The sequence below is a fragment of the Megalobrama amblycephala genome, linkage group LG14, assembly GCF_018812025.1.
Source record: "Megalobrama amblycephala isolate DHTTF-2021 linkage group LG14, ASM1881202v1, whole genome shotgun sequence".
Taxonomy (NCBI): Eukaryota; Metazoa; Chordata; class Actinopteri; order Cypriniformes; family Xenocyprididae; genus Megalobrama; species Megalobrama amblycephala.
Genome location: NC_063057.1, coordinates 21,470,304 through 21,542,392, shown reverse-complemented (window position 1 = coordinate 21,542,392; position 72,089 = coordinate 21,470,304). Strand labels below are relative to the sequence as shown.

At 35.8% G+C, this 72,089-nt stretch overlaps 2 protein-coding genes and 3 long non-coding RNA genes across 10 annotated transcripts; 2 read left to right on the top strand and 3 right to left on the bottom strand.

The window, feature by feature from the left end:
• Window positions 1-19,623: 19,623 nt before the first annotated feature.
• LOC125246053 lies at window positions 19,624-24,796 on the bottom strand. Of its 2 annotated transcripts, none has more exons than XR_007179696.1 (2): window positions 21,395-24,796; window positions 19,624-20,508 (listed from the first exon to the last, which is right to left on the bottom strand). It is a non-coding gene; the product is annotated as an uncharacterized LOC125246053 (long non-coding RNA). The 2 variants fall into 2 exon arrangements; XR_007179697.1 differs by having other exon boundaries at window positions 19,624-20,281.
• A 14,960-nt stretch (window positions 24,797-39,756) lies between these two features.
• On the top strand, window positions 39,757-48,113 carry LOC125246042 (flocculation protein FLO11-like). The gene is made up of 10 exons (XM_048156893.1): window positions 39,757-41,803; window positions 42,070-42,384; window positions 43,446-43,754; window positions 43,847-43,933; window positions 44,093-44,173; window positions 44,338-44,427; window positions 46,193-46,306; window positions 46,662-46,690; window positions 46,944-47,012; window positions 47,179-48,113. Exons 3-10 carry the CDS (start codon window positions 43,595-43,597, stop codon window positions 47,287-47,289), a joined length of 741 nt encoding a protein of 246 aa, XP_048012850.1. The 5' UTR covers window positions 39,757-41,803; window positions 42,070-42,384; window positions 43,446-43,594; the 3' UTR covers window positions 47,290-48,113.
• Window positions 47,183-60,939, bottom strand: LOC125246050. Of its 4 annotated transcripts, none has more exons than XR_007179688.1 (7): window positions 60,675-60,939; window positions 59,753-59,893; window positions 59,251-59,378; window positions 57,974-58,127; window positions 56,539-56,658; window positions 56,031-56,147; window positions 47,183-47,263 (listed from the first exon to the last, which is right to left on the bottom strand). It is a non-coding gene; the product is annotated as an uncharacterized LOC125246050 (long non-coding RNA). The 4 variants fall into 4 exon arrangements; XR_007179687.1 differs by lacking the exon at window positions 47,183-47,263 and adding an exon at window positions 54,705-55,223 and having other exon boundaries at window positions 60,675-60,938; XR_007179690.1 differs by lacking the exon at window positions 47,183-47,263 and adding an exon at window positions 54,705-55,223 and having other exon boundaries at window positions 58,082-58,127; window positions 60,675-60,932.
• On the top strand, window positions 50,505-57,159 carry LOC125246036. 2 transcript variants are annotated; one of them, XM_048156887.1, is made up of 8 exons: window positions 50,505-50,571; window positions 50,814-51,128; window positions 51,262-51,570; window positions 51,664-51,744; window positions 51,895-51,984; window positions 55,160-55,240; window positions 55,353-55,431; window positions 56,981-57,159. In XM_048156887.1, exons 1-7 carry the CDS (start codon window positions 50,511-50,513, stop codon window positions 55,409-55,411), a joined length of 996 nt encoding a protein of 331 aa, XP_048012844.1. In that variant the 5' UTR covers window positions 50,505-50,510; the 3' UTR covers window positions 55,412-55,431; window positions 56,981-57,159. The 2 variants fall into 2 exon arrangements, with proteins under 2 accessions (XP_048012844.1, XP_048012843.1); XM_048156886.1 differs by lacking the exon at window positions 56,981-57,159 and having other exon boundaries at window positions 55,353-55,533.
• A 3,325-nt stretch (window positions 60,940-64,264) lies between the features above and the next one.
• On the bottom strand, window positions 64,265-68,628 carry LOC125246048. Its single transcript, XR_007179686.1, has 3 exons — window positions 68,468-68,628; window positions 67,200-67,269; window positions 64,265-64,501 (listed from the first exon to the last, which is right to left on the bottom strand). It is a non-coding gene; the product is annotated as an uncharacterized LOC125246048 (long non-coding RNA).
• Between the last annotated feature and the right edge of the window lie 3,461 nt (window positions 68,629-72,089).

The window sequence follows — 72,089 nt, the reverse complement described above, 5'->3', positions numbered from 1 at the left end:
GAAGCCGTTGTAACTCAGGCATACAATGTCTGATCTGCTCCAAACTTCACATGTGTGATAAGAGTCCTGGCCTGAACATATCTATATGCCAATATTCAGTTAGTCATAGTGCCACCTGCTGGCAACAGGAAATGGCATGCTTTACACTGTAATTCCCTCCCAGAACCACATTTCAATATGCCACAAAGTACCAAACATACTAGAAACACGTTAAATCATGCAACACTTGGCTAAGTGCTAATGTATGCGATTAACGCCATGAAACAGGAAGTTGTTGTAACTCAGGCATATAATGTCCGATCTGCTCCAAAATTCACGTGTTTGATAACAGTCCGGGTCTGAATATATCTATATCGCAATATTTGGTTATGGTCAAAGCGCTACCTGTTGGCAGCAGGAAGTGTGGCAATTCGAAATGACTTAATGACTTAAAAAAAAGGCATAATTCTCCTGTATTCATTCGCTTACATGCATGTCGACCACTGTTCTCTGTTTTCCTAAGGCCAACGGGTGGCGGTGAGCCCGGGTGCGAGGGCCCTTTCATTGCTGCTTGCAGCTTTAATTGTAAATTGTCTTTTTAAATGTGTTTAAAGTTACCTTCGGTTATTACTGTATTCACGGAGACAAGAGCCGTCGCTATTTTCATTAATAAAACACTTGCAGTCTGTATAATTCATAAACACAACTTCATTCTTTATAAATCTCTCCAACAGTGTAGCATTAGCCGTTAGCCACGGAGCACAGCCTCAAATTCATTCAGAATCAATGTAAACAATATAACAGTATACAATACTCACATAATCCGATGCATGCATGCCGCATGCAAAAACTTTGTAAAGATCCATTTTGAGGGTTATATTAGCTGTGTAAACTTTGTTTATGCACTGATCAAGGCAAGCGCAAGCTCCGTTGGCGGGGGAGCACGAGAATTAAAGGGGCCGCAGCATAAAATCGGCTCATATTTAATGATTCCCCAAAATGGGCAGTTAAAAAAATTAATTTAAAAAAATCTATGGGGTATTTTGAGCTGAAATTTCACAGACACATTAGACACCTTAGACTATTACATCTTTTGAAAAAAAATGTTCTATGGGCACCTTTAAACAAGGCACCAACAGATATACTGCTTGGGCCCCCAAACAGTGACTGTTTCACTGAGTCTTAGTGCCTCCAAATAAACATCCAAGCCAAAACACTGACTTGACCTAAGGGGATTGATGTTTTGAGTGACTTCTCGGAGTCGGACTTCTGTTAAAGGTGCCATTTCAGCCTTAGGGTCAGCTAGACAAAAAAAAATTATGGGCCCAGGGTGTTTCATACACTCTGCAGGACTGAGTAGACTGCCTTGCTGCTGGCTGTCGATAAGGCTAGGAAAAGTCTTGAAAGATTAGCCTGCACAAAATCTGCTCTGGAGGTTGATGGCTGAGGGAAATTAATGGAATTTCGAAATTGATGAGATTCATTTGTTCTCACTGCCAGATGAGAGGAAATAGACCTTATTTGGCCTGTGTTCCCCTCACATGTATTATGTTCAGTCGTTGCTGCAGTGTCAGCAGGGTTTGAGTGTCTGGGTGTTTGGTTATTCAGTAACAGCTGAACAGCATCCCGGATAAGTCGGGCAGCTTGCAGATTTGTGTCACTTCTGCTATGTGAAATGTAAATCAGATAATAAACATGAATATAAATATTTTTATTATTGTAAAAAGATTAGATGAACAGTAATTGACAATAGACTATGCATGTACAAAAACAGACTATGCCACAGAAACACAATTTCACATAAATCTCTTCATGTGCTCAAGTTATTAATAGTTTCTAGTTTCTATAATCAGTTGGCTAGCTATTGTCCAAATGCTAAAAGTACCAACTGTTGCCGACAAGATCATACTGTGCAAAAAAAGAATAGCAACCAGCAATTCATGGAAAATGGGAATTGAATAATTAATCTGGTAATGTGCAGCCAAAGTAATAATTTATTAATGTAGATACTTACTTCGAACTGGCTGCCATATTTAAGCAGTTAGATAAACCTAAAGGATGAGAAAGTGGGAGCCACATTATCATATGCTTTGCCTGTGAAATTCGACTACATTTAATATTCATATTGACTCATGTGTTGAGTATGGCAGATTAAGTTACATAAAATTAGCCAGCAAATTGAGTGAACATAATTTGTGAAATATAACCCGCCAAACTGCCTAGGGATTTGACATCATTATACCCGTCAGTTATTGTTCAACTTTAATATATTATAAATATAACTTAAATATATATTAATATAATATAACGTGATGTACTTTGAACTCAAAGAGATGCAGTTTCCAATACTAACCCAGCAGCAGAACCGCAGAACATACCTCAAAAAGGCGCCAGGACATCAGTCTGAGATCGGAAGTGGGCGGAGTAGAAAGACCAGGAAAAAGCCCTTCTTCAGCTTGGACGGATGATGACAGACAACTGGCCAAAACGCACTTAGTGTTTTGTTTCCAAATTAAGGATGATAATGGACAGTTTTCTTAATGAGTGTTTGGGCAAAAATAGTCTGGGAATTAATTGCATATTTATGGAGACTTTTTTTTATCTAATTTGTCATGTACCTGCTTTGCAATATTTTTTGGTCAATTTATTTTCTTTGGTATGATTTCGTAAAAGCAAAGCACAGCTAATATAATGGCTTTGCTACTTAAGGGGAAAACTTAATTTTATTAAAATTACATAAATCACTTTTGTGTTTTGTTTTTGGGTTTGATGGATCTGAATTTGCTTGATTTATATAAACCCAGTATAGAACTGTGTAATGTGTATTATGTACTATGAAAAAAGGCTCATTCTGAAATGCTTAAGAAAAAAAAAAACAACAACAAAAACATTTTATTTCATTTTTATGAGCATTTGAAAAAAAAAAATATATATATATATATATATATATATATATATAAATATATAACAAAAATGATCAACTTTACTAGATGTAGTTAGTTATTGCACCATCACAGTATTTGAAAAGAAACGTGAGGAGAGTCAATTGTGCGTAGGAGAGTGTGTACAAATGCACCGCCGGCCTATCAGTGGTAAACTCAGTGGCTGCTGGCAATTGTATAGTGAATTCCCACGACAAGTCGGTAGCCATATTTTTGGACCTTCTGGCCCGCCATACAACACACTTAAAAACCTTCACCTTGTGTACCTACAAACAAATGCTTTAATTACTATACATTCCATAAAGTTCAATATTAGTAGAACTAATGTTAAGTTGTCCTAAAAACAATTTTAATGAAAGCTTTACTTCCACATCACGTTCACTACTGTTTATTTAAATATAAACACACTAAAAACATTGTAATGTCAACTCTACTTACTAATCTGTTTAGTGAAGTTCTTTGACTTTAACGGGGCTTCGATTCTTCTCAGCCTGCATGAATGCTGTATGCATCTCGGGCGCGAAAACTGCCATATTTTTGAAATCATCCCGATTGGTCTGTAGCACTGTGTTAAAAAGTTTAAGTCTTTTCACCAAAGACACCTTGCACTCACTGAAATGATGAATTTACCCAAAAATTGTATTATCATCCTTGATTTCTAATTTCGCTTGCTTCACAGGCGACGCCATTCTCCTTATCTCCTTCTCCTCTAATGGTTAATTGAATCCTACTGCTGATAGGTTGTTTGCAAACACGTGAGTCTGATAACACGCGAAACACACGTGGAGAAAAAACACCCTCTACGTGAATTTCCTGCATGCAACCTATTAGCAATACGATTGAATTAACTGTTACAGAAAAGAAAAATAAAATTAAAATGTAATACATTAACAAAAGTATATACTATGCTGCTTCAAAAAGGTATTGATAATTTACAAATTAACAGTAAAATGCTTTGTTGAAAAAATTTAATTTTGTTGAAAAAAACAATACATTTTTTAATTTCATATATTTAAAAAGATAAGAGGTCAACAACTTTCAATAAATCCCTGTATTTTAATTTTTTTTTTTTTTTTCTGTCATAAGTTATGACATAGCAAAAATTTACAACAACAAAATCATAATAAATTACAAATAACACTGATTTACCTTCATTTTCAGACACTTATTTTCACATGTTCAATCAAATGCTGTCTACAATCTGAAGTCCTGCCCCTCCAACACTATGAACATACTGTGTACCTAAGGCTACAATCAGTCATTTGTTCACACATTCACTACTTTCAACATGGTGAATCGCACATTGTGTGCTATTGAAGAATAAAAAAAAAATGATTCAGACATTTTATCCTTTCCATTTACACCAATCAAGACCGTTTCTGCATAAGTGTCATGTAAACTGCCACAGCACAATAAAGAGCCGTACTCTGGACCAGATTCCCAACAGCACATGGATCATATCCAACGACCATGACTCGCTCAGAACACAAACTGTAGCTAAAAGACCCATTTAAACTCAGCACAGAATGCAGTATTTTAAAATGATATAAATGGCATTACCAGAATAAATAATAGAGATTAGAAGGAAAGGAAGGTTTTAACAAATTCAACAGCTCTAAATGAACTGTGGTGTAAAACACTATTGCCTATTTTTATAAAAAGGTCCAAAGCTGTTCAGTATGTTCCACCCTGTCTTCCTGTTTCAATTTAAATACGTCAACACATTGAATAAAACTGCTCATTTTTACTTTCTTGCCTTAACACTTCTTACCTCATTACTGATTTAAAATATCAATTTCTACAACAAAATACATATCAAGCAGGTTTAATGCCATTTTGACATTTAAAATCCCTTTAAACTGTATGAAATCCTTATACTATTACAAATCAAATTTTATCAAAATTTACCACTTCATGTATTCATCCGACAAATGCTTTTCTAATAATATAACATTACACTTACACTTTAATTATTTTTAAAAGGGAAACCTGGAACATGCATTTTCTTACCTCATTATTGATTTCAAATATCCATATCTGCAACAAAATGTGTGTGTAAGCACATTTAATTAATGAAGTTAACAAGGAAAATAAACTTAACATTAAACAGACACTTGAATAATGAAAGTTAAAGGGTTAGTTCAGCCAAAAATAAAAATTCTGTCATTGATTACTCACCCTCATGTCGTTCCACACCCGTAAGACCTTCATTCATCTTCAGAACACAAATTAAGATATTTTTGATAAAATCCGATGACTCCATGAGACCTTCATAGGAACCAATGACTTTTCCTCTCTCAAGATCCATACAGGTACTAAAAACACATCTAAATCAGTTAATGTCAGTTTAAAATTAATATTATAAAGCGACAAAATATTTTTGGTGCACCAAAAAACAACAAAAAAAACGACTTATTTAGTGATGGCCGATTTCAAAACACTGCTTCAAAAAACTTCAAAGCATTATAATTCTTTTGTGTTGTATCATGATTCAGATTATGTGTCAAACCAGCAAATTCAGGGCCAAGTGCTGAAATCACGTGACTTTAGCGCTCCAAACGGCTGATTCAACACACTGATTCATTATGCTCCGATGTTTTGAAATCAACCATCACTATATAAGTCTTTTTTTTTTAGCACACCAAAAATATTCTCGTGGCTTTATAATATTAATATTGAACCACTGTACTCACATGAACTGATTTAGATGTGTTTTTAGTACCTTTATGGATCTTGAGAGAGGAAATGTCATGCAGGCCTCACTGAGCCATCGGATTTCAACTAAAATATCTTAATTTGTGTTCAGAAGATTAATGAAGGTCTTACAGGTGTGAAACAGCATGAGGGTGAACTAACCCTTTAAAAGTAATCCAATAAGAAGTCCTCTGCTGCCACCTGCTGTTTAAAATAGTAATTTGGTCATACTCTTCACTAATATTATTCTTTAATTCATATTTACTAATATTTTTAACAAAATTCACCACTACATTTTCATTAGAATTTTAGTTTTAACAGTTATGCCACATTATGAGTAAAATAAATCCTAAAAAATTGTTTTACTGAGATTTGCAACAAACATCTTTACCTATCATGTATATCAAATACTAAATCTTCAAAAATGTGTGTGTGTGTCTGTGTAACCATGCTTAGTATGTACCAAGTATTATTGTTTAAGCCTTTTCTTTCTGTGTTTGTTTTAGCATATATCATAATAGTTTCTCTATGATTTCATTGGTTAAATGCTTGCTAAATAAACAATTGCTTTTTATGCATATGTGCCTAAAGACCTTAAAGTGCTTGAACCCCGGTAAATGCTGTTTGCAGCTTTAATAATAATAATTATTGTTATTATTATTACAAAAAAAAACCATTTATCCCTTCACTGCACTGTAATTTATATAATTATACTCACACACATCTTGTATTTTTCTTTTAGATTGTTCCATTTTTTCTTAGCTTGTTTAGCTGTAACTGGAACAGTCATGTTCTTAACACAAACCCTGAACAGAAAAGACATTTAATCAGGAACAGGAAACTACAATAACTAAAATAAATCACAGCAAGAAATAACCCCACTAGAAATTATACATTCCCAGAATGTTCCCACTGGTGTTAAGGATGTTGCCTAGTAACGATCCCAGAACGTTCAGAGACGGTCACGATGTGGAGTTCTTTTAAGGGTTGGGGGACGTTATTTGGTGGACCTCCAGGGAACATCTGGGAATGTTTAGGGGACTATTAATATAGGACGTTCTGTTACCTTCCCAAATGTCCTCTTTGTAACGTTCTTATGTGACCATAAAATAACCAAAATGGAACACAATCACAGAATGCATAAAAATCAAACTATTTTTACTAGATAATCTATGTATTAGAATTAAAACAATCACAACATGCAGACTCCAGAAGGTCTGACCCTCCATTCAAACACACTTGGGAGACAGTGCCTTATCAAAAAAGCATTTGGTCTATAAAAATGAAATCTTTGCCTCTAATTCATTGACAAATTTGTCTAAACAATCCAACTGTCTCTATTGACTATGTATTTCGTGATGCTGCCTCCTCGTCATGTCTGACTTATAACAAAAAAACAGAACAATGCCTAAAAACCCAGAAATAAGTTTTTATAACCTGTCAACCCCAAAAAATAGCATTTATAGACACAAAAGTGGATACAGGCAACTAGTCATAGTACTACTATTATTAGAACTACGCCCACTGGAGGGGAACGTGACAGGATATGCTAAAAAAAAAAAAACATTAGCTATTTTTAACCATGTCAACGGATTATTTCTCCACCCTATGTGAACCTGAGAGGAGGAGATATATCAATAAACTAAATATTATTGGTGTCAGTGTCAGTGCCCATTTTCCTTACCTTCATTTTCATGGAAAAATGACCCGACTGAATGGCCCAACGTCAATTACGGTGACATCCACAGCTATTTAATTGAATCACCAGGTAATGAACAACACGGCCCACAGCAGCACGTACCTTTCCCTTAGGTTCATTTTTGAGTGAACTAACCCTTTAAGAAATGTTTGAGGAAAAAGAAGAGACCTTTGCCAGGACAAAAGCAAAACCTTTTATTATATTTAAAGAACCAGCCAAGTGAGAAAAGACAGACAAACACACTGGCATCTCACAGGACAGAGAGAGCAGGAGACAGGAAAGCTTCGGGGCTGAAATGGCAACCTGGAAACACGAGGTAAACATTTTTTTCCTTTTGGCAGGTGTGGCTTAGCTACATCTGTTGCTTAAAAATTGTTGCATGCATATATGTGTCATGCATGTTGCAAATTATGCATGTTTTTATCTTTACTTTGTTAATGGATCAACCTACAGTATACTTACAGTATTAATCAATCAAAAATCAAGGTATGTTTTTCCATTGTGTTCTTGGTGCATTTTCCATAGGTGACAGGAGCCAAAGAATTCGAGAGGCTTGCTGCCGTCCCCAAACTGGTCCTGGTGTTGCCCCATGCAAGCGCAGATGCTGAGAGGGTGTTTTCAGATGTGGGACTGAACAAAACCAAGAGAAGAAACAGCCTAACATTGGATGGCACCCTGTCATCAATAATGACCATAAAGATGGCCAGTCTAGAGCCCTGCTTCACATCGGAGCCCCCCTCAGACATCATCACATCCTCCAAGAAGGCCTCAGGCCAGTATAACCATGCCCACAGATCACAGACAAGGACTTTACCCAGCTTCTGATCTGCATCTGATACTGATTATGCCTCATTTTTAGTTATTTTTGTAATGCATTCATCTGTTTTATTGCTTGAAAAAGTTGTACTGTTTAAGCACTTTATTTGTTGCACTTTATTTATTTCTGATGAACCATGTAGTGGGAGGCCTTGAATGAAGAATAATGTCCCTCCATAACTAATCTTGTGTCGTTTTTGGCTGAACATAAATCATCTTAAGAATACAATTATTCACAACATAGGCTAGGTTTCAGTTAGGAATTAGTTTAATACCATTCTAATCAAAATATCAATCAACCTACATAGGTCAAATCTTAAACACTGGTCTATGAATAAGGCTTTATTGTGATACATAGACTTGATGAAATATGTGTGCATAAGCCGTGGTGGTTCATGTTTGGTGCAGGAGAATATGTTATATGTCTGTAAAAACTTTAAACACGGATACGCTGCTAGAGCAGGCAGAGATGAATGAGCCGCATTTGAATTCTCCGCTGTAATGTGATCTCACACGAACATATTTTCCATTTGTGCTGGTAGATTACAGCAAAACAATCCACATGCACACAAACCTCTGCTCTGGTCGCGTCGCAGGAAAACACATTGTGTTGTGGCACTGAGGAAACGAACACCAACAATGTCTCTGAATGACAAGAGACCGAGGCGAATCATGCCGGTGGTACACAAGGACTTGTATGGCTTAATGTAACGTAAATTATGTCTCTTACTAAAACATGTAGTAGAAAACCTGCCTATTACATTATTATTATAAAGCTTGGCTATTACAGACTGAATATTGAAAACATAACATATTGCTTCATATAGTTTTATTCCTCATTTCCCAAATCTATGATGGATAATTGTAAAATCCACCTTACTTTTGAAGCTTAGATAGTTTGCCCAAAAATGTCATATCTGAGGTCTGAAAACATACAGAGCATCTTATCTGTTATTCTGACCGGTTTCTCCAGTTTTCTTTTACTGCAAATGCAAATAAAAACATGAACAAAATTATTTTATATATAAATGATATAATTAATTATATTAACAAAAGTTGGGAGAAATGTCAGTATTTCACAGAATTAAGCAACAATTATTTTACTTAAACACATACCAATAAATAACAATGTCAGAAAAACTAAAAATAATTTTGGAATGGTCTTGGATGTGTGTGTGTGTGTGTGTGTGTGTGGTAATGTCAGATGGATAAATGTATATTAGATGCAGGTTAGGGTAGGATCAAATTTCTCTCTGTGGAAAAGAATGTGTGTAATACTCTGAAGATGATGAATGTAAGTTTGTGTGTTTTAACGTGTGTGTGTCTGGGTAGCGTGTGTATAAATGTATCGATACATGCACAGGTCCAAGGGCTCGATGTTTGCAAGCACATATGCTCATATGTGTACATGAAAATAATGAACATGCTCCTGAAAACTAAATTGTTCTGTTATTTTCAGTCTCTCCCATTCACTTTCAATGGTCGGCCATTGTGACCATTTTTGACCATACCTACTCTCAGATAAATGAGGCCCACGATTAATCAGATGCAAACAGAAATATAAAACCAGTCCTAATTGAAAGAGAACAAGTTGACAAAAAGATTGAATCCAAGATTGGGTGAAAATATGGTATAATGAGTGATTTATAAGCTATTTTTATAGGCCGGTCATTTTTGACCGGGAACATCACGAGTGTGACTATGTGCCATATTTTTTACAAAACAAAAGTTTCAAAACAAAATTCCTGGTGAAACATTAGAGTAGACTAGTGTGATCAACAGTAGCCATTTTTTTTCATATTTTTTTTTTCATATTTCCAAATTTACTCATAAATTATTTGTTTTTTACTCAAAAAATGAGATGCCTACTCTCAGATAAATGAGGCCCATGATTAATCAGATGCAAACAGAAATATAAAACCAGTCCTAATTGAAAGAGAACAAGCTGACAAAAAGATTGAATCCAAGATTGGGTGAAAATATGGTATAATGAGTGATTTATAAGCTATTTTTATGGGCCGGTCATTTTTGACCGGGAACACCACAAGTGTTATAGGGTTTTGAACACCACATGAGGGTTAAAAACTGTTTTTGGCTTGTCAAAGTAAAATTTTAACATAGCAGATGTAATGGCTGTTTCATCAAAGCAAATTTGTCCAGGTATAAAACTATTTGTGATGCATATTGGTGATTTAGCAATGTATAATCCATGCAAGTGATTTAGCTAAATATTATTCTGAATTGGTAAGCTAGCTAGCTTTTCCTAAAATGGCAGCTAAGTGAGCCAAAAGCTATGGGGTAAATTGAGCCAGTGTTTTATCTTACCACACAATAAGGCACTGAATTAAGTTAAACCTGAAGTATAAACTGGTGTCATTTCAATGTAATATTACACAACTGGTTTAGTTTATCTTTATTTTCGAGTTTATTTGATAGGAACGGTGTTCAAGTGCACCAAATCCTTCTCTGATACGAACCAGAGGATGTTCAATCATTTATATCTTTCCACCTGTAGTCTCTAATGGCCTAACATGGTCGGCAGTGCAGAAAAACTACCATGTCAAGAACCTTTTGACTAAAATATTTATTATTTTCAGTGACGTTTATTCATTCTTATTTAGTTTTTATTTAATTTTACTCAAACTCTCTGTTTAGTCTGTTTATGGGAAGGTCACAACTTTGTTCAACATATACTGAATAATTAAAGAACTTCATTTAGTTGATTTAATGTTGTTAAATTTAGCTTTAAAAAAGAATTTGTAAAATATTTTTACAAAGAATATTTGTAAAAAGAAATTTGATTGTTAAATTATTTTTTAAAATAGTTACAATATCTTTAAAATTTCACATGGGTTTGATTCAGATTCAGTTAGATGATCAGTTTACACCCACCAATTGACTTGGCTCAACTTACCCCTAACCTGGAAAAAAAATTTTTAAGAAGCCATATTTTTAGAAGCCTTTGTCATAGATCATAGTATTATGATCATTTAAAATGATAGAAAACATCCTGAAATTACTTTCAATACTTTCACTGTACTTCTGCCTCATTTCCTCTTATCTTGAGGACCACATAAATAAAACATGGCTCATCTTACCCCACTCTCCCCTATATTATTATACAGCTGGGAAAATAAGTATTTGACACATCAGCATTTTTATCAGTAAGGGGATTTCTAAGTGGGCTATTGACACAAAATTTCCACCAGATGTAGCCATCAAGCCAAATATTGAATTCATACAAAGAAATCAGAACATTTACATATACAAGTTGAGTCATAATAAATAAAGTGAAATGACACAGGGAATAAGTATTGAACACACTTTATTTAATACTTTGTAGAAAAGCCTTTGTTGGCGATTACAGCTTCTAGATGCCTCTTGTATGGAGAGAACAATCGTCTGCATTGCTCAGGAGTGATTCTGGCCCATTCTTCCACACAAATGGTTTTTAAATCTTGGGCCTCTTATGAACTTTGATCTTTAGTTCTCTCCATAGATTTTCTATGGGATTTAGGTCAGGTGATTGACTGGGCCATTCAAGCAACTTGATTTTCTTTCTTTGAAACTATGGAATAAAAAGGCTGTCAATAATAACACGTGCATAAATGAAATTACGTGCGTAATTCTAAAACTGTCAAAATTATCTGAGCGTAATCGTGAGTTTATGATGGTACGATTCCAGAATCTATGATCAAAACAGATACAGATACGACATTTGCCACGTTTGTTTGAGTACGACTCCAAAAATTACGACTGGTGTAGTTTACACACACGAAACATAGTTTTACGATTGCTGGGTTACGAGTACGAGTCTTGTTTACGAGTACGAATCATGAAGCGACAATCTACTGTCAAAATTACGTCATCGCTGTCACAGGCATTAATATACGAGTGAGAGATACATCGATCACACAGAGTGCGCGCGCGCCCTGATCCTGTCACTCACCTAAAGGGACCCGGCTTTTTTTTTTTCGCGCCACTGCAAAAATGGCTGGTCAAGGGAGTTCCCACACGCCGCCTCAGCAGTGGCAGAGCCAGGATTTTTTCATAGGGGTGGCCAGGCAGGGGCCAGCAACCAGTCCGGGGTGGCACCGAAATATTCATAATTTCAACATAAAAATGAGTCTGACTATAATGTAGCTACTGGACTGTGATTACAACACAACTGAATACAGTTAATTTGTACTTAATTGTAATTAAGATAGTGAATTAGATCATGGAATGCTGAGTGAATTTGACCTTTTTTTGTTGTTTTGTTGTAATCATTCCTCATTTGCAGGCATATTAATAAAGGGGCTCACACTATAGCTTCAACTTGTTCAGTCAGTTCTGGTTCTCAAAACCCCCAATAGCTTGTTCTCCATTGTTGCATCTCCATTGATGAGACATGCAGATAACTACATACTGTAGTTCAAAGATTATTCAACCTTCATTTAATTTTATGTATAATCAATGAACCTCAACAATTCTGAGTTTGTCTGTTTCAAAAAGTAACCAAAAAAAGTAAACACTAAATGTTTAACTTTCTATATTGTCAAAATAAATAATTGCAACAGTTCTATCATACCTAAATTAAACTCAGTACAAAAATTCTCTTTTGAATTCCCATTTGCTGACAAGGAAGCAGAAATCAACAGCACATAAATGCCAGAATGTAAAATTAATTATGCATTTAAATGTGATATTTTTGTTTGTACTTTATAAATTAATAAAATTAGCATCTTCTATTACAAATGCACAGTTTTCACATTTATTTATGCATTAAAAAATTACATATCAGCTTGTGCCTTATATTGTGATCTCACATAGGCAGAATATTTTAGTCCAGAGACATGTGACGCATATATATCTCAAATAGGCCTACATACATGCATGCACAGTTTTAACACAGCTTTAATCGCCTTTTTGGTTATTTCGTGACTTAATAGATGACAGAACTACGACGTTGCATGCTCGTAGTTTCTTTTGCGCTTTATTTATAGTGAGTAATATACAGCACATCATATTTGTGCGTGATTGAAAAGTGCACCGTCTTGCAACCCACCAGTTGAGAAACATTTACGTAAGCTATATAATGTTATTGTTCGCTGTTCACTGCTGTTCTGCTGAAGCTCATTCCGCACCTGTATCATTTCCGCGCGCGTTTGACTTGCGCCTGGCGCTGAGGCGAAGGTGGAGTGCGCGTCTGAAAAGTCTCCCGTTTTTTGTGGTCTTAAAGAGACGGTTCTGCGTTTAAATAAACGCAATTCTTGTCATCAAAAAAAAGCAGCAGTTGTGAGCGGGGTGGCCAAAGCACATATAAGTTTGTCGCATACACAGGCACTGGAGAAGACTAATAACATTGGTTACCAGCTTCAGATCGAGTGTATATTGTGCTGTTGTGCGTCTAATAAGAGTGAGTACAGGAATATTACTTTATTTGCTGATTTATACTTGCTGTTATGTTATGACGCAGTTATTGGTAGTGTAATGTTACGGCACTATGCTAATTCATTCATTGTGAATGACATTGACAATCTGTCCATGCTATATCTCATAACTTAAATGTCGATCTATAGTGCAGAGATCTGTTCATAATGTTATAATAATTAATGTTGATAAATAATAATAGTAAAACGATGGAAGATATAATTGTGAGTTAATGTAAGTGATTTAATGCTGGTCAGTATGTGATTATATTATATGTTCATGCATTATTATGCTCATATGTGAGGGAGGAGTCAATAGTTTGTATACTGATGCTGTTATAATTGTGTTTACTGTTATTAGAGTGCTGCTCTTTGTCTGTTACAGGCAAACCACAACAAATATCAGTACAATTCATATGTTACACTCCCATCTGATCAAGACTACGTATACTCAACCACACGTGCCTCTCGTGCTCCAGCATCTCCATTATTGCTTGCTCGCTCGGCCCACTGCAAGTGCTACTAACCACTGTTTCCTCAGAACTTGTTAACTCCTTTGGATTCGACCTCAGGAGGCCCAACTGGCTCTCTGTGGCCTTCTTCATTGTAACTGGAGTTGTTGCAAATTCAAACAAGCATTGTTTAGGGTCATGCTAATGGTTGGCTCCCCCCTCTGATGTACATTTACATAAATGCTATATTAAACCAGCTCAAGTTTAACACTTCATTCTCTGTCGTGTTCTGACCGACATACCTGGTACACTGCTATACCTATCCGAAACCAGTCTTTATCATCTTCAAGGTAGCCTTCGCTACGTGGCCACCCCTGGCCACCCCCTGGCTCCGCCCCTGCGCCTCAGGTAAGTTATTTTGATCTTCCCTCATTGAAACATTGTTTGTCATTAAACATGTTAGTTTACTGGACTCAGTAATGTCCGCTGTCGCTGTATTTTTCAGATATATTGATATATATAGTCATATTTAACGATAGTGTGTCGTGAATTCTGTCACGGTCATAACAAGTGTAACGTTAGGCTAGTATGGAACGCGAACGGGGCCAAATGTCTTTAAACGAAACGCGTGACTTTTGACCGTGTCAACACGCACTGTTTGTTCGCGTTAACGCGGCAATTTTTTACGTGTTTCTTTTTATGGAAGGCCAAAAGGGCCAAAACGTGTGAAACCGACGTCTTAACACGTAATTACGTGTTAACGCGCAAATGACGTGTTAACGCGTCATTTGCGAAATAAAAAACGTGGGACTTTACCACCACCTGGTGGTGTGGTGTACTTGCACAAGCAGATTAGGATTGCAAATGGCAGGATTTTGTCTAAAATAAATCTTTAAAAATGAACAGTGAGCATAAATAGGCTACAACTATGGCTACACATAATAATTATAGCATACATTTTTTATTTGTATTTATTTTAATCCTAACACATGTCTTCAAATGAATGAATGTTGTTGCTCTCAAAACAATTAACACAGCACAGTAAACACTCTTATGTTGATGAAATTTCATTATTCACTGCACTGCAGTTTATTCTAGTAATACGTTTATTAAAAACTAAATTATATCATCATAACTACAGGTGTGTTCACTATTGATTTTATAACATATTCATCTATAGACATACACTAATGAAAGTACATGCTTATTATTGTTTTTTAATGAGTGGTTTTGTTATAATCTTTTCCCACTTCCCCCAAAAATTACATAGCCTACACAAACATCCAGCAAATGTTGTACAGTACTGCAATCACTAATGTTTACTCACGAATTTAAATCTGCCTAGAGAATTTCATCTACATCATAGAACATTCTTATGCATTATGGAGGGAAAAATCATATTGAATGTTGAATCCATGGTTCTTCTCAACATCTGCAGGCCTCCTTCATTGTTTTAAGACGGAATAAGCATGTATGTATAGGAAACAACTCAAGAATGTATTCCAACGATATTCTCCATAGTCTGTTCCTGTGTGTATCTCTATAGTCAGCCAGTGTGCTTCAGCCATCCGTCTGTCCAGCAATTCACGATTCCCTCATCTGTAAGAAATTACATTTCAGTAATTATCTCCTTTCATCGAAAGTACCATTTAATTGTCAACTCTGATTTCTGTCATTACGCCCAGTGCTGTCAATAAAACATAATGTTCACCTAATTCCAAATTTATCTATTCGGTTTCCTGCAAAAGTGGCTCTTCCGTGTGTGTGCGTCACCCTTTCGTCAATGTCGTTGACTTTTGATGATTGATGAGGTAAGCTCAGTGTAGTGCTTGGGTCACTATATCATGAATAATTTAAATAAATAAAGGTGTTGTGTCACGTTGACATTGCCTGTCGTAACTGTTTGTAATCCTTCTCATGACTAATTAATATGGTGATACGCACGATTCAGATCGTTTTATTATTAATGAGATTGTGAACGAGCACTTACGTAATGGTTACGATGTGCTCAAGTCTGGCGCAACTTCCTTTTAACCAAAAACTTTTGGCGGCGAGGAAGAAAGTAGTAGTAGTAGTATCATCAGCAGCAGGACATGGCGCGGAGAGAGTTTCTTACAGACTGCAATAGGGCATTTCGGGAGTGTACTCGATTGGCTCAAACAGACGATCGGGATGCTATAGCAATAATAATTACAAGGTAAGTGATCTTGTTTTGTGGCACTGGACGCCCATTATTTCCCCCAGGGGCGGACAAGGCTATCGGCAGTACCGGGAGTTTTCCCTGTGGGCCGCTGGACAACGTGGGCCGGCCCTTTGCAATGTAAATGTATGACTGAATTGTAGTAAATAGTCCATGTTAACCGGTATTTATAATCTGTGTATGCAAATTTGGTTAAGCAAAATCATTCTTTTGGATTGGTTTGTGGAAGTTATGGTCCCACCCCTTTTACTGGCAGGTGTATTCTAATTGGTGAGTGATATCGATTGAGAAAAAAGACCGTTAGGGGATTGAAGGGAGTCAGACGCTAGTTGGGTTTCTCCGTGTGTTTTGAGTTTTAAAATAATTTTTTGTTCGTAAAGTGGGAGTTATTTTCAGCCAGAATATACTCAGTCAATGTTTTATTTATAGTCTTGTCTAAATGTGAGTGTTTTAAGCGTTTACGCTCAGATAAGAAGACGGTGTGTAACAGTGTATCCATTGGGACGCAACATTGTTGAAACAATGATAGAGCTTTGATCGGCTACATTAAACGAGCTCCTCCGACACCGACAGAGAGTCGTCGCAACCCCAGATAGCGCTCCGAGTCCCCGCCAGATTCAGAGCTCCTCTGGCACCGCTGGATACTGTACGCCGTTACGGAGGATTTTGGTTGCAGGTGGCGGATCGTTTGAGAACAAGCGGACCGCTTGTTGCGGTTGAGTGCGCCGCTGCGGCTGGACCGAGGTACTCTGTTGTTTTGTGTTGCTCATTGGAGTGAAGAGGCCAGTTTGTGTTTTTATTAGGCCACAACGCACACAAGCAACGACTCAGGCCTGCAACGGTGGTGTTTGTGGATGTATGCGTGTGAGTGTGGGCCCACAGATGTGTAATTCATATATGTTTGTTGTCTATAGTGTGTTTCGTCTCTATGGTTACCGTCTAGGCACCATTTCCGTGTCTATATATGGTTGTAAATTCTTGTTCAGTCATCTGCAGATACTGATTTATTGGTTTATCTAGTGAACTATTTATTATCTTATTTTATTTAATCTATTTATTTATATATTTACTGACATCTTGACTATTTATTGAATTACTTTCTGTGATAATAAAACATTGTAGTTTGTTGTATTTAACCATACCTACCTGTATTATAAGTTTTTTTTTTCTTCTTTTCTTTTCATCATCTACTATTTACATAAACAGGAAATTAAATCTTAGCTTATAAATATTATTAATATCAGAGGTGTGTAATAATTTATAAACTTGTCAGAACCCGGTGCTCCACAGAACTTGGGCGTGGTAAATCCTAAGAGGGTAGGGGGCGCTATATATATATATATATATATATATATATATATATATATATATATATATATATATATATATATATATATCAGAGAGGAGATAATGTGGAGCAGCAGACCAGGGGGATGCAAGAGATGCATGTTGGTTTCCGCGAGAAGATGGTTGAAGCTGAGGCCTGAATTCAGTGGTGGATGTGGCTGTAATGGTGAGGAAGAAGTTCTCAAACAACCTTGCAGACCTTCTATCTTTGGTGTGCTTTTTCGGACTGCTTCTTTTTCTTCATATTAAATTTCCCAAACAATGGTAGTGCCTTTCTGAAGGTGTCACAATGTCAAATAATATGCAGTTGTTGTTTTTTAATACTCATAAAAGAAGCTGTGCCACCATTTTGTCTCTACCCAACATGATTCTTTCTTCTTTTTTTGATGTACTTGAATATTACATGGAAACCTAGTACATTTAAATGTCATTATATATATATATATATATATATATATATATATATATATATATATATATATATATATATATACACCTGGTTCATTTTTGACTTTAAGATGAGAGAGAAACAAGTCAGAACAAAAATTATAGTGTTACAGTATAAATCCACTGTTAACATTTATGGAATTTTAAATGCACTGAGTTTCTATGAAATATATCTATATATTTACAAATATTACTACAGCCAATCAGAGTGATTTTTCAGAAATTATAAATTAAAATGAGGCAGAAAAAAGATTTTGTGAACAATCACTCTAATTGGCTGCAGTATTATTTTTAATCGAGACATTTCATGGAAATTCAGTACATTTAAATATAAATTGCTAAACTGACCTTCTGTCCTGGGTGTTACTTGCCAAAGTTCTAGACAGTAGAGTGGTAAAGGTATGATGTCAGACTAATTTGCCGCTGGGTGTTTAAATGGGTTTTCTCAATTTGAGTAAAATAAAGCCTGTGGTAAACATAACTTGACAATACTTTTTGTTCTGCATTTTGTTCTACAATGCAAACTACACACACTCACACCCCATATGTTCTTATCTAGTTACTTATTTAAAACATACATTTCCAAAAATTGATTTTCAAAGTATTGTCAACTTATGTTTGATTACCACAGGCTTTTTTCTACTCATAATTTGAAAAACCTTACAATAAAACTCCAAGGAGGAGGGGATTTGAAGTCATCTCTGCACCACTCTTTATCTTCAAATCTTCTTATGTGAGTTTACACTTTTCAGTTTAAAATGGAACGAACAGTTATAAGGGCTTGTTTAGCCTTTAATTCGTGAAATGTTGAAAATGAAATATGTCATTGTATTTCAAAATTAATGTCAGGAGCACTTTATCCTGTATAATTTGATTGGAAATGGCATTAATGCAGAGGATAAAGGGTAATTGTGCTTTCATTTGTGTTTTTGGTGTGATTGGTATGCATCATTTAAAGGGAAAAAACCCAAAAATGAAAATTTTGTCATCATTTACTCACCCTCAAGTAGTTCCAAACCTGTATGAATTTGTTCTGCTGTACACAAAGGAAGATATTCAGAAGAATCTCAGTAACCAAACTGACATCACCCCCCATTGACTACTATAGTATTTATTTTTCCTGTTGTTGTAGTCAATGGGGGGTGATGTCAGTTTGGTTACTGAGATTCTTCTGAATATCTTCCTTTGTGTACAGCAGAACAAATTCATATAGGTTTGGAACTACTTGAGGGTGAGTAAATGATGACAAAATTTTCATTTTTGGGTGAACTATCACTTTTTTTATTTTTCAAAACACTAACTGCATAGTGGTTAAGAGAGTCAGACTTGTAACCCAAAGGTTGTGGGTTCGAGTCTCAATATGGCAGGAATTGTCGGTGGGGGGAGTGAATATATAGCCCTCTCTTCCACCCTCAATACCACAACTGAGGTGAGACCTTTGAGCAAGGCACCAAACCCCCAACTGCTCTCTGGGTGCCGCAGCAAAAATTGGCTGCCCACTGCTGTGTGTGCACTTGGATGGGATAAATGCAGAGCACAAATTCAAAGTATGGGACACCATACTTGGCTATGCATCACTTTTTTTTTTCTCATAATATTCATGTATTACTAAACAAAATGTACATGATATACAAAATATGTGTAAAATGTTTTATTTTAATGATGCAGAGATCATTTAAACAGTTACTGTCACAGTAAAAATAAAACAGTGACAGTGGGTACAATATGTGGTAGGGGAGTGCAATATATGTCTTTGTTAATAGTCTTTCATGCCATCCAAGATGTACTATATTACTTTCTTCATATAAACACTGCTTTTTAAGAAAATAATCAATCTCTGTGAGTCCATATTCAAGTAGATTGTAGCATGCAGTTAGTCAGAAGCGATGGTAAATAGTTACCTATTGTTTTACTTCACTGGGGTTGTATAGATAACTGTCACAGTCACTGTGTGTGGTTTTTAAAGTGTAACCTTTTTAAAATACATATTCATTTGCATTACATGGACTCAGAGATGGGTTATCTTAATTCTTGTTTATCCAAGATCAGCATCGAGTAATAGGAGTAAAGTACAACATCTTATTTATTTCTGAGCTGTGTTTGTTTTAATCTAGAGCGCTAAAGAAAGTAAAATATTTGCATAATATTAGGTGTCTGAAGATCAAGATCCCAGTCATTCAAAGGTGATATGTCTGAACGAAATAAATTCTTCTCTGATGGATATCTGGTACTTCCACTCCATCCTCTGGGTCAGCAGCAGAATTTTGCTTGTGAAAACGCTGCTCCACTCCCTGCTAAATGTGAAAGGAGAAGTATTAACGATACAAACCGCTTTGAACTCCTATGTAACAAATTGAAGACTTATTCATTTGTTTGAAAATAATAGTTTATCAGTTAGCCGGTTTGAAAAGTTTTTCTGACTACAAAATAAAAATTGTTATTATTATCATTACACAATGAGAATTATCTTATTATTTACTCAACCTCCTTATGTTCTTGATCAGCTTTTTGCAAACATGATCTAAACGGAAAAAGATTTTAATTGTATAACCAGGTCATGTAACGATTGGGCTAAATCAATACAACACTGCTGTTGTGGACTCTCAGGGTGCGTTCACACTTGTAGTTCGGTTCGTTTGGTCCGGACCAAAGAAGAAAAAAAAACATTTAGTCCTGGTCCGGTTAGCGTTCAGATTGGCAATTTTATCACCGAACCAAAAGATACCGAACCATAAGGCATAGGGATACATTCACAACGTGATTGGTCAGATTTTATGACGTATTGCCTATTTTGAGACGGAACTTACCTAACATCCAAAACAATGCTGTTTTCTGAGGTAAATGCACTCGTTGTGTATGCGTAGCGGTGCGTAGCCTGCATGTGATGGTATTTTGGCCAGCTGGGAACTCGTGAAGAGCTTATAAAACGTGTAAAGTAGTCAAATCAGCGGCGGGAATCCATCCGTCACACACACAAATGATCTGCTGCGTGGAGATGCGCGTCTGATGCCTGTGATGGGCAAACTCGCAACTATGACGAGAAAAACCGACATGCGTGAGGATTCTGTCCTTTTTAGGGTCTCGTCTTCCTGTTTTTGGTTCGGTTACATGTCTTTGGTCCGTGTTGCGTTCATATATCATTTGAACCGCACCAGAGTTCGTTTGGAAGCGGACCGAGACCCATCTTTTCAGCGGTCTCGGTCCGCTTGTTTGGTGCGCACCAGGGTTCGGATGGCAGCGTTCACATATGTTCAAATGAACCGCACTAACCGAGCAATCGCACCAGGGTTCGTTTTAATCGAACCAAACATGACAAGTGTGAACGCACCCTCAGAGAGCTCTGAAATACCTCTCCACCTGAAAAGCAATACTTTTTTGGATTACTTTAACTTTAAAAAATGACTTACCTCGAGTTTCTATCATGATAACGACAACGATTGATGATATCATTCGTCTGTGCTTTTCCATAACTCCTCTCAACAATGCTTTTGGATCTGATAAATGCGTTGGCTAGCAGCAAATAAATAGAGATGAAATTCAAAAACAAAACTCCAAACTTTATATCGCTAAATGAAATGGGAAGCCGCAAATAACTAACAAATAAATAACTAAAGCTTTTTTATGACGTGACTCTCCTATGACTAAACAGGTTCAGAGTAGGTCCAGCTCAAACAACGTTTCAAAGGTTTGGATCCAATAGCAAGACAATTTTGCTTTTTACGTCCAAGTGGAACTCATGCAACTATAAGCTGCGTGCTTGTGGAGTGATCTAAAGCTTTTTTTAACCAACCCAACCAACACTGTTGACCCATCCCTTACACCTTACCCCTACCCTTAAACCCATACCACCAAACCTGTACCTAACCTTACCCACATCCCACCTCAATAGCAGCAAAAGTGATTTTCAATTCAATATGAACCCAATAAGTACATTGTACTTACTTTTTGATGTAAGTACATAGTATTAAGGCCACTTAATATTAAGTGGAGCCCTTTTTCCTAAACCGAAACTAATAAAAACCTGCCCGAGAAGGACAGACTTTCCTAACTTATGATTCTCAGTAGCCTATTGAGAGCAAGCGAGCACGACAGATGGACATTGTGCGCACAAAAATGCTAGGAGAAAGGGGCGTTTGGGTATTTGTTAAAGGCAAAATGCTTCATTGCATTCCTTCTCAAGAGAATACTTATCTTCCTCCTCCTACTTCTCCGCCTCAAAAACATTAAAGAAGTCTTATTTCAAACTTTTGATCGCCAGTCTGTAAAATAATGCGTGTGAACTATTAGAAAATTATATGTTTTACACTTTACGGGACATAGGTTATATGAAAGCTGCTGGTTTTGCCATGCAGTTTAAGTTTGAGAATATTTCGAGTTTTATGATTGTGAAATTACTGAAGAAATCCTGACAACAGACACACATTCACTTTTATCTGACATGCTGAACACTATAGGTTACGTTAATGTTTCTTTATCCAATGTGTGAAGAATAACAATCCGAAAAGGTCAGAAGTGCGTCCTCGAAATGAATCCCCGTCGTTTAACAGTTTATTATTATTATTTATCGTAAACAGTTGGCAAACATTGCTGTAGGCTATATTGTTTTGTTCAGCTGCTTATGTTATCTCGGCTCGCATTCTACAAGCATTAAATAGTGCAGCGCTGCTCGGTTTCCGTGGACAGTAAATCCCGCCTCCTTTGATTTGATTGGTTATCTCAAACATTTTGACATTGATAAGCGCTTTTAGACAGACTGAGCACACTGATTAGAGTCTTTGTGGGCCGCGCCCGCGCGAACAATTCGTCTGTGCTGACGGAAAGATGGGCCTATGGACTATTTACTACAATTCATTCATACATTTACATTGCAAAGGGCCGGCCCACGTTGTCCAGCGGCCCACAGGGAAAACTCCCGGTACTGCCGATAGCCTTGTCCGCCCCTGGGGGAAATAATGGGCGTCCAGTGCCACAAAACAAGATCACTTACCTTGTAATTATTATTGCTATAGCATCCCGATCGTCTGTTTGAGCCAATCGAGTACACTCCCGAAATGCCCTATTGCAGTCTGTAAGAAACTCTCTCCGCGCCATGTCCTGCTGCTGATGATACTACTACTACTACTTTCTTCCTCGCCGCCAAAAGTTTTTGGTTAAAAGGAAGTTGCGCCAGACTTGAGCACATCGTAACCATTACGTAAGTGCTCGTTCACAATCTCATTAATAATAAAACGATCTGAATCGTGCGTATCACCATATTAATTAGTCATGAGAAGGATTACAAACAGTTACGACAGGCAATGTCAACGTGACACAACACCTTTATTTATTTAAATTATTCATGATATAGTGACCCAAGCACTACACTGAGCTTACCTCATCAATCATCAAAAGTCAACGACATTGACGAAAGGGTGACGCACACACACGGAAGAGCCACTTTTGCAGGAAACCGAATAGATAAATTTGGAATTAGGTGAACATTATGTTTTATTGACAGCACTGGGCGTAATGACAGAAATCAGAGTTGACAATTAAATGGTACTTTCGATGAAAGGAGATAATTACTGAAATGTAATTTCTTACAGATGAGGGAATCGTGAATTGCTGGACAGACGGATGGCTGAAGCACACTGGCTGACTATAGAGATACACACAGGAACAGACTATGGAGAATATCGTTGGAATACATTCTTGAGTTGTTTCCTATACATACATGCTTATTCCGTCTTCTATTTGTTTATATTATTGTAAATAATTTTGTTTTACATTTGTAAATACATTTGTAATACATTTTATTTATCTACACACCACACGTTGTATGTGTTTATTACAAATTCAAACAGTAAAACTGTCACAAAACTAACAGATCTATAAGAACCAATTCTTTTCTTGTATACACACACACCAGCACATGAAAGCAGTATTAAAAATCAGGTAAACAAGAGCAAACCTTTACCAGAAACATGAATATAGTTTACTACAAAAAAAGAGTAAAAAAAAAACAACAACAATGAAGGAGGCCTGCAGATGTTGAGAAGAACCATGGATTCAACATTCATAATGATTTTTCCCTCCATAATGCATAAGAATGTTCTATGATGTAGATGAAATTCTCTAGGCAGATTTAAATTCGTGAGTAAACATTAGTGATTGCAGTACTGTACAACATTTGCTGGATGTTTGTGTAGGCTATGTAATTTTTGGGGGAAGTGGGAAAAGATTATAACAAAACCACTCATTAAAAAACAATAATAAGCATGTACTTTCATTAGTGTATGTCTATAGATGAATATGTTATAAAATCAATAGTGAACACACCTGTAGTTATGATGATATAATTTAGTTTTTAATAAACGTATTACTAGAATAAACTGCAGTGCAGTGAATAATGAAATTTCATCAACATAAGAGTGTTTACTGTGCTGTGTTAATTGTTTTGAGAGCAACAACATTCATTCATTTGAAGACATGTGTTAGGATTAAAATAAATACAAATAAAAAATGTATGCTATAATTATTATGTGTAGCCATAGTTGTAGCCTATTTATGCTCACTGTTCATTTTTAAAGATTTATTTTAGACAAAATCCTGCCATTTGCAATCCTAATCTGCTTGTGCAAGTACACCACACCACCAGGTGGTGGTAAAGTCCCACGTTTTTTATTTCGCAAATGACGTGTTAACACGTAATTACGCGTTAACACGTCATTTGCGCGTTAACACGTAATTACGCGTTAACACGTCATTTGCGCGTTAACACGTAATTACGTGTTAAGACGTCGGTTTCACACGTTTTGGCCCTTTTGGCCTTCCATATAAATGAATTATATTTAAACATACATATTACTTAACTGTGCTAGCGTAAAGTAGCCTTATGTTACAATGCTAGGGTTATTGTTTGTTTTTTAAAGTTAGGCTATATATAATTTCTAAGTGTATGAAGGCTAATTTACACAGCACATATTTATAACTGAACACACACACACAGTGAACAAAGTGAACTTTATTCACTTTCACATAGCCTAATAATGTTTTTGTAATTTGGTGTTTAGTTGGTTGTATAGTTTGTTTATATTGTTCTGTCTCTGTTTTGTTTCCAGGAACATCATATTGGCTGCTGCAGGCTGATGAGTTGAGTTCTATAATAAAATGACTTCATTATATTATTATATTTGTTTTGATATTCATTTTATTTGTTTTATTAATATTTTATTTACCCATAAACATGTCTTTAGGAATCCATAAGTTATAGAGACAAGAATAACTTTGTGAAACCTTTGGGGGCAGTTTCCCAGACAGGGTTTAAATTAAGACAGGAGTAGGCCTTAATCTGCTTAATCGTGTTTTTAAAAATAAAATGGCTTTCTGAAACACAGATTAAGTACAGATTACTATAACAAACAGAAACTGAAACTGATGTGTGAATTTTTTAATTTATTTTTTGCATTAAAATAATTGTCTTTTGGGTTTTTTTATGGCAGTCTTTTTTGCTGCCATTTATGCTTCTCGGTCCCATGCAATTTTAAGATTTTCTTGGTTCATTCCATATAGGCGACCTCTGTCACGGTTTGTTTTACAGTTTTTTCAAATTGCTTAGACACTAAAAGTGTGACTTGAGGCTCACTCACTGAAACCATTCACTCATGTACAGAGTCTTAAGACCAAGTCTGCAAAACTACAAGCACATTATATGCTTTACACACAGTTTGCAATTGAAAAACAACCTTTTTGCAAAACTCTAAACAGTTCTCCACATTAGATATGTCATTCAAAACTAACAAAACCTTTTTTTGTCGGGGGTGGTGCATTGCCATTTACTGATGACCTATACAGCCAATGATCATGTGTGAAAACACTTTTACATAAATTGATCACTTAGAAATCAAAACTCAGGTTTGAGAAAGAAAGAATATGCATACAAGCTACAATATATATTGTTTCATAGTAGCTTCAGTAACAAATTCAAAACAAATTCTGCTGCAAAGTGGCTCTAACAAGCCAATATAGTGTCAATATAAGTGACTTCAGTGTTGATTCAGTTCAGTTGATTTCAGTTCAACTGTAAAATTCCTCAGTTGTGCATATTTGTGTGTAGTTATACTCAAAAACAACATTTTTGGAAGAGTTAAAATAGTTTTGCACAAAGTGTTGCTTTTGCAAGAGATGTCTGATGTTTTTCATGTTGTGTGTTTTGTGTGTAGAGTTACACGAAATGGAGCCATATTTTCAGAAATTCTGTGTAAGCAATTAGATAAAACTGTAAATGAATCCTGTTTATATTAGTTCAGGACTCATAGTCCAGGTGTTAGTAATCTGTGCTTAATCTTTGTTCCAGACAGCAATTTTTAACCCATGATTAACTATTCATTAAGGCCTACTCTTGGCATAATTTAAACCCTGTCCAGGAAACCACCTCTTGAAAATCTGCATTGATAATTCATAAAATGTGGTGTGAGCTCAATTTAAATCACAATTACAGACAAACACACATTTATGATTAATAGCCATTTAGAAATCATTCACAGTGCAGGGTGGTAAAATAAAGTGAACCACTGCATTTATTAACTGTTGATCCTCAGAAAATCCTGTATCACAATTTTTTTTAATAGCTGCCTTTAAGGGTTTCTACCAATTTTGGACCATCACTTCTCACAACTTTGTTTCATTTGATCAGTATTTCTGTGTTGTCTTGATTTCATCCATCTTTTGGTTTTGCCATAGCATCTCAGTTGGCTTGAGGTATAGGAAAAAATAATTTTGGTATGTAAATTATGTTTTACTTGATTTATTTGTGTGCTTTGGTTCATTGTCTTGTTGCATCACATAACCTCTCTAAAGATTGAAGACATGAACTGCTGTCCTGAAATTCCCCTGTAAATTGTTCAAGAAAATGCATGACTTCAAAGCAGCATTAAACCATGTTTCACAGTGGGGTATATAAATGAATTATATTTAAAAATATACATCATTATATGCATGCAGTTTATTTAGTCCTACCTAAATTGCTGCTGGATCCATAATAGTAAATAAACATATTTGTCATATAATTTCACTTAAATACAAAAAAACTTCCAGTACATGCATGCAATGACCAGTTAAAACATACAGATCATCCATTAAGTGCCTGCTGACCTTTTGTGGAAAAAAAATTACATAAAAAGATTATTGCCAGGAACATCATATTGGCTGCTGCAGGCTGATGGGTTCTATAATAAAATGACTTCATTATATTTAAAATATGTTTTGATATTCATTTTATTTGTATTATTAATATTTTATTTTATTTTATTTTACCCATAAACATGTCTTTAGGAATCCATAATTTATAGAGACAAGAATAACTTTGTTAAACCTTTGGGGGCAGTTTCCCAGACGGTTTAAATTAAGACAGGAGTAGGCCTTAATCTAAGAGTCATGATGGTTTCAGCTGTTGACTTTTGTATCGGAGAAAGAACGCAGGACAACTTAAAAGGGCATGACAAATCATGACATAAGGCTGACATCACACACAAAACGTACCAATGTTCCCTCGATGTTTGTATACGTGCATACCAGCATACCATTACGACATCCTTCATGAATAAACATGACATCTGATGTTTGTATACGTATATACCAACCAGGCCATACGTACCATCGCGTCACATATGCAAATATAGTCTCAAATACAACAATTTCATTGGCTGCTGTGTGTGTTGTCGCGTTGACGTGGACAAACAGTGCATGTTGACACGGTCAAAACTGATAGACATTTGGCCCCATTCGCGTTCCATATTACAGCGCATGTTCTCGAGACTCCGCTATGGAAACAGAGCTGCTAAAATGCAGTGATGCACAAATGAGCTTCTCTACTACTTATTGTGAAATTGATTTCTTTATGTTTGCTATTAGTATTCTCCACACTGCAAAATCCTTATGTGTTTATTCAACTATGTGTGGGTCTATCAAAATACAGGACAAATCGCGTCCCGTATTAATTTGATACAGGACGCATCATTTTACTTGTAAATACGGGACGGGTGGCAACACTAGCCAATACTGCATTATTATTACCACAACAACATTCTCAAAACATCTAAAAATGTTTTAGGTAAAATGTTCTAGCTTTAATACGTCACATTACAAGAATGTTTTATACAGAACATTTCATCACCTCAGGCCTCAATGATGATCATATAGCGTTCTCCTAATGTGGCTGAGAGAATGTTCTTCCTTTGTTTTATTTATTGAAACATTGTGCCAATTTTTTATTTACAACATTGTATAATCTGTTACCTCAACAACATCCTCAAAATGTTGCAGGTAGAATGTTCTAGCTTTGTTTACACAACATCATAGGAACATTTTCTGAAATTATAAACATTATATTCAAATGTTTTCTTTAAAACAATAATAAAAAAAAATAGGACTCATAGGAGCGTTTACTAAAGTGGCGCCCCTATCGACAACAGGACACTTTCATTTAAATTCATGAAATACAACCCATAGGAGCGTTTGCTTTATTTTAATGCATTGTTCCCTTTTATCTGCGTCATATTTCGGGTTTCGCATAGCTCAACTGGCAGAGCATTGCAGTAACAATATGCAGTCATGTGATCATGCGAGCGTGGGTTCGATCCCAAGGAACACATGTGCTCATAAAGAGTAAATGCACTATAAATCATTAATAAAAATTAGTTTTGGTAAATGGAAATAGGACAAATGATGGCAAAAGTCCACACACTGCATTTACGTCATTTCATGACGACAGACGTAACAAGACAGTGTCATTATTTTTACGGCCACTAGAGGGTGCATGACTTAAACGTAAATATAGGTCGTAATATGGTGCTTAAAAAACTACCTATAGGGTCGTTTTTTTTGGAGGACAGTCTAGGTAAAACTATATGCTCTGATGCTCTGTTAAGCCTAATGATTTTTTTCGTGTTTTTTCCTTTTTTTTTTCCCTCTTCTCCTTCGCGACTTTTGTAATTACGCTTACACCTGCAACGACACCAGCCTTTGCGACTATAGATAGTCCTCCAGTAGCCGCTGCTGCTCCAATGACAACTGCCCCGACTGCAACTGCACCGGCTCCCAGTGCCACCTTCTTCATGATCTTCTTTTGTTTTTTCTTCTTCAGTTTCTTCTCTTCCAGGTGTTGTCTCCACTTTTCCTCATCCTTACTCTTATTTTCTTTACATGCTGGTGGCAAAAGGACAATGTTAATTGTACCACAGCAGAAAGTTTTGTGAGTAAGTAATCTCATCTATTCTGAGATTAATGTGTAGAAAGGAAGCATGCTTGTGCTGAAATACACTTTTTTTTCTTCTTCTTTTTTTGTAGCCTACAGTACGCTGAAAAAAATGGCAAGTGACATTACTAAAATTTTGAATTAGAAAAATTGAAATAGTATGTACTTGTAAAACATACACCAATAATCTTTGTTTTATTTTTATTTTTTAATTACAGTGTAAGTGACAACCTATTTAAACATAAATTGGCCATAAGAGCACATTCAGGTGTACAAATGAGACAAATGAGGTATTTACAAGTTTTAATCACTTGTATTCATGTATCCACATACCAGAGGTCTGGGGTGTTGGGTCCTGTTGGGAGGATTTGCTATTGCGTTGGGCCCCCTTTCTGACCAGGGTCCTTGAAGTCGTGCTAACCTTCTCCTCCTCCATTACGGTGTCCCTTCCAGAGGTCTGTTCTTGGCACTTATCATCACCTGAGGGCACATCTTTATTCCCTGAGGGTAAATCTTCATCATCTGAGGTTTCCTCTTCTGATTCTATAAGTTTACAATTCATGCAGGGGGGGAAAAAATTGAATTAGATTTACACTAGGGCTGCCAACGTTAAAGCGTCAACACATGCAATTAATTCAAAATCCTTTACGCGTAAAAATAATTTGATGCTGCATTAACGTGAAAAAATTACAGAAGCATGTGAAATTGCATCATAACATCATTTACGTCATGTTAGATGATCTTAAATGCTGATTATATCAGAGATGGCAGAGAGAATTATTCATTCCAGTGTCTGTTTCCCTTCAAAACACGAACTCTCTGTCATATTGTGTCATTGTATCTGAAGAGTGCGAGTCCTCCAACATCATGCTGTTCCTGTCTGAACAGAACGTCGAAACATCCCACAGCTGTGTGGCCAGATGATATGAAAACTGTTTCTCGGCTGGATAAAGCAAACCAGCTTCTTGCTAGTAAAGTTTTGATGGATGAGGATTGCAGTCAAAGTAAAGATGATTGCGTTGACGTACAGAAGCACGCGTGAGGCCGTTATATTGATGCTCAAACAAATCATGTATGAGTGCTCTCGACGCACTGATCGCCAGGGGCGGACTTAACCAATAAGCGAGGTAAGCAGCTGCCATTAGCCGTTAGGACCCCGGGAAATTAGGGGGCCACCAACAAATACCAAAAATCCTATATATATCATGTATTATTCGTTTTCTATATTGTATGGCCTGTCTATTACCATTAAGATTTTAACATTATTATATTTGATTCTTGAACAGCATAAACACAGTTCACACAGCTAATATAACCCTCAAAATGGATCTTTACAAGATGTTCGTCATGCATGCTGCATGCATACATCAGATCATGTGAGTATAGTATTTATTTGGATGTTTACATTTGATTCTGAATGAGTTTTGATAGTGCTCCGTGGCTAACGGCTAATGCTACACTGTTGGAGAGATTTATAAAGAATGAAGTTGTGTTTATGAATTATACAGACTGCAAGTGTTTAATAATGAAAATAGCGACGGCTCTTGTCTCCGTGAATACAGTAAGAAACGATGGTAACTTTAACCACATTTAACAGTACATTAGCAATATGCTAACAAAACATTTAGAAAGACTATTTACAAATATCACTAAAAATATCAAGATATCATGGATCATGTCAGTTATTATTGCTCCATCTGCCATTTTTCGCTATTGTTCTTGCTTGCTTACCTAGTCTGATGATTCAGCTGTGCACAGATCCAGACGTTAATACTGCCTGCCCTTGTGTAATGCCTTGAACATGAGCTGGCATATGCAAATATTGGGGGCGTACATATTAATGGTCCCGACTGTTACGTAACAGTCGGTGTTATGTTGAGATTCACCTGTTCTTCGGAGGTCTTTTAAACAAATGAGATTTATATAAGAAGGAGGAAACAATGGAGTTTGAGACTCACTGTATGTCATTTCCATGTACTGAACTCTTGTTATTCAACTATGCCAAGATAAATTCAATATTTAATTCTAGGGCACCTTTAAAAAAGAAGATGAAAAAAAGAATGTGGCTAAACTCCCAAAAGTCACAATTACTCATTAATATGAGTGAAAAGATTAGCCAATCGTGTGTAGTCTACAGCAGCCATGGCTCATCTGTATGGGCAGCTGGGAGCAGAGCCCCACCAAAATATTCATCCAAACAGACCACTATATAGACTAAATTAATAATAATTTATGAATGTGTTCAGCGTTCTGTAAAAAAATATATTTTGGATTTTCTAGACTTTTAAGTCATAAAGTGAGCAGGATATATTTAAATGTAGCACATGGATTCGGCAGGCATGAATCATGATACTAAGCAGTGCAGCCGGTCTCAGAGCCCTCGCCAGCTCTACAGCGCCACATGAATTTCACATGTAAATCTGTGGTGAAAAATGGAACTGCAGCACCCTCTCATAGAGTGCCATTTGGGCAGATTTCTGGCTGCCCCGCTTATTTCCACTTGACGTTACCTTGCCAAAGAGTACAGAACTCAAGAGGCGACACTTTGATACTTTTTGGGTAACAGCCACTAGATGGCGTGGCTGCCATTATGGGGTGAAAATACTAACTGACCATTGAATCCTTCACATCTTACACACCCAAAATCGGCGAATTTCACTGCCAAGTCAGAAGCGCAAAAGAAAATTTTTCAAATGCAATCATCAGTAAATTTTATGGCTCCTACAGTAAATGTTGTATTGTGTTTTAAATGTTTTATTTTACCAGTTGTGGAATCCAAACATTTAAGCCATCTGAGGTAACGTAGTTAGCCTTCTTTATTGAGTATTTCCATTTTATGCAACTTTACACATTTATGAATAGTAAATTAATAATTAATAAATTTAAGATCATCATGTTTGCAGCAAACAATATATTTCAGACCTTGTGGAGTAATAGTGATAATAGTATCTATGTCTTAATTGAAATATGTTTTAATGGATCACGCTACAAACATAATGATCTTATATGATGATGCATTGCTGTGTCCGTTATCACATAATTCACACTTTTGGACACTTTTGCTTTAACGGACATTAGACAACACTGCAAAATCAAGCTGTTATATTCATATATTTATTGTCCAACATTCACAATTTTTCTGAAGTCCTCAATTTAATTTCATATGTTGGTATTAATTCAGTGTTTATAAGCCTTTTAAAGAATTTTAATCCAAACTGACTGTGTTTCTAGAGAGCAAAGGTTTTGTAATAAAAGTGGAAGACTTAAACACAAAGTGTGTAAAATAAACTGTTAAAAGGATTTGATGATCACTAGTGATAGTATTTTATTCTGTGTTGTCATCATTCAGGTTGGATTTCAGCTTTAATGTACGTTTTTTTTTAACAAAGCAGCTGATATTGCCATAGAAACTAGTGGACTGACAACTCGCTTTCACCCCAAAATGGTGGAAACGCAGGGTCGCTGCTGGGCGCCGGTGTTGCAATGGAATGTTCTATTGACTGTCGCTTCTTGTTAGTGTATATTTTTTGACTAAGATGATATAAGTCTGCTTCAGATATGTGTCTGCATCAGGTCAGTAACTAGTTGGCATGTCTGTTCTTCCTATGTGGAGTAGCGTATTAAATTAATGAGAGTATAAATCCTTTAGTTTAAATGTACACAGTAGTGATACAGTAGTTCTCTTGTTTTTGTGTTATGTTTTTCTGAGAATAGACATGACTATTTTCTTCACTGGAATCCCTACATAACTTAACATTCTAAAACAACATTCGGACGGAATAAATACTACATTTAGGCAGTTACAAGCATTTGTTGTGTGTACTGAATCTGTCAGTCATCATTAGAGCGCCACCCTCAGGCTGAATGACGTAAGGACATTAGAATTCTGCCAAAAGTGTGTATGATGTGTTCAGCGATTAGCTTACAAAATGTTTACCATAAACTAGCGCTAAGACCCAGAATCTGCCCTACCTAAATTTACGGCCAGGAGCCTCTACTGGTTACAGTATTTATTAATTAAAAAATTTTGGTTGTGAATTTAAGTTTATTTATTTGTGAATTAAATTGTATTTAATTTTACATTGAGAAAATAAAGGTTCCATGTTACAGTTATTTTTAACATGCAGTTTATTTACAAATGTAGAAAAAAAAAACAATAGAAAAAAAAATATAGAAAAAGAGTGTTTTAAGTTCAGAGTTTGACTGTTGATGCCCCATACCTGGAATCGCTGAGCTCGCCCTTCTGATCGCACAATGTATTTCTGCACAGACACATTTCAGTACATTCACGCTGTTTTCAAACAAATTCAGGATAATGTTTGGATTTGTCCTGTGTATGTTTCTGTGTACTTCAGTATATATGCAGGTCAAGGCTGTTGGTTTAGTTTTTTTTGGCACCTCCATGTGGTTCTGTTCAGTATCGCAACTTGACTTGTCTAAAATTTAAACAAGCTCTTTGCACATACACTGTGAATTCTGACTTTTTTTTTCTTCTTCTTTTTTTTCTGTTTTTTTTTTTTTTTTTCTGAAATGTTTTTCTGAATGTTTAGGGGTGCTTTGGTGTAGCCTACATAAATGTATGAATTATATGAAATCATATCATTTGGTTATTTGGTGTCCTTTTTTTGGAAAGACATCTAAATTTACCTTGAAAAAAGCTGAAAAATACAGTTTTGTGAAAATCACACTTGGTTTCTAATGGTTTACTTTGCTGGATATAGGCAATGATGGCAATATGGATGTGTTAAACAAGATAAATGGTGTATACTTAATTTTACGATAAGTGTGCGATTAATCTCGATTAAAAATGTAATCTATTGACAGCCCTAATTTATATACATTCTTTGTTCAATTTAAGTTTCTTTAGTTAATACAACTTAATTGTGGATAGACAACAGTTTAATTAAATCCAGCACAATATTTTTTGAGTACAAAATGAGAAAAACTGAGTCAAATTAAGTGTCTAACACAAGAAAATAAGACATTTATTTCATGTCATATCAAAAACAACCATCACACTGACACTTGTTTTCATGTCTATTTAAGCTATAAATAGGCAAGGCAAGGCAAGGCAATTTTATTTGTATAGCACATTTCATACACAATGGTAATTCAAAGTGCTTTACATAAAGAAGAATAATAAAGATAAAACATAAGGAATAACAGTAAAACAGATAATTTTGCTATCTGGATGGAAGAGCTAGGAAGTCTTAGGGAGTTTTGTGTTGTTGTTGCCGTCAGAGTGGATCTAAACCTCACACGACAGGACCGCTCTCTAGCGACCTGTTAAGGCACTTCAAACTGATAAACAAAGTTTCAATCTCCTCTTTTGCCAAGACACCTCAAACCGCGCCACACAGCCCTAAACCCCCTTCCGGAGATATCTTATCTATGCAACACAGTTCAAATTTCCCCTTTGGAAATTTCCCCTTTGGAAAGTGTCCTGACTGTAATCCAGAGATATCTTAACCATCCATCACATCTCAAATTTCCCCATGGTTTGTCCAAATTTACCAAATTTTAACCTAATCACAAATGCTTTCTTCCTAATTCTCCCAACTTTTTCAAACAGACAGCAATATTTAAAATGCATTAAAAATATATAAAAGAAATAACAAGATAAAATACATTAAAATGAAATAAAAACAGGAAAAATTATTAAAAGAATAAAGAGATAATACATATAAAATAAAGTGCAATCAGTTCGGACATAGCACAGTGCTCAATCTGCAAATGCATAGGTAAAAAGATGTGTTTTGAGTCTTGATTTGAATGTGGCTACTGTTGGAGCACACCTGATCTCTTCTGGAAGCTGGTTCCAGCTGCGACTGGCGTAACAGCTAAAAGCAGACTCTCCCTGCTTTGAGTGAACCCTGGGTATTTCTAAGTGACATGATCCTGATGATCTGAGTGATCTGTTAGGTTTATATTCTGTGAGCATATCCGTAATGTATTGGGGTCCTAGGCCATTGAGTGATTTATAAACAAGTAACAGTACTTTAAAATCAATTCTAAATGCAACTGGAAGCCAGTGCAAGGACCTGAGGACTGGTGTGATGTGTTCATGTTTTCTGGTTCTGCTCAGAATCCTGGCAGCAGTGTTTTGTACGAGCTGCAGCTGTCTTATGGTCTTTTTGGGAAGGCCAGTGAGGAGTCCATTACAATAATCCACCCTGCTGGTGATGAAAGCATGAACAAGTTTCTCTAAGTCTTGACTGGAGACAAAGCATCTAATTCTTGCAATATTTTTGAGATGATAATATGCTGATTTAGTTATTGTCTTTACATGGCTACTGAAACTCATATCTGACTCCAAAATCACACCAAGATTCCTGACTTGATTTTTAGTTGCTTGACCCCTAGAGTGAAGGTACGTGTTCACTTTGAGAACTTCATCTTTGTTTCCAAACGCAATGACTTCAGTTTTGTCTTTGTTTAACTGAAGGAAGTTTTGGCACATCCAATTTTTAATTTCATCAATGCATTGGTACAGGGAGTCAATGGGGCTGTAGTCGTTAGGTGATAACGCAAGGTAAATCTGGGTGTCATCTGCATAGCTGTGATATGCAATTTGGTTCTTTCTCATTATTTGGCTCAGTGGTAGCATATATAGGTTGAACAGGAGGGGTGCAAGTATTGAACCTTGAGGGACTCCGCATGTCATGGATGTCCACTCAGACTTATGGTCACCGATACTCACATAATAACCTCTCCCTTCTAAGTATGACCTGAACCATTTAAGAACCATCCCAGAAAGCCCAACCCAGTTTTCCAGCCTGTCAAGAAGAATGTTGTGATCCACAGTGTCAAACGCAGCACTGAGGTCGAGTAGAACCAGCACTGATAATTTACCTGCATCTGTGTTTAGGCGAATATCATTTATTATCTTTATGAGTGCTGTCTCTGTGCTGTGATGCGGTCGGAAACCAGATTGAAAGTTGTCAAAGTACCCATTCAAACTTAAGAATTTGTTCAGCTGATTGAAAACAACTTTTTCAATGATCTTGCCTATGAAAGGAAGATTTGAGATTGGTCTGTAGTTGCTCAATATGGTGTTATCCAGATTGCTCTTTTTCAGGAGGGGCTTAACAACTGCAGTTTTCAGGGATTTTGGAAAAGTCCCAGAGAGAAGTGAGGCATTTACCACTTCTAGGAGATCTGCTTCTAAACAGTTAAACACGCTTTTGAAAAAAGATGTGGGAAGGGTGTCAAGGGCACAGATTGATGTTTTAAGGTGCTGTACTATTTCTTCCAAAATTTTACTATCAATTGCTTCAAAAACAGACATAATGGCTACTTTCTGAGGTTGTGATCTGATCTGTTTTACCCCAGTGCAGCTCAAGGATGTGCTGATCGCCTTTCTGATATTATTAATTTTCTCAGAGAAGAAGGAAGCAAACTCACAACATTTGCTGTCTGAGAGCATTTCACTGGGAATCTGACTTGGGGGGTTTGTTAGTCTCTCTACAGTAGCAAAAAGAGTGCGGGTGTTGTTTAAGTTTCTGTTTATAATATTTGAGAAGAAGGTCTGTCTAGCTTTCCCTAGTTCCACATTGAAAGCATGAAGGTTATTTTTATAGATGTTATAGTGGATTTCAAGTTTTGTCTTTCGCCACATCCGCTCAGCTTTTCTGCATTCTCTTTTCATATTTTGCACTGTTGTTGAGTTTCTCCATGGTGCTTTTTGCCTGCCACTCTTCTTCCTGACTTTCACAGGAGCAATGTTATCAATAATGTTCTGTACTTTTGAGTTAAAAGAATCAAAGAGAAAATCAACAGAGTCTGCAGATATGCTTAGTGTTAAAGATATAGCCTTCATAAACAGAGCACTAGTATTCTCATTTAAGCATCGCTTTTTGACCGAGATAGATCTAGCTTCAACAGTCAGAGAGATCAATAGATCAAAGAAAATACAGAAATGATCAGATAGTGCTACATCCTTAATGACAATGGATGAAATGTTTAGACCCTTACTAATAATTAAATCTAGTGTATGTCCACGATTGTGTGTGGGTCCATGTACATGCTGAGTCAGATCAAAAGTATGCAAAACTGTTAGAATTTCTTTTGCCATATTGGATTCTGCATTTTCTATGTGGATGTTAAAGTCCCCATTAATAGCAAAACAGTCAAACTCTGAGGAAATTGCTGATAACAGTTCTGTAAAGTCCTCCACAAAGGCTGGAGAGTATTTTGGAGGCCTGTAAATAACTATAAGTAGAATGCGAGGAGCACCTTTTAACACAATACCCAAGTATTCGAAAGACAAGTAATCACCAAATGACACTTGCTTGCATTGATAGACATCTTTAAATAGAGCAGCAACACCTCCACCTCTCCTAACAGCTCTGCAGACACTCATAAAAGTAAAGTTAGGAGGGGCTGTTTCATTCAGGATTGTTGCACTGCAGCTATCTTCAAGCCATGTTTCATTTAGAAGCATAAAATCTAGGTTGTTTGTGGTTATTAAGTCATTGACTAGAAGTGATTTATTTTTAAGTGAGCGGATGTTTAAAAGTGCTAACTTAACAGTCTTACTTTCTGTCTCTACAGTAATCTTAGTTTGACGTGTAATAGGTAGCAGATTAAATGGGTTTGCCAAACGGTTTGAAAAGGCCTTAGGCTTTCTATAACGTAATAAAACAGAAATAGAGAAAGCTACAGGCACACTGGGTTCCCGCTTGTTCTGTAAACAATTGATAAAGTCACTGTTATCGTAGCGGGGACCCGACACACATCACTGAGAGCTGTTATCGGTTGTTTTTGATTCACCTAGAACAGATGGAGGAGGGTGAGGGCCCTGGCGTTGTGGCAGGGGCCGAAGAGCTCTCGCAGGAGGAGGGGGTGGCCGAGCTGGGCCCACAGGCTTTGGTGGTTTCGGGCTTGACGCTTTTTTGTTGATATCTGGGGGCTCGCAGCAAAACAGTGGGAGAGTTTGGTTCCAGCATACACCAGTTCTTCCATTTTCTCTGAAAAGCACAGAAGAGGGGATGCTGGAGAGAGGGATAACGTGTCCGGTGAGAGGGGCTGTTGCTCTGGTGTTACCGGAGGCTGTAATATGCTGTCCTGGCTTCCCTGGCTGTTTTCCCAAAAGTCGTCCTTGGGTGCTGAATCTTGGAGCAGTTCTAACACGTCACTGTCTCTTGGTGAGCTCTGTGGGCAGGGCTCAGTTAGGATTGTGTCCGTGAGCAGTGGTTGTTGTGGCTGCATGGTGTTATCATTGAGCTTGTGGGAAGTGTCAACCGCATGTCCATTCAGCTGCTGAAGTGAAGTCCTGTGGTCAGTTGTACTCTGTCCAGGTGTGTTTGTGCCATTCAGGTTGAGTGGATTTGCACACACTGCTGAAGGATGATGGAGGCAGAAGTAGATATTGTCCTTTAGCACTCTTGAGCCCAGTTTGTTTGGGTGCAGGCCATCATGAGTGAACAATTGTCTCTGACTCCAGAACAGATTGAAGTTGTCGATGAAGTTCAGTCCTTTTAAGTTGCAGGTTTTTTGCAGCCATGTGTTAAGTCCAAGCAACCGTGTAAATCTATTTGTTCCTCTTGCTGGGAGTGGTCCACTGATGAACGACTGAACTTTTAGTCTTTTAAGCATTTCAAAAAGTTCATTGAAATCCCTCTTAAGGAGTTCTGACTGCTCCTTCCGAATATCATTCTTCCCCACATGAATGATTAGTCGATTTGCAGTCTTATATTTCATCAGAATGCTCTTAAGTTCCCTGTTTACATCAGAAACTGTTGCTTGTGGAAGGCAGCATGTAGTTGTATCCCTGCTGCTAATGTTTCTGATAATAGAGTCACCCACTATCAGAGTCCTGGGCTCGGCTGCTCTAAGAGCTGAGTGCCGCTGACTGTTCAACCTTGAGCGGCAGTTAGCATCGGTGTTAGCTGCTGGCTGATTTGATCTGTGTCCGATCATGTTTGGGGATTCCTCACCCACATTCATCAAGTCTGGAGATTCCTCACCCACATTCATTAACACTTCAAATCTGTTCTCCAGATGTATTGGCGGTGGTAGGGAGCTAGTGTTTGGGGTAGAGGATGCTACTGCATTAATATGTGATACTCGTGACAATCTGATGTCTCGAGTGCCTTTGGGTCTCGCTCCCTGTGTGTGCCATCGATTAATGTGCTGATCAGTTCCGGCACTCAGTACGGTCTGTTTAGGGGCATTAGATTCATGGGACTCACCGGCTTTGTGCTGAGGACGTCCATGACGAAGCTCTGTTGTGTGTTCCTTCTGGTTTGGTAGTCCCGCAAGTAACTTTGTTTCAAGAACTGCAATCCTTTGTAGAAGTCTGTGGCAGTTTGTGCAGCAGGTAGATTCTTCAACCAGAAGAGGCATATTATTTCTAATCCTTTTGGATGTAGGCAGCTGTGTTTTCCCTTCTCCGGAATGTAAGCTGATGGCGGTCAGTGGGAGGCTGGTTGGATAAAAATTCCCCTTTTTTTGTAGCAATTCTTCCAGTTAAAAAGATTGTTGTTGCCAAGATTTGTCGTTTGAGCACTGTGCCGATTTGCTGTAGTTAAAATTAGGAGATAAAATATAAAAGCAATAGAGCAAAGCGCGGAGCTGTAAGCAAGAGCGTCCGAACAGTAGCGAAGCAGGAAGTGATTAGTGATCATATATGATTCATAAATAAATATATGATTATAAATATATAAATATATGATTCATAAATAAATATATGATTATTTATTTAATACAGTTGATTCTGTATTGATTCTGCTGTTCTGACCTTTAGTCATTCATTAGAGTGTGAGATGCAGTAATGACAGTGAGAGCAGATTAGAGCCTGAACCAGGATATTGCAGCTCCATCACCTAAGGCCACAGTATTTGTAATTTTGTATGATCTTTTTTTTTTTCTAACCTCTTCACTGTGACACTAAAAAGTGTGATTCTGGCAGAGAACCAGCAGCACCCACTTAGACACTTTTAACATGATGCTAGGGTTAGATAAATTTGACCTCTACCACAATAATCAATGCTGTGGAACAGAATGGTTCCAAACTCATTTGAGTATTTTGTTTGTTTAATAAATTAAAATTGTGTTTAATTTCTGTTTATTAAACATGTTGAAAGTATGCTATCATGAACTGAAAAGTTACAGAGTTTAAAACCATGCAGCAGCTTAAAGAAAGAAGAGGAACTGTGAATGTGTGAGAGTTCATCAGTTTAAAGTGGGTTCAGTGATGGTAAGTCACATCAACCCACACGCTGTAAGTTGAACAAGTGTGGTCAAACGAACAGTTTTCACACTCTTTACTAACATGTTCCACACCTCGACATTGCACCCACAGCTCTGAGAATACTAGCACACCATAATATAAAGAGTAAAAAGACAACCATTAGGGCTGAGAAAAAAAGAACAATAAATGAGCACAACTACTTTAGTTACAATACACAATTAACAGGCAATACTTGAAGGTCCTTATAATATAAATATATTGCTGCTTTTAGCATTTTTAAACGTGAAAGAGTTTGTAGTTCTGATGTGTGTTTAGAGTGCTGGTGGATGATTATGGTTGGATTATAGAGTGGACAGTTCTCACAACTGATATAAATATATTGTTATTATTACGAAATAATGTGTAACATTCCCTGTTTTTTTGTTCCATGTGCTTTTGTTTCGAGGACTCTTATTTTGAAGTATTCTTGTTCCCCTCATTAGTCTTTGATTGTTTCTTCAGGTGTGTCCTACTAGCCTTTGTGTATTATAAGCTCTAGGGTGCTTCTCCATTCTTATATGTGCATCCTCGTTACCTTTCCTCACGTCTCAGCTCAGACCTCCGCACAGGATACACCTGTGCACCCTCGCTCAGTCTTCTGGAAGCTTCCTTACTCCTCGTTCCTCGCCTCCTCATGGTGCAAATAGAGAACTGAGATGTCCTTTAAGATGTCTTTCTTTGATATTTTTCCAGGTCACAGGCTGGAGAACAGAGGAACAAAGAAACAAGGAAGCATTTGAGGCTATTGAGAAGCACCTCTAGTGTTTCTTGTCCTTCTATGGCTGTGATATTGGTGTTCTCAGTCTCCTTGTTTTTTAGTTTCTGAGTTAATTGTATTTTGGTATTATTTTAACAAACCTTCCGCATGAGTTTTCAGTTGGGTGAAGTACTAACTAGAAAACAAATGCAATATGAAAATGATAAAAGCAATTATGGTGATACCATAAAATAAAACTTTCAGTTACATTAAAATTTTGGAGAAACGCAACAAATAAATGACCTTTATATGTTAATTGTAGCCGATTTTTCTGACTTTTCTTTCCCAGTTGCTGTATCATTTATTTCAGTGCACATGAAAATTACAGTCATAAGTTTCAGTGGCCCCTCACTTTCAGAACAAACTAAACTGCTTTAAACAGTATATACTTCTTTATCATGCATCAGTTTAGCGTCAGTGAAATGCAGCTGTATATAGTGTCAGCACTAAATATCAGAGGAAGTTAACAACCACAGGAGGGGCTGATGATGTTTAAAGAAAGAACAAAAAGACAGACTGACAGAAACAGAAAATGGCTGATCAGTGTCACATGTGTCTGCTGGGACTGACCATTCTCTGTCCACTTCTGACAGGTAAAGAAATCTTTATATGGTCTATAAGATATTATACAAGACATGTATAATGTGAACAACCGTTTGTTAAAAAATAATTGATTTACTTTGGTACAGAGATTGGCAAAGAGTTGGATTGAGAGTACATGGTTTTGTCTTGCTGAAATTTTGTGTCAGTATATGTTGAATATTACTTTAGTTTTTCATAATCAAGAAACTATTTTCTGTATGTCATTAAATATTAAATAAATAACTATATTATTTTGCTATTTTATATTAATATGTAGGTACCAGTGGAGTGGATGAGACTCACGTGTTCAGCAGATCTGGTGAAAATGTCAGTCTGCCCTGTAATAATGCTCTTCCTGACTGCACATCAACTACATGGATCTATATCAGACATTCAGAGACAGTTTAACTGATTAATTCAGGGATAAAGAAGAATGACACAGAGAGACGTGAGAGACTGAGTGTGGGGTCTGACTGCTCTCTGAACATCAAGAAAATCACACAAGAAGATTATGGGCGTTACATCTGCCAACAATTTGTGAATGGACAAAAACAAGGAACTGATGCATCCGTTTATCTGCATTTTCTTCATGGTCAGTGTTTCTGTAAATTATTTGATTACTGAATTAAAGGATTAGTTCACTTTCAAATGAAAATTAGCCCAAGCTTTACTCACCCTCAAGCAATCCTAGGTATTTTAATTTTACACTTTCTTCATAAGTTGAATACGGAAGGCAGTCTGGCAGAAGCAAGATATTTTACTTAACTTGTTAAATATGGTTAAATTTTACACTTTTTTTACACTTTGCATTGATCCCACTCACTGCCATTTTAAAGCTTGGATGCATCAGGATATTTATTAATGGTGCTTGCCAAAGGCATACTGGCAAGCAGCCTTTGGAGTATCATCATTGGGAGCTGCCAAGCCACTCCCTAGCAACCAAACAGAGTACCCTAGCAACCGTTTATCAAGACCTATATCTCTGCATCAGAACATCGTAGAGACATGGGGGTTGGCTTTTTTGACTCATGCTAACAAACTGGACTTGCAACATGCTACACATGCTAGCATAGAATAGCTACATGCTAATAGCAGTTAGCTTAGGGTTTAAACATGACATAAACAAGTAAAAATGTGTTAACATCATGCTAGTAGCATGCTAATTGTGTTAGCATAATGCTAGTAGAATGCTAATCATGTTAGCATCATGCTAATCACATTAGCATCTTGTGAAACATGGTAACAACATGGTAATAATGCTAACATGATACTAGCAACATGTTAATCATGTTAGCGTTTTGCCAAAAACATGGTAGCAGCATGCTAATGGTGTTAGCATCATGATAATCAAGAGTGCCAAGTTTTGCCACTGCAAGCAGCATTCACATTTTCTTCACGAAATGTACATTCTAGTTAATATATCTCCGATTGTGTTCACCAGAGAGAAGAAAGTCATATACACCTAGGATGGCATAAGGGTGAGTAATGCCTGGGGCAATTTTCTTTTGGAAGTGAACTAATCCTTTAATTAATGTTCATTATAAATTAATTAGATGATTATGTTCAATTTCAAAAGAAAACCATTCTCTCTTTGAACTCTTTAGTGAAAAGCCTGAATCTGACATGTGATTTCTGTCTTATTTTTTGTTTCAGTCTCTTCATCATCCTCACAGACTGAGATCAGACTAGGCAGCTCTGTGACTCTCTACTGTCAGTTGTATTCATATGGAGACTATTGTGATACTTTGGTCCGTACTGATGGAATTCAGCTGGTCTGGGTGAATCAGGCTGGTGTTAGTGTGATGACAGACTCCAGATATCAGATATCATTCTCCTCAACACACTGTATCAGCAATCTGACTACAACACTCCTGAATGAAGATCTCAACAGAGAGTGGAGATGTCAGGTTACTCAGAGAAATCAACTGAAGACCTCAGCCACATATACTGTCAAGTATTCAGGTAAATTGTTTTTATTCATAATTTACTATTTTTAACTTTGTATTGTTCATCAAGAATAAAAAATGTGATTTCTACAAATTCATCTTTTACAGCTCCAACTGAGACAAAGACACTGACTCCAGTCATCAGCTCAAAGACAGCCACAACTGTAAATAAACCAGTAACTTCTACTCAATCAGGTACATAGTGTTGAATGCTTATTACTAAATATAATTTAAATGTTTTTTTTTTTTTTGTAAATAAATACCGATGTTTAAACAAACTGGATGTCATGCGATGTAATGATTGAGTGAAAATATGATGTTAATGTCCTGCATCTGAACATTCATCTTCTGCAGCTCCAGTCGATTCAACAAAACTGATTCCAGTCAGCAGATCAAAGACAACCACAACTGTAAATAAACCAGTAACACAATCAGGTACGTAATCAGCTGTTTAATGTTTATTACTAAATATAATTTAAATATGTTTTTGTATTTTTTGTTTTTGTAAATACCGATGATTAAACAAACTGCATGTCATGTGATGTAATGATCAAGTTTGAACATTTGATGTTAATGTCCTGAACATTCATCTTCTGCAGCTCCAGTCGATTCAACAAAACTGATTCCAGTCAGCAGCTCAAACTCTGAGAAGAAATCAAGCCGAACTACAGCAGATCCAACACAACAAGGTACATGATCAGTCACACAGCATCAGTCTTCACTTAGTGGTATTATCACAAACATTATCTGCAAAGTAAGTCTTTAATCAGATTTCAGAGGTCAGTGATGGGGTCCTTTTGATAGACATGGATCAGTCATGCCCATAATAATTTCGGGTATAGTCTGTTGCCTGTATTAATCTAACTCTCAAAATAATCATTAATCATCAACATTGAACAGAACAATTGTAACACAAGTCATGATGCAGATGTAATGACAAATTTTAGATGTTAAAACATAATCTACTTCTACAGAATAGCTGTAGAAATCGCTCCTATATCTTAAGAGAAGAATATCTGAGGATACAAGGGAGTTTTTGCTAACAGTTTTACAATTACAGTTATATTGATATAAAAATACAAAGAGAAAGAAAATATATTCCATTTTATATCAACAACATGAAGTGCATTAAATATTATATAATGTCAGGATTTCTCATGGGGTTCCTGAAGGAACTGCAGGAGTTTGTGAGTTTAATGAAAAGCTATTAAATAATTAAATCATAATTAATAATTAATAAATATAATCAATAAATAATTTAAAAATAAAAACAACCAAAATAAAGCATTTACTTTTTTTTAAATATTTGCATACCTGTGTAAACAATAACCAACATCAGAGAACCATGAGCATTTAATATTTATCATTGGTTTAATTTTATTAATGACCTAACTTATTAACTTAAAATCTAAGGGCTTACTTCAAGTATATACATTAGGGCAAAGAGGTTCAGCTGACAAAAAAGTTGCGGAATCCCTTTGCATGTAAATATGAAAATGCGTGAATTTGCACACTTTAAAGACAAAAGCTTTGCAGAGACCGTAATACTGAGTTAAATGACTCACTGAGTGATAATTCAAATAATAATGAATGTATTTGCTAGGAGATCATTAGTTTAAAGTGAAACGATTTCTGTAAATGCAGTGATCAAATGCTGTGTGGGTCTCAGTTTTTAGTGATAGTCACATGACTAGTGGCTGCCTTGAAGACCATTTGAATGTACATAAGCCGTATACTTTTTAAAAAAAGGAAAATTTAAAATATAGCAAAGAAGTAGAATAAATTGCTCATTTGGATTGTTTAAATAAACCTATTTTGAAGCATATGTGGCCTCTGTTTTTGGTTACAAAAGCTTGTTTAGCTTGTTTACATTCCTGTAAAATTTGCCTAAAACATCTAAAGAAAAAATGGGTTAGGGTTAGGAGTGGGTTACCATTTTGTCTCTTTTGAACCATGGGCAGTATTGAAACACAGACAGGTTAGAGCAACAGCAGTTGAAATATATATATTATATATAAATCTTTAATCTTTTATTTAACTTTAAAGGTGTAGTAAGCTATTTCTTAGAAACGCTTTTAATCCTGACCAGACCGAGCACCACAACGCACTTGTAACGTCAATTTATTATAGTCTACTAATAATAAATATTATTACTCTACTAATAGAGTTAGTTGACATGTAGTTGCAAACTAATGGGAGTTAGACATGTTGCAAAGTTACTTAAAGAATGTCCAAAGTGGTCTATCGAAATAAAGTGTAACCAGAAAAGCTTTTTGTAAACGCATCCTCAACAAAAATGAATTTTCTTCAAGATAATTATGATATTAAATGTGTAATTAATCATTTTATATGGCTGTCAGTGGTTGTTGTTTTTAATCTTTGTTGAAAATGATAGTAATGTACAATAGACATTCTGCTGTTGTTTTGTCTGGATCTGAACATGTCTCTATATAGTCCCTCCCTCAGAGACTTCCTTGCCCTCAGTGATTGCTGGTCTTGTTGCTGCATTGGCTGTTCTCCTTCTTTCTGTTATTTTTTGGGTGATTCATAATAGAAAACCAAAAGCTGGTGAGTTTTAGTTTCTCATATTTTGTTACAACAAAGAATCCAAGAAATTTGACTTCACAGACAAGCACATTAGTTTCGATTTTATCACAGAAATGTTCATTTAAAAAAAAAAATGTGACGATAAAGATGTCTGTTTTGGACTATAGTATTGTCAGATTTTGCTGATTTATAATTGTAACATAAAACTCTAATAAGGGAAGAGGAATCAATGAATTAACAAGACAAAATAAAGTTTCTACAGCGTTAGAATTATTTTAGAAATGTTTAACTTGCATTACTGACATTCTTTGACAGACATTGTTTTTCTGTCTTTATCATAAGTATTCCTATTACATGTGGCACCATTATTTTTCAGATAACAAAAGAGGGACTGATGACTTTGTGGTAAGTAAGTCAAAGAGCCATGAGGTTGATCCATGAGCTACTGTATTATTATTGTGTTCATAATCACTGCTCCAGGGTAAATGGGTCCTGTGTGTAGTTTTTAGTCAGGCTAGACAAAAGCTTCAGCTAAATGTCAAGTTAGTATGCACTATTTATTTCTTGTGTAAATGTCACCGATAAGAATAAATAAATTGGAAACCATGATGCAACATTTCAGGTATTTCATAACTTTCTCCATATTTTCATTGTTTAGGAGCAGAAAGATGATGTGACTTATACTGAGGTTTTCACATACAGTAAAATCCAAGACAAAAACAACAAGGTGAGTAAACACTTCCTTACTTCCATCAATGTCCATCCATATTCTCTCAAACTTTTTAGTTTTATTCTTAAAAGCAGTTCCTTGCGTTAAAATCTAACATGAGGCTGTAATAGTTGTGGGCTGGAAACTTGAAACTTGTTTGACAATATCTGTGATGTTCATTCAGGTTAACATTGATGATACAGTGACTTACGCTTCCATCAATGGAGCAACAGCTGGACCTCAGGATAACAACAGTCAACTTTATGCCTCTGTGAACAAGAACCATCACAAATGAGTAAAACAGTCATTCATTTTAAAAAAGACCTTATGATATGATGCATGGAGGACATTTTTTTTTTTAGATCATTCTCATTAAATCATCAGTTTTGTTGATTGATTACTACAGGCCAGTTTATTGTTAGTTTGTTGTAATTATGAAAACAGGCAAAGTTACATGATAATGTAAACATATACAATATGATAGGAATTAAAATTTGGTTTTTGAACTGTTTGAGCATTTTAAGGATAGAGCTGCAATGTATTTTGACAGTGTCAGATGCGAGTTTGTTAAAAAAAATTTGTTGGTGTACAGAATGTTTTTTCATTGTAAATATGATGGTAACTGTGTTTAATACCCAAGCTACACTGTTAACATCCTCTAGTGACTGATGCAGAGATGCTCAGAAATGCTTTATTTAATAGTGCCGTAGAAGAACTGAGAGACTGCAGTCAGTTTTAAAGAAACATCTCAAATCATCTAAAAAAAATGGTTACTGACAACTCAGCATTGTCAACATTAGTATTGTATTCTTGACAAAATAGACTTTTTTGTACAAATTGCTCATGGTTGCCTTCTCCTGTTGCCATCTCTCTTTCTCTTTCTCTGTTTTTCTCTTTCTCTCACTCTCTTTCTCTTCATTCCCTTATATTTTTATTTTGTCTAGATAATTTACTTATATTTTATCTTTGTTTTAGGGTGACTTTTTAACATTCTGTCAAGGGTCTACAGATGAAAAATAGCCTTTTGGGCTAATCCTGGCACATTTACAGTTATGTTTATTGATGTGCATTGCCCCTGTTAACAAATAAACTAAAAGAAGAGATCATCATGACTATTAATGGGAGTTTAATTAAATAAATGTAATTAAAATATTAATGTTTCTGTTTTTTTTTAATGGTTCCATTAATGATTGAAGTACTTTAATGAATATTTTTTGTTTTGTTTTTAAATTCCATTGCCAAATGTTTTAATAATTTATCAAAGGTTTTAAGTTACTTTTCACAGTCTTTTTATATGATACATAAATACAACTAGATCTATTTATGTCTCACAATTAGTAAACTGTCAGTGTTTGACCAAGAAAAAACTAGCCTGCTCATTTGAGTCATTTGTTAAATCAGATACGTTTTTTATTGACTAAAAAGAGCCAACTGCTATTTGTCAAGCTATTTGTTTCATGCTGTTCATGCTGTCATTTAGTTGTTGCTGCTGAATAGTGCATATGCAAGGAAGCTGTAGCCCAATCTTTATATAGTACACTATTTGAGGGGACAGCCATTTGTGCCCGGACATATAGTGGACATCAAGCTCACTCGTTTAATCCCATAATTCACCGCAACAACTAGTGTACAACCGATGTACAACCAACATCAGATGATTTTGGATACAGCCAGAGTATTTTGATACATGTTCAGTCCACATCAATGGAAAAATGCACTAATATCAATTATATTTATTCCTTTATTTTCAATATTCTATGAACCTCAGGATTCATAAACATTTATACATTTTAAAAGATTTCATATATAAATATTGTACAATTTGAATGTTGTCAATATAAGATATTTTACAAATGTAAATTTGAACCCAATGACGGTGGTTCCCAAACTTCTATCTGGAAGCCTCCCCAACAGTGCACACCCTAATCAAAAGCCCTGTCCAAATACCCACACTTGTGGTCTTGGCCACTTGAGAGCGGAAGTAAGGGCGCAAGACTGTCCTATGTCTTAAAAATGCCTAAGTGCAGTGCCCTTAACACACACTAAACCCACACTATCTTGAATACCGCTTCTGAGCGCTATTTGAGGCTAAGCGTATCCCATCATGCATTATGTTCGGGACCTCACATGCCAGGAAATGGCGAGATGTCAAGGAAAACATTCGACTGTAAGTTAAATTAATTATATAATACATATAAATTGGTAGTAAAATATAAAGTGTTGTGCATTTTATTGATGTAAAGATGGGTAGGCTGTGTGTATTTTGTACGTCATTTGCAACTGCTTTTTATCACTGGCATGCTTTTTAAAGAAGCACCACAATTTTAATATTGTGTTTTCTGTTAGTTACATAGCGACCACTGAACATATATTTAGAAGTGTATTTTAAAATGCAAAGCACTGAAAATAATATTAAAAAAAAAAAAAAAAAAAAAAAAAAGCTCTGTAAACACTTGAATTTTTTTGCAACACTATAAGTGTGTCCCATCGGGTAATCAAAAGTTCTACACACACTTGCAGTCTTCACGCTCACTTGAACACTTGACCTAAATACAGGAAATACATCATATAAGTAGGCAAGTGGTCAAGTGCAAAGACCGCAAGTGTGGGTATTTGTACAGGGCTAAAGTCACCTGATTCAAGTCACCAGCTCCTTAATAGGGACTCCAAGAGCTGAGATGTGTCAGGCAAAGGAAGACATTCAGAGATTCAGATTTAGGAACCACTTCTCTAAGCATGCAAAAATCTATGTGCATAGAACCACATTTTATCTCTGGTTAACCATTCATGTTCTTGGACAGCCAATACTGCATAGTTCTATAATTAAACACACATGAATCAACTAATTTGAACTTTTTACTTGTAAATTGCAGTCAGGGGAACTAAACATTTAAAACACTGCAGCACTAACAGTGAAGTTGTAAGTAGTTTGTAGCTAAATGTATATGAAAGGAAACCTAACCTTTTAAAAAGAAGAGGAACTGCCTGAATGTGTGAGAATTCAAAGCCTAAAGTTTAAAATGGGTTCAGAGATGATCAGACTGTTAAACCAGTGTGGTCAAACTATCTGAGTTCTCACATTCTTGTACTAACATGTTTCTCAGCCTCAGTGAACAAAGAGCTGACAGCTCAGAAAACACTAGAACTCGATCCAGGACATTAGATTACATTGGTTTATGGAGAGTCCCAGTAAAACACATATACAAGTGTGCGTGTTGCAAACAAACTTTGACACTTATAGGCGCCATTCAGAGTCTTAGTTCAAAGATTAATTTACAATGAAAACTTGACGTTTGTTGCCATTATGGTCTCTTACAATGCCTCTCTGAATTGCATATTTGATTTAACTGTAATTCCATATGAGAATATTTATATTTTGCCCATCATGAATAGTATAGTGTCAGTGAATTGTAGCTGTAGTTTCAAAACTAAATATTAAGTTGGTCAGATTAGAGGAAGTTAACATTCTGCTGATGATGTTTCAAGGAAGAAAAGAAAGACTGACAGAAACAGAAAATGGCTGATCAGTGTCACATGTGTTTGCTGCGACTGATTATTCTCTGTCCACTTCTGACAGGTACAGAAATCTTTATGTGGTCTTTAAGATGTTATTAAAGATCTGTATAATGTGAAGATCCAAATTAATTAGTTAAATTCATTTAATTACTCTGGCATTGAGTCTGACTGAGAGACAGATTCTTTAATATTTATTCTTACTGGAATTCATGTTGTGATCTCATGTGGTGTTTTTTTCTCATTTACTGTTTCAATTTACTGATGTTTATTAAAATATTGTTACTCAAATTTACTGTGCTTCAGGTACAAGTGGAACAGAAGTAACTCATGTGTTCAGCAGTTCTGGTGAAAATGTCCATCTACCCTGTAATAATGATCTTTCTGGCTGCACATCAACTACATGGATCTATAACAGACATTCAGAGACAGTTGAACTGATTGCTGGAGGGAAAAAGAAGAATAACATAGAGAGACGTGAGAGACTGAGTGTGGGGTCTGACTGCTCTCTGAACATCAAGAAAGTCACACAAGAAGATTATGGAATTTACACCTGCCGACAATATGTGAATGGACAAAAACAAGGAACTGATGCACCTGTTTATCTGCATTTTCTTCATGGTCAGTGTTTCTGTAAATTGTATGATTATATGTTCAAGTTTTATATTCAAAAGAACAACATTTCCTTTTAAACTTATGTGTAATCTTAGGACTAAAATCTGTAGTGTTATTTCAGTCTTATTTTCTGTTTCAGTCTCTTCATCATCCTCACAGACTGAGATCAGACCAGGCAGCTCTGTGACTCTCTACTGTCAGTTGTATTATTATGGAGTCTCTTGTGATAGTTTGGTCCGTACTGAGGGAATTCAGCTGGTCTGGGTGAATCAGGCTGGTGTGAATCTGGTGACAGACTCCAGATATCAGATATCATTCTCCTCGACACGCTGTATCATCACTCTGACTACAACACTCCTGAATGAAGATCTCAACAGAGAGTGGAGATGTCAGGTTACTCAGAGAAATCAACTGAAGACCTCAGCTACATTTACTGTCAAGTTTTCAGGTAAATTGTTATTATTTATAATGTTACTATTTTTAACTTTGTATTGATCATCAAGAATAAAAATGTGATTTTCTTCAAATTCATCTTTTACAGATCCAACTGAGACAAGGACACCAAATCCAGTCACCAACTCAAAGACAGCCACAACTGTATATAAACCAGTAACACAATCAGGTCAGCAGTTGAATATTTATTACTATGTAATTTAAATATGTTTATGTATTTTTTTGTTTTTGTAAATACCAATGATTAAACAAACTGCATGTCATGTGATGTAACATTTGAACATTTGATGTTAATGTCCTGAACATTCATCTTCTGCAGCTCCAGTCGATTCAACAACACTGATTCCAGTCAGCAGCTCAAACTCTGAGAAGAAATCAAGCCGAACTACAGCAGATCCAACACAACAAGGTACATGATCAGTCACACACCATCAGTCTTCACTTAGTGGTTTGCATTGGCTGTTTGTTTGTTTGTTTGTTTGTTTGTTTGTTTGTTTAAATCATCACAAACATTATCTGTAAAGTAAGTCTTTGGGGTCCAGGTCCTTTTGATAGACATAGATCAGTAATAATTTCAAGTCTGTTGCCTGTATAAATCTAACTCTCAAAAATCATTAATCATCAACATTAAACAGAAAACTCCTATATCTTAAGAGAAGACTATCTGAGGATACAAGGGAGTTTTTGCTAACCAGAGTTGTTGAGATGAATGTTTATGTTTATGTTATTGTTTTGTTTTTTTCTATTTCTACAATATGTTCCTCCACCCGATAAATGGATCATTATCCCAAACTCTGAGATGACTTAAGCTGCACGCACACCTGTAATTCCTATAGCAAGATATTTAGAGGAGACCGGGAATGGTTGTAATGCCACCAATTCCACCAATCAGGAATAAGCTAGGAGTCCTGTGATCATTTCAGTGTTTACCCACAGATCCAAAATGAATGGTGGTCAAAGCTGGATATAGGCACATAAAGATTTTCTAAAGAAAAAAAAAATGTTTTGGCCAAAATTATATTTTGTTTAGTACTTAAAGTTATGCAAATAAATTTGTTTAACTTATATTAGATTGTAGTCCATTTTAAATTAGATTGAAAATTGTAGTTGTAAAAATGTGATTTTAACCTTGTCATTTCAAACAATTATGCTACTATGCTAGCTAAACTATGGCTGACAGGGGTGAAGTGGGTTGTAACACATAGTTGTATAAAGGTATGGTTGAAACAACAAAGAGCAGTTTCTTTTTAATAATTGTATAGAATGCCTAAGATTGAAAAGAAAGACAGAAAGAGGTGTATCTGCCAATGATTAAAAAAGGAACTGATGAGGATTCAAGGAAGGGTGGGTCAGTTAGATCAGTTATGAAGACAATGTAATGAAGATTTTGAGAGCTCAGACAATGAAAACTTTTGGTTAAATTAGAAGAAATCTACAGATGCAAACAGACGGAGGGTAGTAGGCTTAAAACAAACACCATCTAAATGTGTAGAGTTAGTTAGGGTTAAGTTTTCTTTCCATTAGAGTAAAAGACATGGCAGCAAAAATGGCAAAAACCTTAAAATTGTAAAATTGTAAAATCTTAAAATTGTCCACTTCATGAAAGAAGTATTCCAATAACACCAAAAAATTAAAACGATTTATTGATTTGTGCAAAATAAACAAATTATTAGTGAAACTATGTCCCTCTCCTTGGTGCAGTCATTTATTCTAAATAAATAGTTGCTGTAGACTTCTCTTGTGATAAACCTAATGAATACTAAAGAAGACCATGGTATCTGTGTGAATTAATTATTTTGTAGAAATCTGTGGAGTATAAAACAATTGCGTGAGTGTAAGTGAAGTCAAAGTTGTCTTAATATATTTAAAGGTTCATTATTTTTAAAATAAATAATTATGAGAAGTGCCCTTTTTTCCCCACTTGAGCCCCTGCCCCCCCAAAATGTCTGTGCAAGTCCCTGTTCACAAATAATGTAAAATGCCGGTAACTAAAGTAAAAATGTTTACAAATAGCCTAGGCCTAACCTATAAGCCCATAGCTTTGTTTATACTGTTTGTAAATATAAATTATGCCTTATTTTACTTCCCCTTATGCAAACCCAGGTGAAAAAAGTGCATCTCAATAATGTATGGGTGCTCTATTTTCACGCTCTAATTTGTACTTAATATACTAAAAATTCTTCTCTTAAGATCATCTTAAGAACATCTAAGTGTACTCAACTGTGCTATTTTGAGACAGCATGAAATATGAACTAGAATGTGCTTTTAATATACTATCTCTGTATTTAAAAAATATATTAGGCTACCACTTGTAGTACACTATGGGTACACTATGGGTCCTCATGGATTTTATACAATAATAATAAAAAAAAGTCAAAAGTTTGTAAATATTACAATTTTTAATTGTAGCTATAATTGAAACAGGCCCATGCCTCTTCTGCTCACCAAGGCTGGATTTATTTAATCAAAAAATGCAATAGGTTAAAACTAAATAGGTAATATTGTGAAATAGTTTTACAATTTACATCAGCTGTTTTCTATGTGACTATGTAATTTATTTCTATGATCAAAGCTGGATTTTCATCATCATTACTCCAGTCTTCAGTGTCACATGATCCTTCAGAAATCAATCTAATATGATGATTTGGTGCTCAAGAAACATTTATGATTATTATAAATATTGAAAACAGTTGTGTTGCTTCATATTTTTGTGGAAACAATGATACCATTCAAACACTTGTGGTAAGATTAAAAAAGAGAGAGTTATTAAAACTTTTATTCATTAAGGATGCATTAAATTTATCAAAGTAACAGTGACAATAAATGCAAATAAATGCTGTTCATTGAACTTTCTATTCATCAAAGAATCCAGAAAAAAAATGCATCATGGTTTCTCCACATTTCTGAAGGATCATGTGACACTGAAGACTGAAGACTGGAGTAATGATGCTGAAATTCAGCTTTGCTCACAGGAAGAAATTAATTTTAAAGTAATCACAGAGAAAACAGCTATTTTAATTTGTAATAATTTAATATTACTGTTTTTAAATATAATCAAATCATTTTAAAATAAAAACAACTTGATATGGCAAAATATCTTGTCGCAAATGTTTGTCTTCTTTTCATTTACTAATCATATTTAAAAAATATTACCTGTCATGTGAACAATAACCGACAAGGTGGGAAGTTGGAACCAGTGCTTAAAACGAAGAAAAAATGAAATTTTTTCACTCCGAGCAGAATTTTAACGTTTCTGTTCCTGCAACGTTCCTTCTGTATTATTAACGTTCCGAAACCGGTTTGATTAGAAAAAATAACGGTTAATAACGTTATTTTTTTTTTTAAACTTTTTTTTTTTTGCTTGTACTTAATAATAATAATAATACGTAGGCCTACAGCATTTTATTTATTAAAAAACAAAGAGTCTTGTATTTGCCATCCTACAAGCTATTTTTATAAAAAGATTCCAACTATATAGGCCTACTTTTTAAAATTACATTTTAAAGTATATTCACACACAGTTTCAATGATTCTCTTCTTCTTTCATTCTCTTCTTTCTCTCTGTCCTCACATCTTTCCTGTAGAGATTATGATTATTATTAAGACTGCAGTGTTTGTTGCTCCTACTGTGATTCTTCTTCAGATCATCTGTGCAAGAAGAGCTGGTGAGTTTTGAGCAACACAGAATCTGATGATTCATATTGATCTGTAACAATCTTTAAACATAGTAAAAGCATGGTAAAAAGAGGTCACAACATTGTATTAATTATTTTGTAGGAAGGAAAGACTCACACCACCCAGAGGAGATGGAGATGCCTACTACAGTATTAGAATAAACACACTCTACATATTAAGGGCAAGATTTATCTTCATGTTTGTGTATTTTATAATTATCCAGTGCTCCATATTGTATAAACTGCTTTAAATATGATATTAAATTACAGTGATCAACAAGCAAGTACTAATGAATGGTTAATCTAAGTAATCATGAATGCTAATTTACTAATGCTAATTTGCTAAATACTAATTTCACCTTTCTAACTTCATCTAATCTTCAAACATTTTACAGAAAGCTTTTTAAAATTTTGTAATGGTGAATTTTAACTGATGATGCTACACAAGTCTGTTAATTATCATGACATACTGTATGTACAGATGGATTTTATAAGAACATTTATGAGTGACTGTCTTCCACACCCTCAACACGCTTCAACATGTTTTTTTTTTTTAAGTCATACATGCATAAATATAAATTCACGATTTGCAGTCAAACAGTCAAAATATAAAAGAGGGAGGTATTTAACCTTAATATTGGGTTAATATCCAATAAAATAAGAGAGAATATAGTATTTATTAATTTCATACACCAAAGCCAGTAATTTAAGGAGTAAATAAGAAATGTTAATTAAACAACAATATTTACAAGAAAAAAAAAGTTTTCCACTGAAACTGTACCTGGATTGAAGTCTTTATACAGACCAGACATTCTGTCAGCTTGTCGGACTCTGGCGCCCCCTGGAGACACTTTTAAGTATGACTCTCCAGGATTTTTCAGGATTAAACTCTCAGGAACTACAGCACAGACACAGAGAGAAACATTAATTAATAAAATGCTTTATGTTCAATATGCAACTGACAAAATACGCCTTTGTGATATAGTCGACACCCTCAGAAAAAGAATGCACACATTTTGAAAAATGTTCTTATAAATGATAATATTTAATCATATATTTGTATATGTGTGTGTGTATGTATGTTTTTTTTTTTTTTTTTTTAATAGAGCTGGCCAAAAAAAAAAAAAAAAGTCACTGACCCTTTTTAAATTGTTGTTACATATTGTTTCTATGAGAGTCTAAAATCTAACTCCACGTAAGACTTTGAAAGCACTGGGATGTATACTTCAAGGAATGTAAATCTAGTTTCACTTTAAAGCTGAACTTTGAACATGTATATTTGTCATAACCTGGTTTGATGGATTCCAGCATCTCCTTCCACACAAAGAACTGCAGGTGGGTTTCATGGGGGCCAAAAAGAGAGAATCAGGAAGCACAGTAAGATCTTTGACCCTTGACATATACTGTATCTGAAACACAGAGTCAATTCAGCATCAGAAACTTCAGTTCTACAGAAATGACGGATGTGATTTAGGTCTAAATAACAACATTGCATCTTATTTACTGGGTATTTGATGATGTCTCAGCAGCTTTCTGCTTCATGTTCTTTTGCCATTGGAAATCCTTTTTCATTCCACAAACGCAAGACTCAAAAATTATTGTGCTTTATGTCGTTCAGAATAAAAACTGTAATTTAAAACTGGTTCTGTCAATGACAACTCTCAGAATGTTTTGCATTATAATGGGTAATTGAGATGTCCTTAGAGATGTCTTTCTTTGATCGGTTTCCAGGTCACATGCTGGAGAACAGAGGATCAAGGAATCGAGGAAGCATCAATTTGAGTAGGCTATTGAGAAGCACCTCTAGTGTTTCTTGTCCTTCTACGGCTGTGATATTAGTGTTCTCAGTTCAGTCTCCTTTGTGTTTTGTTGTATTTCGGTATTATTTTAATAAACCTCCTGCATTTGGATTCAGCCTTCCCTTGTCTTGCCTTGTGACAGCATGATATTTCCTGAATTTTCAGTTGTGTTTGAAGTAGCCTACCGACTAAAACACAAGTGCAATACACAAATGGTCACCCATATGAAAAAAACCTGTATGTTTCATATACAGCAACCATATATATTCTTTACTCAAATCAGCCAGAATTTCCTTATGTGTTTCATATAAGTCCAATACATGTCATATACAAAATCAGACCGATTACGGCCACTTTCATACTAAAAAGCACACATAAAACTTGTATGGGGTTTTTAGGTCATATATGAATACTGCAAAATTCTTATATGAGTTTTACATGGCAACAGTATGTAATAGTATATGATTTTAGTAGAAAATGTGTATGAATATCAGTAAATTTCCTATACAAATCATTTAAAATTCTTGATTGAATCATATGCAAGTCATATAGGATTCATTTAAATTTTATATTTATATTTGCTCATATGAATTTTATACAGATTATATATGTTTTTAATAGGTAAATTGTGTGTCTGTTCTTCAAACTATATGTTTCCACCTAATTCCTCATATCTCTACATATAATTATCTTTTATGATTTCAGTAAATATTACAATATCTCTGCATATACAAATCATATATGATTTCAGTCAATTACTAGCACAAATTTACATTAGAAATACTTTTATTTCAACACAATCAACAAGACAATCAAATTATACTCCACAAGAGTAATTTAAAATTACAACTTGATATCAAACTGAACTTTGCGAAGGCAAAACACACACACACACAAACACACTCCAACAACAACAACAAAATACCTTGAACACACTGTCACGGCTATCAATCATCAAAGACCATTAAGGTTCTCAGATGTTTTTGTGTATTCTTCCCTCTAATTTCAGTAAGTTTGGCATTAATTGCTGTACCAATGCTGGCGGTCACCACATGAGGACACTTTCTGCAACGTTGCTCCTGTGAGACAAACAAATAAAAGGCAAAACATTGCTGATGTTAGGAAACAAAGTTGCCCACAGTCCATGACTACATATCAAGTTAGACAAATCAACAGCAGCATGTTTGGGAATCTGGACTTCCAAATGGAACCAGAAAGTTGTGAGTTTGACAAGAATTGCTACTATTGTGGCAAGGAGCAAGAAACATAGAAGGATTATTTCACTTTGAAATGAAAATTATCCCAAGCTTCTACTCACCCTCAGGCCATCCTAGGTGTATATGTCTTTCTTCTTTCTGATGAACACAATTGGAGAAATATTAATAGATATCCTGACACATCCAAGCTTTATAATGGCATGGCAATGATAGTGATCAATGAGTATAAGGCTGAAGAAAGTGTCTCCATCCACATCCATCTCTTATAAACGTACTCCACACAGCTCTGGGGGCCTAATAAAGGCCTTCTGAAGCGAAGCGATGCATTTATGTAAAAAAATATTCATATTTAAACAAGTTATGAAGTAAAATATCTAGCTTCCACCAGACCGCCATCCATATTCAAGTTACGAAGAAAGTGTAAAACTCTTGCAGTTCACAAAGCTTACACTATGTCCTACACCTTCCCTAATAAACTTGCGGAAAAAACTGTAACTGACATGATTCCAATTTACTTCGTAACTTGAATATGGATTGCGGTCTGGCGGAAGCTAAATATTTTACTGCATAACTTGTTAAATATTGTTAAATTTTTAACACAAATACATTGCTTCGATTCAGAAGGCCTTTATTAAGCTCCCTGGAGCCGTGTGGAGTATGTTTATGACGGATGGAGGCACTTTCTTCAGCCTTATATTCATTGACCCTGTTCACTGCCATTATAAAGCTTGGATGCATCAGAATATTTATTAATATTTCTCAGATTGTGTTAATCAGAAAAAAGAAAGTCATATACACCTAGGACAGCTTGAGGGTGAGTAAAGCTTGGGCTAATTTTCATTTGAAACTGAACAAATCCTTTAACCTAAACTTACTCCCACTGGATCACATTGAATATAGTAATAACAACAACAACAACAACAACAACAACAACAACAACAACAGGGTTTCAGCACTTCATTGACTAAATAAACTAGTACACTACCTGTTCTGTTGGAAGGGCTCTGCAATTACTCTGTGGCAAATCCTGTCCCATCTTCCAAGTTATGTGACTGATGCTGACAAACAGAGACTTCAGGGCCATCTTCACTTCATTTAACAGATTTGGTAGCTCTAGCAACAAAAATATAGCAAAATAAAATATGATAAAGCAATCTCTTACACCTATTTACTATGTGTACATATGGTCATCTAAGCTGATGAATTTAATGTTAATGATGCGTTTTACAAAGCCATCATGCCAGATGTTAGAGGTTGGAAAACTTTCAGGTTTCTTGCAATTAATTACCAATAATTATTAAATTCTTTGTCTTAACTTTACATAGCAAGTTGAATAATAATATTGAAGCAATAGCAGTTCTACAAAAAATTTGAAAGTTTGAAGTGCAAAGACAGTAAAAATTACTAAAGTAATCCACCAAACAGTTTGATAACTGGCTGCTGATTCACCACAACAGTAAAATAACTAGTATGCGCATTTTTCTTACTTTTTTGTCATCATTTCTCAATTTTTCGTTTTCCTCCATTTTTTCAGCCTCTTCTGAGTCTCTGTCGAGGTTGTGCTTGATACTCATCAACAGTAATTAATTTCTCTGTGGTTTGGGAATCACTGTCCTTTTCCTTTCGGTCTGTCAAGAAACAAGAGATGGAAATGATACGCATTCATTTTCTTAGATATTTGTCTTCTTTCCTCAATAAATGTAAACAGATGAACATAAATGACTGTACCTGAAGGGGAGGCAGGGAGATCTCAAAGGAGATATGTTAATACTTTATTTTAAAGGTCCACAATTATGCATGTTACACACATACACACTAGTAATTAATGATCAACTTAAATAGGCTAGTAAGGGCATATTAGCCGTTATTTAAACCATATTTTTAGTGTAGTAAGGTACTTCAATTAAATAAACTGAACAATAAGAAGCTAGTAACTATGTTTAATCAGTGATGGTTTAGTTATAAATTGCTAAAAGTTGTAAAGTGAAAGTTATATTTCGGTTTATTGACCGGAATAAACTATAATTATCACGTTCACACCCATGGAAAGAAAGTAAGGCCTTGCAAAACACAACAATTAACTTTTGATTCAGACATTTCCATAAATCATATGAATATCTCAAATTGACACAATCAAATTAAACATTAATAGGCAGTTATTAAACACACCGACACTAATATATAACTCTATCTCATTTCATGACACAATTATCACATTTACTCGTGTTAGCTTTAGCCCATGTGCTAATCAGTTCAGCTCGCGCTGTGTGCACGCGGCCTACTCAAAACGGCTCAGAAATTAATCATTTTAGAAATTTCAACATGTCATTTACATTATTAATATCTGGAATTTCACTCCCCAAAGCAGAACAGAATCATATCTTTATTCACACAAGGAAGATTACTCACAGTGCTTCAACACTCTGGGATCCGCTCCGTCTCTCTCTCTTCTCTGTCTCCGACGACATCACTTCAGGCTGACGCGTCGACTTCAAAAGCTCCACTTTCAGTGCACTCATTCACATTTCCAGTTATATCAATGGATTTTCTGGAGAAACTGTCTGGTCTGTGCTGATCTGCTCTGACTCGCTCTCATCTGCTCACGCTGAAAGCAGCGCCGGCGAGACCAGTGGGCGGGACTTATGAATGCGCCGCTACTATTGGCTCTTAGGGGTGTCTCTCATCTGTAAACTTCTTGCTGTTTTTTGCATAGTGCATATTCCTGCAGAGCGGCTGAATTCTTGATTTTCTTGATTATTTCCCATTTGTAAAAACTTGCTCTGTTTTATAGTCACACTAGTGTGGGGTGGATGTGTCTGTATTGCACTCTTGATATTTTAGAGCGTGACCCCTTCATTGTTGTGCACTTTTTTCTGCACAGTGGTTTATTTCTAGTTTGTACCTTTTAAAATTTTAAATGGGATATATCCATCCAGTGAATTCCTACGTCTTAGGTTTGGGTTTGATTCTAATAAATGTATATTCTGTGATGATATAGAAACCACAGATCATCTATTTTTTCATTGTATGTATGTGGAGGCTTTATGGTCTGATATTCATGACTGGCTTTATCCAAAGGTACCTCACCTTGGAAACTTCACTCTAAAGGACATCACTTATGGACTTATAATGAACAGTAACAAAGATGACTTCCTGATTAACAACATTCTTATGCTGGGAAAATTTTATATACACAAATCCAAGTACTTGAAGGTGAAACCAATGTTTTATGCATTTCATAATGAGTTTTTTTTTTCTTATATAAAAGCCCTCCAAGTGATGAAAAAGAAAAATGCAGTAAAGCTTTTCTCCATTATAGAAGAATATGATTTAATAGAAAAACCCTAGCCCCCTTTATTAGATGTTATTTAATTATTATTTATTTTTATATATTTTTGCTTATGTTATATTGTATTCTCTCATGCACCTGTTCTGTAATTTGTAATGCAACAGTGTGTTAATAATGCCATGTTGTTTGTACATTACTAATTGGTTAATTAAAAAAAAAAAAATTGCAGTTTGTACCACCAAAACATTCTCAGAGTTTTTGTATGTTTTCGTATTTCCCATTAATTTCCTATGGCAGTCATTTTTAACCGCAAAGGAGCCAAGTGTGACTTTTTCTCCTGACCCTTTAACATATCTGAATCATGTCCATGATTTTTGTGTTCACATAGCTAATGCAACTAAAGTCATCAAGTGTCATCCCACATTAAAATGTTAATCTAATTAATTAGTTTTGTAATTAAAATGTTAATTTTGTAATTAATATTTGTAGGGCTCCACTTAGGACAAGATAAGAGCGAGGGCATGAGTGAAGTACAGCCTTATACTGATGCTCTATGTTTTATACAAATCTTAAGAGATATGGTGGACATTCATAGGCCTTAAATTTGCATTATTTTCCTATGTTTTTACATCATGAAAATCTGTAAGACTTTAGTTGTATGTGGGACATATATGACATATAGGATTGAAAATACATAAATATTATGCAATTTGTATATGCGGTTTTTGCAGCATATATGTCCCTTATAATATTCTGTTGGAACATATAAGAATCACATATGTTTTTAACAAAACTTTTCCATATGGGCAAAGAATGGTCAAAATGATAAAATAATAACTTCCAATTACATTACATTTTTTGAGAAACAAATAAATGATATGACCTACTGTATATGGTAATTTTAGCTAATTTTTCAAAATTATGTATTTATTTTAGTTTATTTATTTCAGTGCACCTTTGGAAATTACAGTTTCATGGCCCCTCACTTTTAGAACAAACTAAACAGCTAAACAGTATAGACATTTTTTTTTTTATCATGCATCAGTATAGCGTCAGTGAAATGCAGCTATATATAGTGTCAGCAGTAAACAGTCAGTTCATCAGAATAGAGGATGTTAACGACCACACGAGGGGCTGATGATGTACAAAGGAAACTATATAATGAAAAGAAAGACTGACAGAAAATGGCCGATAAGTGTCACATGTGTCTGCTGCAATGATCATTCTCTGTCCACTTCTGACAGCTAATGAAATCTTCATATGGTTTTTAAGACATTGATATCTGTAAAATGTGAACTACCATCTGTTCAAATATAATCAAGTTACTTTGGTATAAAGACTGGCAGAGAGTTAGACTGCTAAAATTTTGTGTCAGTATATGCAGAGTATTACTTGAGTTTTTCATAATCAAGAAAATATTTGCTGTATGACATTAAAGGTTAAATAATTAACACTATTTTACTGTTTTATATTAATAGGCTCCAGTGGAGAAAGGATTCGTGTGTTCAGCAGTTCTGGTGAAAATGTCTGTCTTCCATGTAATAATGCATATTTTTAATACTTCCTGTTTCCTGTTCTTTCCGCCATCTTTGTAGTCTTTTTGTAGTTTTTCATGTTGATTAGTTCCCTGATTGTGCATTAGCATTAGCCCTTGTGTATAAATAGCCCTTGTGTCTCGAGTCAGTTGTTGTTTGGTGTTTTATGTGGATTCCTGTTTTCTGTGTTCCTTGTGTTGTTTTGGTGGATTACTAATAAACTACTCCATTAGATTCACATTTTCTTCTGCATTCCTTGCTTCTTGCTTTACAGTTAACAACATGACGCTGCCTTTAAAACAGCACTGTTAATAATTATGAATGAGTACAAACTTTGTGTTGATAATCTAAAATAATAAAGATAATCATATGATGGATATTTTACATCTCCATCAAGTACTAGGACACTGATTCCAGTCAAAAGCACAAACTCTGAGGATCCTTTAAACCAGAGATGCCCAAACCATGCCAAAGTTGGCCCATGATAACCTTTGGTTTAGCCTGCCATGCCATGAGGGGATAATATATCTCATAGGGGGAAAACAAAAAACAACAACAACAACAAAAAAAACATGCCACTGAAGTAGACGTGTGCCAGTAATACTGTTTATCACTGCAATTAATATGCACAATATTGTTACCATGGGTACTTTAAAATACTGTGAATAATTCTTGATAATATATTAGCATAATTATTTAACCACCACCCCTAACCACCAAGGGACCCCTTGCTCTCAAAGATGATTTAATGCCTAGGGCTGTGATTAATAGAATTTTACTTTCATTTCATATTTTGGCTTCTAATGATTACACACTAAAAACTCCTGGGTCAAAAATAACCCATAATGGGTTATTTTTGACCCAAATCCTGGGTTAAAAAGGGACCAACTAATTTCTGGGTTATTTCAACCCAGAAAAATGGGTTATTCTTTTTGACCCAATTTCTGGGTTAAATACCTGACCCAAATTTTGGGTTAAAATAACCCAAAATTGTAGTTAATATAACCCAACTTCTGGGTCAAAAGAGCAACCCCAATATCTGGGTTGAAATAACCCAGAAATCAGTAGGTCCCTTTTTAACCAAAGGTCAAAGGTCAAAAATAACCTAACTTGGGTTACTATGCAAGTATGCCTTATTTCAGAAAATAAAACTTCAGACACTTACACACTTCAAGCACTTTTACATTTTTTATTGCATTAAATTAAATTAAACTTTACATAAACTCTACACACTTAGACCTATTTATCTTAGGTCACACTGTAATAACATTAGACATTAGAAAAAATAGAAAAACAACTCATTCTCTCTCAAACATTTGACAACATTCAATAACTGGATTGAACTTGAGGGACAAGAGTTTTGATAGTGTCCTCATCTAAGAGAAGAAATGCCTCCTCATCTCTGTCTTCACCTGAAAGACAGAAAACAAGACAACATGAGTATTGTTAACAAGTCGAGACAATTGTGAACCACTCACCAGACACTCTTTGATTATCAAGCTAACAAATAATCACTTTTAAGGGAATGCTGTTGTTTTGTTTTTTTTTGTTTAAAAAAAAAAGCAAAAAAAAAAAAAAAAAAAAAAAGTGGCCCAATTTGCTAGTTAACTAATGTGGTTCTTTTGCAGCATTACCCATTTTGTGTGAATGACAGTCTATCCTGTCCATCTTTTCTTTCACTAACAAGTGTAATGACATTAATGCAAAGGTGAATATCTGGCCCATTATTATGCATAACAGCTTAAAGACAAGGCACAAGTATCTTTTAACTATAAGGGTTATTATAGAGATGCATTCCCCACTGTCAAAGATGTTGTGACTGTCACAAAATCTTGCACTGACACATTTAAGTCATATTAAAGAAAAATATTTAGGTATAGAGAGATGATATGAGGGCAGTTAAAGGGATAGTTCACCCAAAAATGAAAATTTGATGTTTATCTGCTTACCCCCAGGGCATCCAAGATGTAGGTGACTTTGTTTCTTCAGTCGAACACAAATTATGATTTTTAACTCCAACCGTTGCCGTCTGTCAGTCTTATAATGCGAGTGAATGGTAACACAATTTTATAAGAGTCAAAAAATATGCTTAGACAAATCCTAATTAAACCCTGCGGCTCGTGACGACACATTGATGTCCTAAGACACGAAACGATCGGTTTGTGCGAGAAACCGAAAATTATTTATATAATTTTTTACCTCTAAAACACCACTATGTCCAACTGCGTTCAGCAATCGCTTAAGCCCCGTTCACACCGCAAGTCTTAATGCTCAAATCAGATTTTTTGCTCAGATCCGATTTTTTGTTTTAGTGTTCACATTACCTTTTAAAATGTGGCCTATATCTGATTTTAGTGTGAACTGTTTGAGGTTTCAAACTAACCCGCATGCGCAAAAGAACAATAACAATGACATCAGACGCAGCACGCGGTTGCACTAAAGTTCGGGAGGTTATGGAGGAAATAAGCATTTTCGCTTTTATTTCAAAATGTTTGTGTAATGGAAGCCGTAACATTAATGAGCAGGTGCTGAAGAGGAGAAGAACGAAGAGAAAGAGAGCAAAAACGGAGCGGTTACGGTAGGATCCTTCTAGTTTAGCTTGAATTGAAGTATCTCCCCATATACTAATTAGGTCTAACACCTCACTCTCCCTCCATTGACTCGCTCCATCGCTGTTCTCCATAACTAGTCAAGTTTTTAATGTTACTGTCTGTGTCTGTTGTGTCTAGGGGTAACTCGCCGGCGCATAATTGTGACAAATGTCGACGTAGATTGACGTAAAAGTCGCATCAAATCCGTCTCGGTTGTTCACACTGCGGTCGCATTGAAAAAAAATCAGATCTGGGTCTGATTCAGGACCACATATGTATGTGGTCTAAATCTGATTTGAAAAAATCAGATCTGGGCAAGATTTGAGTGTTCATACTACCTCTGAAGAAGTCTGACCTGGTCACTTGACCCAAAAAAAAAAAAAAAAAAAAAAAAATCAGATTTGGGCCACTTTTACCTGCAGTGTGAACGGGGCTTTAGGTTTCTCGCACAAACCGATTGTTTCGTGTCTTAGGACATTAATGTGTAGTCACGCGCCGCAGGGTTCAGTTTGGATTTGTCTAAGCATATTTTTTGACTCTTATAAATTGTGTTACCATTCACTCGCATTATAATGCTGCGTTCACACCAAACGCGAATAGAGCGTCAAATTCGCGTCTACCGCGTCTAGTTTGCCGCTTGAACATTTTGAATGCATTCGCGCGTCTAGAGTGAAATAGACGCGCGTAAAAAAACAAGCGTTTGAAGCGAAATTGACGCGCGTCCGAGGCGAAATCCGCTTCTTGTGGGAGGGGCAAGTGCTAGGCGGTTGTCTGTTTGCAAGATGGCTGATGTTGATCGTGCGTTCATCGAGAGAGCTACCGCTTTGTATTTGCTCTGGAGAGCAGAACAGCGGCGTAGGGGTCAGCGTCACGGGAAGGCCGCGGGTCGATAAATGTGTACGTGACTCAAAAGTGAAATGTGTATTTACAACTTACCAGGTAGCCCAATCTCCTCACCGACACTCTTCCAAGCGAGGTCCTTTTTATTCCTGTCTGAAGTATGAACTTGTGTCATAAATCTCTGGGTGACTGCTCACTGATAATATCAGTCGTTCCTCCATTTTGAATGAGTGACTCCGGGCGGGCCTGCCGCCACAGCAGCAAGCAGGCTCCTGATTGGTTAACGCGGCGCGCATTTACGACAAAGTTCAAATTTTTCAACTCGGGCGTCAGACGCGAATTCGCGTCAAATGCGTAAATGCACAAAAAGCACCATTTGTGCGAATGAGGCGAATTCGCGTCTTCCGCGCCGCGCTAAACGCCTCATTCGCGCTGCGAGACCTCCAGACGCGCGTAAACGCGTCTTTACATTGAAATCATTCGCGCCAGACGCTCTATTCGCGTTTGGTGTGAACACAGCATAAGACTGACAGACGGCAACGGTTGGAGTTAAAAATCATCATTTGTGTTTGACTGAAGAAACAAAGTCACCTACATCTTGGATGCCCTGGGGGTAAGCAGATAAACATCAAATTTTCATTTTTGGGTGAACTATCCCTTAAAAGAGTAAAACGCTCACCTCTAAAATCAGCTCAGACATCCGCCACTCAGTTAGCTTATCAGCGACAAAGCTGTCCATTTAAAAAGACCTGGAGAAAACAATAGAGGTTAGCAACAATTTGAAGACTTGACACACTTCTTTAACTTTGACTACTTAAGCCCGTAGAGCACTGTATAATATGATAAGCACAGCGTAGCTGGTTAACATAACTCAACTATTGTGTTGCCTCGTCGCTCTAGCCGCAGCTAAAGGGGGTCGCACACCGGAAGAGAAGCGTATTTAAAATTCAAACACATTATTCTCTATGAGTGTACACACACCGGCGGCGCCATTCGGCGTCTGTCCGCGGCGCCCAGCAACGGTTCAGGACCTTGTTCAAAATCCTGCAGCGCCACAGAGCGCCATGTACATAGATTTATATTAAATTTACACTTATTTGTCTCAAATCGTCATTAATGTATATACTGACTTCACCATGTGCTGCAATATAAAGTTAGTTTTACATTAATTTACAGAAATCAGCTGCATGAATAAAAATTGCTGATGTTATTGTATTTTCAGGTGATATTCTCAATTCATTCAGTTAACGGACGCTCTGAGGTAAAGTGTTCAGACTGCAGACTCAGCAACGGTTGTATTTAATTATACAGTACAATCATAACATAGTACTGACATTATCTTAATTTCATAATGTCCTTAAACATAACAATATTGCTGGCCATAAACTGAGAAAGTATGCGATACCTCGAGTTGTCCTAGACGCGGCGCGGCGCTTCTCGTCCGGTGTTCGACCCCCTTAACGCGGCATGGAGTCGCCACTAGCTGCACTGTACCTGTCGTATTATTACCAGTATTATAACAATGAGATAAGTACAGCACAGTTTATGGAAAATAGAATTTAAAGACCGTGTAAAGTAAATTCAGTCATTTTCTTCTAAACACATTAAATGGGTCATACGTTTCTCAACGATGTGTAAAAAGCATTTCAACCATTTTGACACCTAATTTCATGAACTTATCGTTATTTTTAATCATTCAAATGAGGCTGGGTGGTTAATAACACTTTCTTATTTAGTCTGACAAACTCAAAACACATATTTATATTGACTTTACACGGACTTTAAACTAGTTAGATGTTGTCGCGATATCCGCAGGCGGCTACATGCTAACCACAGAATTACCACGGTAAGCCATGGTCATTTTTTCAACAAATAGTGCTAAAATAGCAACGGGGACATGGACACAGAAAAGTTTACGTTACATTGACACTGAAAATACTTGCTTACCTTGAATACGCGACGAAGTTGCACCGAAGAAGCCCAGACCAAAACGGATCGAGTGCGTTCAAGTTCAAGTGACGGTTGTTTCAAACGACTGTTGTGAGAAAATTCCAGAACAACAGCAGGGGGCGGGGGGAAGGGGCGTTAACCCAGAACATGGGTTACTCTTTGAAAAATAAACCAGAAACCTAAACAACCCAGGAATTGGGTCAAAATATTAGCCCTGTAACCCAGAAAATGGTTACTCGCTGAAAAAATAACCCATAATTTTAACCCAACACAAATAACCCAGAAAATGGGTTAAAGAAATAACCCAGGAGTTTTTAGAGTGTACGAAACATTCCGAATTCCGTTCCTTTCCTTTAAAGCAGTTCGTTGTCACACTTTCTACGTAACATCTAAATCAGTCAAAACATGTAACGTGACTGTACTTGGACTTGCTCAATACTAAAAAAAAAATTAAAAGCGTATCGAGCTGTGAAGGTGGCTTTCTGTGTGTGCTCTCCAAGACAGAGCAAAACACGGACAGATATAGGCTACTTTGGGCTTCTGGTGTGCACTTAAACTGACAAATGCACACAAAAATATGTCAGAAGTTTTCACTTAAATGCATTCACATCTTTAGTAATCATGAACAGTTGGGAAGTAATCAAATGCTTGTTGGTATTAGATTTATGCATTCGACCTTAAAGTGACAGCAGCCTAATAAACCTGCTGTTGTCTATCATTTAATGTTAATCAAACGACAAAAGAAAATGAGAGGGTCATTAACTGCTCCTAACTTAATAAGTTTAGTAAATTTAATAAGAATTAATGTATATTTAATCAATACGGTGAAGACTATGCAATGTTTTATTTTTTACATCTGATTACTTTATTCAATTTCTGTATAGGCTATTATTTTTAGTAGGCTAAATTGTTTATTTCATTTGTATCTTTTTCTGTTGTATTTGTCCTATTGTTTGTAAAGTTCTTGTTTTTAAATTGTATTACTGTTTCAACTCACTGTTGTTTGCTGACAGCATAGACTGTAAAAAAAAAGACTCTGAAAGAACAGATTAAGGGGTTGGGAGTCATTTTGGGTTTTTATGAATGGACTGACAGAGGCCCCTTAAAAGTTTTTCTTATAGCCCCCCTGACATCTAGGACTGACACTGATCACTCATTCAATCCCACATTGCACCGTAACCGATGTACACTCAATGGTTAGGGAATACCCATAATGCACTGTGAGTGTTTATTCCCACGTCTGACCTGAAGATGGCGCCCACAGCTGAATCATCCATCCATCCATTTTCCAAACCGCTGGTCCAATGTGGCTACAGCGTAATATCATACAGGTATAAATTTCTTTTTAATTGGTAATTAAATTGTTTGATTAAGGTTTGTACTTGCTAGTTTCCATGACAGAGTTCAAGATAAATCTTTTTTATTACTAATGGAGCTGCCAGTTAAGTTTCAAATAATTATTAAACAGAAAGCAGACCGAATTCGCTCACTTGTTTTGATTCAATCCTCAAGTGAATTATATTACTGGAATAATGCAGAGAATAGTGAATGAGGGTATAGGGCACGATTTCAGACACAGCCCATAGATGGCATTAAATAGCCTACTATAATTGACAATTTGTATCTTTTTCTGTATTTGTTTAATGTCCAGCAGCAAATATGAAATCATCAGAATTCATACAGTTCTAAATTACGTCTTTAAATATTTTTACATAATTATTTTTTATGTTATTATAAATATTTTTTATTATTCTTTTTTTTCATGAATTAAATTTATTTGAAGTTTCTTTTTTATGTTTTTTTTTTATCATTCCATTTGTTTGCACTTGTTTCTTGTTTGTCCATCTGTATTATTTATATATGTCTGTTTATTTTGGATTTTTTCATTTGTCATATGTCCTCCTTTGTTCAGTTTTTCCCGCCACTCTTTAGTTGTCATAGTTACAGATTGATTTGATTTGAGTTTGGGTTCAGGGGCCCGTTTCAATAAAGACGTTCAACCAACTCCGAGTTGAAACTTGAACTCTGAGTTGACTTACCCTGAAATGGGAAACTCTGAGTTTTCTGTTTCAGAACAGTTGAATTGAGTTAGTTCGATCCACTCTGAGTAGGTTGACTCCAGTGGTGTAGTCTACGTGATACGCAGGTATACGCCGTATACCTACTAGGAAAGGTCAAGGATTTCCGTATACCCACTTAAAAAAGCGCGAGGATGCGTAACCATCCAGTAAATCACAATAAGATTTGTCGTTTGTTGCTTTTGACATGAAACGTAGTCTCATATTTCAAATTCTGGCCATTTTACTACGAAATAAAAAAAACATAAATACCGTTTTGGCGCTCTTTAATGTGTCGTGACCGCTGTAGCGTCTCTTCAGTTCAAGAGAAGCGGCAGCGTGAAGCGCCCGTGAACTGATCCTCCGCTTTAATACCAGTTAACGTACAGCGCGAAATAAACATGAATGAACTTCTAAAGGTATGTTAAAATATACAGTACAACCTAACTAACCATATCATGTCTCGTGTATTCGCGTAATCAGTGTTTTAACCGCGGAAAGATGTTATAACGGCTTGTAAACAATGTCACGTAACATCACATTTACCTCAGAACAAACATATTCAGTGACCATAAACTCATTAATCAGCTAGAAAAGTGAACTCTAGAGAGGAGCATTTAGCTAAATATATGCACATTACATATTAAGCCTAATCATCATTTTTAATGTTCTTCAATAGGCTAATGAATGTTTGAATAAATCCATCAAGTTGACAGCCACCATTTATATTTCAAAAAACGAATTGGATCATTTTAAAGTTAGTAGGCCTACCTTATTATTACAAAAAATGTAGTTTAAATTTGTATACAAATCAGTTCATTTTAACCTTCAATATTAATGTAGTACCAAATGATTCCCATTTATATAAACCATTAGTTGGGGGGGTTTTTTCTTGAGAAAATTTGCCATGTAGGCTACTGATATACAGTATATCCAAAATAACTGATATTGAATCGAATTTGAAGTTAGTGAATTGAAATGCGTAACTATGATGAAAGATTGGCAGGAAAACTACAGAAAAACAGAAAATAAAGTCCAAACAGTGTGAAATAGTGACATACTGATAAGCCTCATTTTTCCATTATTGTTACACTAAAAATGCTGGGTTGAAAATGCATTGGGTTAAATGTTTGCCCAACCTGCTGGGTAGTTTTATTTAACTCAACTATTGTTTAAAAATTACTATATGGCTGGCTTAAAAAGAACCCAAAGTAGATTGGATATTAAAAATCTGATAGATAATTACTAGAGGCAACAATAATAATCAAAAGGTGATCATTTATTACTAAACAATTTAAATGTTTATTGTTTAATTATTATATTTAATATTAATAAATGTTCATTTCCAACCTATTTGGGGTTCATTTTAAGCAAGCAATACAGCAATTTTTACACAATAGTTGGGTTAAAACAACCCAATTGCTGGGTTTGTCCATTTTCAACCCAACTTGGGTTGTTTTTAACCCAGCATTTTATAATAATAGTTGCAACTTGCACTCTTAAATGTGCATTGAAACTTGCCAGCTGATAAAACTTATGATCCAGGGACCATATTCATATAA

Coding starts and splice junctions, on each gene's coding strand:
- LOC125246036 (XM_048156887.1), top strand. CDS start 50,511: ATGGCTGATCAGTGTCACATGTGTTTGCTGCGACTGATTATTCTCTGT. Junction 51,129..51,261: donor TTATCTGCATTTTCTTCATG/GTCAGTGTTTCT, acceptor TTTCTGTTTCAG/TCTCTTCATCATCCTCACAG. Junction 51,985..55,159: donor AGCAGATCCAACACAACAAG/GTACATGATCAG, acceptor TCTTTCCTGTAG/AGATTATGATTATTATTAAG.
- LOC125246042 (XM_048156893.1), top strand. CDS start 43,595: ATGACAGACTCCAGATATCAGATATCATTCTCCTCAACACACTGTATC. Junction 43,934..44,092: donor AGTAACTTCTACTCAATCAG/GTACATAGTGTT, acceptor CATCTTCTGCAG/CTCCAGTCGATTCAACAAAA. Junction 46,307..46,661: donor TAATAGAAAACCAAAAGCTG/GTGAGTTTTAGT, acceptor ATTATTTTTCAG/ATAACAAAAGAGGGACTGAT.